At 41.3% G+C, this 72089-nt stretch overlaps 3 protein-coding genes across 10 annotated transcripts in view; 2 read left to right on the top strand and 1 right to left on the bottom strand.

Annotated features, from left to right (window-relative positions):
• LOC124262206 (probable N-acetylgalactosaminyltransferase 8) overlaps positions 1–2050 on the bottom strand; it is a 22342-nt gene extending 20292 nt beyond the window's left edge. For both annotated transcript variants that reach the window (XM_046696669.1, XM_046696668.1), the window contains exon 1: positions 1775–2050. Coding sequence is in view for 1 of the 2 variants with exons in the window: in XM_046696668.1 (XP_046552624.1) it covers positions 1775–1792 (18 nt within the window). In the remaining variant the exon portion in view is untranslated. The remainder of the gene's footprint in view (positions 1–1774) is intronic.
• A 3101-nt stretch (positions 2051–5151) lies between these two features.
• On the top strand, positions 5152–6584 carry LOC124262197 (RNA-binding protein 25-like). The gene is made up of 2 exons (XM_046696653.1): positions 5152–5206; positions 6112–6584. The coding sequence occupies exons 1-2, from the start codon at positions 5152–5154 to the stop codon at positions 6582–6584; spliced, it is 528 nt and encodes a 175-aa protein (XP_046552609.1).
• Positions 6585–45554: 38970 nt separating this feature from the next.
• On the top strand, positions 45555–71039 carry LOC124262201. Of its 7 annotated transcripts, none has more exons than XM_046696657.1 (14): positions 45555–45629; positions 46205–46311; positions 57649–57708; positions 57955–58344; positions 58626–58703; positions 59406–59495; positions 59705–59758; positions 62352–62411; positions 62529–62915; positions 64108–64203; positions 64339–64437; positions 65146–65183; positions 66326–66431; positions 70934–71039. In XM_046696657.1, exons 2-14 carry the CDS (start codon positions 46209–46211, stop codon positions 70981–70983), a joined length of 1611 nt encoding a protein of 536 aa, XP_046552613.1. In that variant the 5' UTR covers positions 45555–45629; positions 46205–46208; the 3' UTR covers positions 70984–71039. The 7 variants fall into 7 exon arrangements, with proteins under 7 accessions (XP_046552613.1, XP_046552612.1, XP_046552615.1 ...); XM_046696656.1 differs by having other exon boundaries at positions 62529–62945; XM_046696659.1 differs by lacking the exon at positions 58626–58703 and having other exon boundaries at positions 62529–62945.
• Positions 71040–72089: the final 1050 nt, after the last annotated feature.

Below are 72089 nucleotides of genomic sequence, written 5' to 3'. Positions count from 1 at the left end.
TATTCGGAAGCCTGAAGCTGAAATAATTTGATTGGTAAACGCTTCATGTGCAGTGCAACACGTGTGTTGTGTGTCAAAACAATCTGACATGTGTGTTCTTGGTCGGAGGAATTTGACGTTTGCAACACGGAATGTTCTGATTGTTTTCTCGGCACATTGCAAGTTGCGATATTTTACACAGGCAGGTGTATCAACCGGAATCTCCCAGAAAACATCGTGGTTTCATTTATATCTCGACACCGTGATGCATAAAACGCCAGAGAATAACCAGTCTTGCTTATCTATTATACAACCATTACACACATTGTAACATTACCCAGGGCGGTGGGGTAGCCCAGTGGTTAAATCTTTCGCTCGTCACGCCGAAGAACCGGGTTCGATTCCCCACATGGGTACAATGTGTGAAGCCCATTTCCGATGTTCCCCCGCCGTGATATTGCTGGGATATTGCTGAAAGCTGCGTAAAAATAAACCCACTCACTGTAACATTACCCATTATACACTTACACACAAAATAGCGGAGTAAACTATATAAATGCAGAGGGAATCAGTAAGGACACCAGGTGTTCGCGAAATCTTGTTAATCCGGACGGTACCGTTAGAATTAATGTCAACATAACACTTTTTGGCTCTAATATCAACGGACATTTCGAACAGAGTATCATCCTTCATGTAAAAATATGTAGATGTTCGTAACAGGCTTTTCAGATTAGCAGGGTCTGAAATATCAGGGGTCATGTTTAGCAAGGCTGTGGCTGTTAGTAGCTTAGTGGTAAAAGGGTTCGGTGGCAACATCCAAGAACCCGGTTCGATTCCCCACGTGGGTATACTGTGTGAAACCCATTTCTCATGTCTTCTGCCTTGATATTGCTTGAAAGCGGCGTAAAACCATACTCACTCATATTTGGCTAACACAAGAAATTTAAGAAAGTGAATAGCAAGGCCATTCAGAACATATAATGGTATCATGCCGATCTGGAAACAATGATCTTGAGTCAATCTGAACAACACTAGTGTGTTGTTTATGCAACATCCCTCATCACTATGACAAAAAGCATGTCGGTTTAACAAAAAGTACATAGATCCAAAATATGATTACTTGAGAGTTTGCCGTGCATAATTACCTCCAGCTGCGCAAACAAACAAACAACCATGCAATGATTCACATTAGTCAGATATACTTAAAAACGTTACAAACTTGGCATTACGTCAGCAGAGCCATTAGAGTCATAAAACAGAAACATTTAACGTCAGCTTAACCCCACCGCGAAACAGGTCATTGTGGAATTGCGAGGATGATATAAACTGCAAGTATTCATAGGACTAAATATATATAGTTGGCAAGTGATGTAACCGTCATCTAAAATGCACACTCAGCCCCCTCGCCCCCTCCCTCCCCTACACCCCCACACCCCGCCGTTGTTCGCAGCAACGTTGTACAAGCTGGACCGAGCTGGTACTGGTGTCCGGTCAGTATCAAAAGCGTCTCAGAAGAAACATACAGCACAGATAAAGCCATAACTTAATGTCAGATCGTCCTAACAAAAACGAAATTTAACAGGCACATATCTTCCCCCAGTCCTTGTTAGTGAACTAAATTATATATCTACCTTATAATGGATATGGGTGTCAACCAACAGAAGCATACGGTTTTCCCGATATAATTCCTTGCCCGATATCACAACATTAACAGATATTAAGCGAGTCAATAGTTTCATTAATCACTGACAAAACAACGTACACATAATCTCGTGCCAGATATATCTATACTTACATCATTCTTCAAGAGCATCAGTTGGTGTAGTGACCTAAATTAAACCACTAGCTTCTGATCCTGGAAACGTTACAAACATGCACCGGTAGGTCTGTGCCCCAAGTCGTACACCCTCACTTCAGTCCCAGCCAGGATACTGGACAAATGGACGGCTATACCAACACCGCTAGCAGTTTGACGGCAGTAATGATTGAGCGAGGGAGCTGCATATTGCGAGCTGTGGACCCAGTGTCACAGCACGGTGGTGTGCGGGGATGTGAGGCTCCAGCACCGTTATCCCAGGACTGGGGAACGCCGTGGAATCAAGGCAGTGTTGCACATGGCGATACCGTCGAATCAAGATGATGCTCCATTAAGTAGGATGAGTATGAGTAATGTTTTACGCCGCATTTAGAAATGTTTAATACTACAACGGCGAGGGTATGGGAAGTTATTGCAGCACTTTTCTTTTGTTTGTTTTTTGTTTAACCCCCTCTCAGTAATGTTCTTATGAGTGAGTGAGTGAGTGAGTGAGATTAGTTTTACGCCGCACTCAGTTCTTATGACGGCGATCTGGATATACTCGAGTCTGGATCACACAATCCAGTGACTGGAATGAGCATCGAATATTCAATTGAGATACGATGACTTGTATCAAGCAGGTTAACGAACCTGACAACCCTCTTCCGTTAGTCGCCTCTTACGACGAGCATAAATGACCAATCCCAACCAATATCGTCTCAGGTAGCTTCTAATTTTAATCAATCTCACTGTCCATATTAAGAATATATTTACATGATAAACATATAATTGATGTAATTCGGGATATCATTAATTCAGTGTATGACATCAGTAATTTAGTTACTGTTTTAATGCTATCTAATAATGTTATGATTTAAATAAGAAACAATATCAAGAATATACAGTAACAGAAATTCGGTTGAAATGATATGAAAACAGATAGCCATATGGACATTGCTCGACATAGAAAGCACCCATTTGGGGAATCGAACCCGGACCTTTCGCTATATGAATGGTTAACATACCTACGATTAATGTAAGAATCCTTCACATTTTCTGTGACATGGGTAGAACGTTTTGCAAGCAAACAGTAAAATGATTAAATGTTCTTGATATTATTTGCACGTTCAGAAAACATACAGTAAATAAGTACAAAAATGTACTTATCAAATGAACACTCATGTATACTGTAATAATTTGCAGACAAATTTGAAATAAAAGTATATAAAGAAACAAAATGTATTAACAATTGATTTTTACTGAAGTATGCCTTTGCGCACGCTGGCCGTAATAATAAAATCTTCGGATAGCGTGGTTTCCAGACTAAAAGGTGTCAACTGTATATATCAAACAACAAACAACGATACAGAGATACACAGGTCTGTTGTCAGCGGGTAGTGGACACTAGCGGTCAATCCTGTTTAAACACTGAAAGGTCAAGAGATCGTCTCGACGCTTGGTGATATCGCTGTAGATGATGTCGATGGTTACCGTGATGATGTTGTAATACACCGGCCTTACACTGCTGATACTGACATCAGCTCCATCGCCCGAATTGTTTGCATGCTTAGGTTTACCATACGACCAGGGCGATTGACCAAATATTCCCCTGGCGAGGGAATACAGATCCTTGGCAACACGATCCTGGTTAACTGTTTCAATAAAGAGGTATTTGCATAGAGAAAACAGTTGCATTAACCGCAATACTGGCTAAATTGGCATTTCATCAGAGCGTAATAATTCTAACTACGTTGATACGTGTCTTTGAACAGTGTGTCGGCTATGACAACCCGCGTCAGCTTGCTGTGTGAGGAATGAGCGAACTGAATGGCGTTGAGCGAGTGAGTGAATGAAAATTTAGCATCACATAGGCATTGTTGCTTCCATATAGCAACGGCGAATAGTGATGAAGGATAACGATGTGGATGTTATGGAGCGATGGTTTCATCTATCAATTATGACTGACGTAACGACGTCTTCAAGACGGCGAACTGCCTCTGTGGCAGAATGGGTACGCGTCTGTAGGGTCGGTGGTTTTAATCCCCGGTTCCTTCATACTTTAAATGACAATGTAATGAATATACGTTTTTGAAATAAAACTCATTTTGACTCTGTACCTACAATGATTATTAATGCAGACTTGTTCTCGTCACTATATGGCTGGAATAATAGCGATGTGACGTAAAGCCCAACTCAACTCAACTCATACTTGAGACGCTAAAAGACTGTACTTGATGCTACTATGCAAGATACTTCGCAGGGATGAACGATCGGCTCGATGTCAATATAAATTAGGTATCCATGTAAACTGACGCATAGTGTAGTTACATACACGCACAGGCACAGAGGCACACAGACAGACAAACAAAAGTTGCCTGCACCCCCCCCCCATTCCCCACATGCACACGCACGCACAGACGTTTACACGCAGTCGCACTATGTTCGTGCAATAATTTGGAGCGAAAAGCAAAACCCCATTTTCACCTCAGCAAGTGCTACAATGTACTGTAAAACATGCTGAAAGAAGTGTGAGTTTGAAGTTAGCAATTTTCCAGCAATTTCATTGCAGGAGACACTAGAAATTGGGAACCCACGTTGAACACATGTGGGGAAAAGAACCCGGGGCTTAAGGCGTGACGACCGAACGTTTTCACCACCAGACGAGAGACAGAGAGAGAGACAGACAGACAGACAGCAGAGAAGAGAGACAGAGAGAGAGAAAGAGAAGAAGAACAGACAGCAGAGACAGAGACAGGAAGAGAGAACAGAAAGACAAGAGAGAGAGAGTAGAGACACAGAAAGAGACGAGACAGCAGCAGAAGAGAGACAGACGAGAAGAGAGACGAAGAAAGAGCAGAACTTAAAGACAGACAGTAGACAGAAAGAAGAGAAACAGACAGTAGTAGCAAGACAGAAAGAAAAGAGACGAAAGACAGTAGCAGCAGAGACACAGAAGAAACAGAGACAGTAGTAGACAGACAGAAGAAGACAGACAGCAGTAGACAGACAGACAGAGGACAGACAGAAGAGGTAGTAGACAGACAAAGAAAGAGAGTAGCAGAAAAGACGAGAAAGAGAAACCAGAAAGACAGAGAGCAGTAGAGAAGAATAGTAGACAGCAGCAGCAGTAGTAGATGAAAGAAAAGAATAGTAGAAGATGAAGGAAAGTAGTAGTGGAGCGAGAGGAAAGATGAGAGAGTATAGAGCAAAGAACAGAGCAGAAGGAAAGAAAGAGAAAAAGAAAGAGATGAAAGAAAGAGTAGAAGTAGAATGACAGGAAAAGAGAAAAGGATGAAGAATAGTAGATGAAAGAAAGTAGTAGTAGTAGATGAAAGAAATGAAAGAAAGTAGTAGTAGTAGATGAAAGAAAGAGTAGGATGAGAAAGAGACAGAAGAGAGATGAGAAGAGAAAGGATGAAAGGAAAGATAGGAGTAGGAAAGTAGTAGTGGAGAAAGAGGAATGAAAGATAGCAGTAGTGGATGAAGGAGAGAAAGGTAGAAGAAGATGAAAGAAAGAGAAAGATGAAAGAAAGATAAAGTAGATGAAAAGAAAAGGAGAAGAAAGAAAGAAGAAAGATGAAGAAAGAGTAGTGGTAGGATGAAGTAGTAGTAGGATGAAAGAAAGAAGGATGGAAGAAATATAGTAGATGGAGATGAGGAAAGAAAGATGAAAAGAGTAGTAGGATGAAAGAAAGAGTAGATAGCAGACAGCAAGGAAGGATGAGCCACACACAGAGATCTATTCCTTGAGATCTATCATAGCAGATCTATTCACAGACCTTGTCACAGCAGACATTACTGATCTACAGAAGATTTGATCCATTTGCCATAGCAGTGATCTGAGAAGACAGCACAAAGATCTGTCATTGTTAAGACTTGTTGACGAAGAGCATCTATCATAGTGAAGAAAGATCCCACACAGTGATCTATCATAGCAGTGATCTGAAGCAGTGATCCAGCATTTGTTGAGAGAAGATGAAAGAAAGAGAGAAAGAAAGACATTTGTTGAGATTTGACGAAAGAGAGAAGAGAAAGAAGATGTTGTTATAGTAGCAGACATCTGTTGAGAGAAAGCAGTGATTAGTTGTTGATAGCAAGCAGAAGATGAAGACACAGATGAAGAGACGAGACAGTGACTGAGAGAAAGAGCCGAGAGAGAAGACGAGAAAGAGATGGAAAGAAAGAAAGAAGGAAAGAAGGAAAGAGGACAAACAAACCCCAAGAAAAAGACGAGAGAAAGACACAGAGACAAAGACACAGAGAGAGACGAGACGAGACAGAGACAGACAGAAGACAGGAAAGAAAGGAAAGAAAAAGAGACAGGACGAGAGAAAGAGAGCAGCAGCAGACAAAGAGACGAGCCGAGAGAGAAAGACAGCAGAGACAGAGACAGACAGAGAACAGGAAAAAGACAGACACAGACAAAGACAGAGACAGGAAAGACGAGCCACAGAAAGAAAGAGACACAGGAGACAGCAAGACAGCACAGAAAGAAGACACAGAAAGACAGAGAGACAGACGAGAAAGACGAGCCGAGGCAAGGACAGGAAAGGAAAGGAACAGAAGACCGAGAAAGAAAGAAGACAGAAAGACACAGAGAAAGACGACCAGAGACAGTGAGGACGAAAGAAAGACAGAAGGAAAGAGACAGAAAGAAAGAGAAGAGGAAGAAAGGAAGAAAGATGAGAAGAAAGAGATGAAAGAAAGAGACAAAGAGACACGAAAGAGGAAGAAAAGATGGAAAGAAAGAGAAAGAAAAGGAAAGAAAGAGATGAAAGAAAGAGAAGGAAGAAAGAGAAAGAAAAGATGAAAGAAAGAGAAAGATGGAGAAAGAAAGAAGGATGAAGAGGAAAGGATGAAGAAAGAAAGAACTGAGATGAAAGACAGGAAAGAAAGATGAATAGAAGAAAGGATGAAAGAAAGAGGATGAAGAAGAGAAGGAAAGAGAAAGGATGAAAGAAGGAGGAAAGAAGAGAAAGGAAGAGATGAAAGAAAGAGCTGACACATACACAGCAGCAGACCATTGTCATAAAGAACAGCAAAGACCCATTGCTCAGCAGCAGTGATCTATTGTCTGAAAGACTCCACAGGCAGTGAACAGCATCTATCACAGGAGCCAGCAGAAGACCATTAGCATCTATCACATAGCAGCATCTATTTGTCTGAGAAAGAAAGCATCTATTCACTGAGAAAGAAGCATCTATTTGTCTCCAGACACAGATCTATCACAGCATGATCTATCATAGCAGCAGCAGATCTAGTGAAAGATCTAGTGACCGACACGACACGAGACAGACCACAGACACAGAGACCACACAGAGACACTGAGACAGAGACGACGAGACACAGAGAGACAGGAAGACAGACAGACAAAGACAGACAAAGAGACAGACACAGAGACACAGAAAGACAAAGAGACAGAGAAAGACAGACAGAGACACACACAAAGACAGAGACAGACGACAGACAGAGACAAGACAGACACACAGACACACAGAGAAAGACAAAGAGGCAACACGAGAGACAGACAGAGACAGAAAGAGACAGACAGACAAAGACACAGACACACAGAGAGAAAGAGACAGAGAAAGAGACACAGAGAGAGACACAAAGACACACACAGAGAGAGACAGACACACACAGAGACAGACACAGAGAGCAAAGAGACACAGACCGAGACAGAGAGACCACAGAAGACACAGAGAAACACAGTAGCAGCAGTAGTAGCATTTGTTGTTATAGTAGCAGCAGTAGTAGCATTTGTTGTTATAGTAGCAGCAGTAGTAGTATTTGTTGTTATAGTATACGCAGTAGTAGTATGCGTAGTAGTAGTTGTAGTTGTAGTAGTAGTAGTATGCGTAGTAGTAGTTGTAGTAATAGTACGTAGGAAAATCCAACTGGTCTGATGTAATTACATCGTATAATGCAGTTGTGATACTTAGAAAGTGATTGCATGTGCCTATTCGCATTTTAAATTACATCATACGAGTTTTGATGTGTTTGTTGTTAATATTGAAAAGAGATGTACTGATTAACCAACCCAATGAGGAATTCATTACAAACGTAAAATAGCAATTTGGGATATTCGTGTTAAGTGTTTCACATATTTTTAAACGCCAAGTGCGGATACTTGAAGTGTACAATACCATCCATGACCTTGACGTATGTACGTTGTAGACGTTGAAGGTCAAGCAAACAACCCATCGCCTTGATCATAACCTGAACTCTCCATCTACAAGCGACCCCACTGGAGCCAGCGACGTGCGGGGCAACAAAAGTTCATCAATTCCGAGCACATTGTAACAAAGCCTGTCCGGAATCACAAGTGGTAGTGACCTCCCCCCGTCCGTCGGGGAATGTCCAAGACGTGACATCACAGCGGTCATGTCTTCTCGAACCACGTGATGCCACGGACATTTCTATAGGTCAAATACTTTCACATATAGGAAATTTGTTGAGCAAACAGCACACCGTCGCAATACAGCCGACAACCGAACATGAAACGAACAGAAACATGTATTTGTGAAAACATGTTTCCAGATTTCACTATTCCCGGTTTCAGCGATGTTAAAATCAATGTAATATGTTCTAATATATAGAAATATTATTACACGAGCAAGTGTGTCATACAACTTATACGAAACGAGTGTGAAATTTTGTGTTGCATGGGCGAGAGCACAAGTCATATGATATACTTACTCGAGTGTAATAAATTCTTTATTAGCCATTTTTTTCATATTGTTTTGTGCAGTAAAACATGGTAAGCAAGTGTGACGGCCCTTTTCATTGACATAACGTTCAATTGTTTAATGACGTCACAGACGACAAAAAAACAGAAACAATGGTTTCTAGGCAAAAGTGATATGTGCACATGAGCACATATGATATATATGACACTAGTTATGTTTCACCATATGGGTAATAATATACGATATCATATATCACTATTGTTCATTCCAAATTGACACACCCGTGAAGATCCGGGTTAGAATTCATCTTCACTAATCCATGCTTGTCGCAAAGGCGACGGGATCGGGTGGTTAGGCTCTTGGTTGACACATGTCATCGTATCATAATTGCGTTGATCGATGCTCATGCTGTTGATCACCGGATTGTCTGGTCGAGACTCGATTATTTACAGACCGCCGCCATATTGTTGGAATATTGCTGAGTGCGGCGTTTAACAACAAACAAACTACTCTACTCAGCTATGTTAAAATCAATGTAATATGTTGGTATATTATCCAATATCACATCACTTATGGCATTCCAAATTAATACGCTATTCGAATTGACAATGTAAAGTCCGATTCGTGACGTTGGCATTGACCAGAGATCAAACTGATTGACCTCATTATTCCGGTTCCCCCTTGGCAGCCAGACGCTCAGACAAATATTGCAATTATTGATTATATACATATCATCATAAACGCGGAAGAGTAAAAAAGCCGGTTGTAAATCCAGCTCTCCTTTGATGCAGACAAACTGTAATTGAAAAAAGAAAATCGATCCTAATTTTCTCTTTGATATTCTCTTATTGTAAAAAATGTAACGTTCAATTTCGAGAGTTTATACAATTTGTAAATATGAGATGGGAAGCTTGATATTCTGTGGGAATGTTGTCATTATTGGATTTGATTGATATCAATGCCGTTTACGTAAGGTAAAAATATAAATTATGTTAGTTTCTATTCAAGGTGGAATCAAAATGACAGTCTGCTCTGGTGATGGGAAAAGGGAGAAGGATGGGTTGATTTTTCGTGTCGAGAAAAGAAAGTATGATAGTGTGACGAACAAGGAAAGGGGGATCACTAAGGTGAACAGGCGTGTTGAAGTGACAAACAAGGAAAGTGGGAAGCAGTAAGGTAAACAGGCGTGTTGAAGTGACGAACAAGGAAAGGGGAAGCAGTAAGGTGAACAGGCGTGTTGAAGTGACAAACAAGGAAATGGGGAAGCAGTAAGGTGAACAGGCGTGTTGAAGTGACGAACAAGGAAAGGGGATCACTAAGGTGAACAGGCGTGTTGAAGTGACAAACAAGGAAAGCGGGATCACAGTAAGGTGAACATGCGTTTTGAAGTGACGAACAAGGAAAGGGGGAAGCAGTAAGGTGAACAGGCGTGTTGAAGTGACAAACAAGGAAGTGGGAAGCAGTAAGGTAAACAGGCGTGTTGAAGTGACAAACAAGAAAGGGGAATCACTAAGGTGAACAGGCGTGTTGAAGTGACGAACAAGGAAAGGGGGAATCACTAAGGTGAACAGGCGTGTTGAAGTGACGAACAAGGAAAGGGGAAGCACTAATCAGTAAACAAGGTGAACAGGCGTGTTGAAGTGACGAACAAGGAAAGGGGAAGCAGTAAGGTGAACAGGCGTGTTGAAGTGACAAACAAGGAAAGGGGAATCACTAAGGTAAACATGCGTGTTGAAATGACGAACAAGGAAAGGGGGAATCACTAAGGTGAACAGGCGTGTTGAAGTGACGAACAAGGAAAGGGGAATCACTAAGGTAAACAGGCGTGTTGAAGTGACGAACAAGGAAAGGGGAATCACTAAGGTGAACAGGCGTGTTGAAGTGACAAACAAGGAAAGGGGGAATCACTAAGGTAAACAGGCGTGTTGAAGTGACAAACAATGAAAGGGGGAAGCAGTAAGGAGAAAAGGCTTGTTAAAGTGACAAACGAGGAAAGGGTGAAGCAGTAGGGTGAACAGGCGTGTTAAAGTGACGAACAAGGAAAGGGGGAATCGCTAAGGTAAACAGGCGTGTCAAAGTGACAAAAAAGGAAAGGGGGAATCACTAAAGTAAACAGGCGCGTTGACGTGATGAACAAGGAATGGGGGAGTCACTAAGGTGAAGAGGCGTGTTGAAGTGACGAAGAAGGAAAGGGGGAAGCAGTAAGTTAAACAGGCGTGTTGAAGTGACGAAGAAGGAAAGGGGGAAGCAGTAAGTTAAACAGACGTGTTAAAGTGACGAACAAGGAATGGGGAAGAAGTAAGTTAAACAGGCGTGATAAAGTGACGAACAAGGAAAGGGGGAAGCAGTAAGTTAAACAGGCGTGTTAAAGTGACGAACAAGGAAAGGGGAAGCAGTAAGGCAAACAGACGTGTTAAAGTGACGAACAAGGAAAGGGGAAGCAGTAAGTTAAACAGGCGTGATAAAGTGACGAACAAGGAAAGGGGGAAGCAGTAAGTTAAACAGACGTGATAAAGTGACGAACAAGGAAAGGGGAAGCAGTAAGTTAAACAGGCGTGATAAAGTGACGAACAAGGAAAGGGGAAGCAGTAAGTTAAACAGGCGTGTTAAAGTGACGAACAAGGAAAGGGGAAGCAGTAAGTTAAACAGGCGTGATAAAGTGACGAACAAGGAAAGGGGGAAGCAGTAAGTTAAACAGACGTGTTAAAGTGACGAACAAGGAAAGGGGAAGCAGTAAGTTAAACAGGCGTGATAAAGTGACGAACAAGGAAAGGGGGAAGCAGTAAGTTAAACAGACGTGTTAAAGTGACGAACAAGGAAAGGGGAAGCAGTAAGGCAAACAGGCGTGATAAAGTGACGAACAAGGAAAGGGGAAGCAGTAAGTTAAACAGACGTGTTAAAGTGACGAACAAGGAAAGGGGAAGCAGTAAGGCAAACAGGCGTGTTAAAGTGACGAACAAGGAAAGGGGAAGCAGTAAGTTAAACAGACGTGATAAAGTGACGAACAAGGAAAGGGGAAGCAGTAAGTTAAACAGGCGTGTTAAAGTGACGAACAAGGAAAGGGGAAGCAGTAAGTTAAACAGACGTGATAAAGTGACGAACAAGGAAAGGGGAAGCAGTAAGGTAAACAGACGTGTTAAAGTGACGAACAAGGAAAGGGGAAGCAGTAAGTTAAACAGGCGTGATAAAGTGACGAACAAGGAAAGGGGAAGCAGTAAGTTAAACAGGCGTGTTAAAGTGACGAACAAGGAAAGGGGGAAGCAGTAAGTTAAACAGGCGTGTTAAAGTGACGAACAAGGAAAGGGGAAGCAGTAAGTTAAACAGGCGTGTTAAAGTGACGAACAAGGAAAGGGGGAAGCAGTAAGTTAAACAGGCGTGTTAAAGTGACGAAGAAGGAAAGGGGAAGCAGTAAGTTAAACAGGCGTGTTAAAGTGACGAACAAGGAAAGGGGGAAGCAGTAAGTTAAACAGGCGTGTTGAAGTGACGAAGAAGGAAAGGGGGAAGCAGTAAGTTAAACAGGCGTGTTAAAGTGACGAACAAGGAAAGGGGGAAGCAGTAAGTTAAACAGACGTGTTAAAGTGACGAACAAGGAAAGGGGAAGCAGTAAGTTAAACAGGCGTGATAAAGTGACGAACAAGGAAAGGGGAAGCAGTAAGTTAAACAGGCGTGATAAAGTGACGAACAAGGAAAGGGGGAAGCAGTAAGGAGAAAAGGCGCGTTAAAGTGACGAACAAGGGTAATGCGAGGTTCAGTGGTAAAATATGAAATGCAGTTAGACAAACTGAATACGATGAGCAGAAGGCCAAAAGAATAATGCACAAGCTCAACACATTGTTTTGTGAAAAACGTAAGGTTTCATTGAACGCACGTTAAAATAGTCGGGCTGTCCGGTTTTCGATCAGGCTTTAGCATCGTGAGTGTCATTGTGTATTTTATGTAATGAGTGTAGCGGGAGAATTTTCTAAAAAATCCATTTCATCACCAATTTCGTTCAAATTTGAAATATAAGTTACTCATAACAACATACGGTTGCATTTAAACCCCTGTGGTTATGCACAGCCCAGATTAAGAACACCACATTTTCATGTGTCTCTATAATGGTCAATCGCACAAAGGAGGGCAACACAATATATACAACGGTCTAGGTGTTTACAGGTGTGAGCATACAGTGAACACAGTCAACAACACTTATTAGGACAGTGTGGGTCCAGAATGCAAACATTTAATACCGCACGGTAGCTGGATATAACATATTCGCCCCCTTCTAAACAGCAATTCAGCAGTTAATTAGTAACCATATAATAATTACTGTATATATAATCCGACATGATAAAATTACATATACCGACTAGCCATTGATAAAGACCCTTATTCTGCCTCCCAGCCTAATGGCGTCTCTTGTTTATGTGGATACTACATATTTGGACTTGAAGACATGTTTAGGGTTCTCTTCCGTTCATTTCAGCTACAGTCCCCCGCAATGAAAGGCGTCTATGTAGTTTTTGTCTGTTTGTTTTCTTTCTTCTACATTCCACGAGTTCTGCCCAAATAGTTCTCTTAGAAGGTCCACCATAACATCCTGTTTTGAGGCGGAGACCTTCAGGGTGTACTCCATATACACATTTAGGGCCATGGTTGTATGACTGTTACCCTGAACATGTCTAAGATAACATTTAAATGGTGATCCGAGGACAGAGTAAGATTCAGCCCCAAATGTATTTTCTACACACCGAGAGAAGCACAAAGTAGAACGAAAATACGTTTCTTCTATCATATGCATATTACATATGTTGGAATCCTGTTCATACTTCTATGTAGCTGGTAAGTTTTAGGATGGCGAGCTGTGTTTTTAAAAAATTTGTTTATAATCCCCTCATATTCAATCAAACTAACCCCTGTTGTCTGCAGGTGCAAAAATGTCCCCTCACTCCACATTAGCAAAACAAACAGCAAAACAACAAACACAAACACCAACAATAAAATACCAAACAAAAATCACCCCCCCCAAAAAAAAAACACAAAAAAACCCAACAAAAAACACACCCAAAAAACCAAAACCCCAAAACCAACAACAAACAATAGAAACAAAACAACAAAAATAAAACAACAAAGATAACAACCAAACAAAAGCAAAAAACAACAACAAACAAAACGAAAGAACAAAAAATCAAAGAAACAAAACAAAACAAAACCGCAACCCGTATCTTTTTATGAAACAAACCCCTTACAAACGTTCCGATTGTGACCTCGGTATAGGGAAATGGTTCTTCAACACAGCCCTACGCGATATTCAAAACCTTACGTCAGCGTGGTGGTTACATATAGAAATAACGATAACCTCTAACACCTCTCATTCTGGTTGGACATTAACCTTCCACAGCGCTGTGAAGCATGTTCCAAGCAATGATCAATTCCATATGCAGGCAACTGAAAAAACAGCTAACCCACTTACAGTTTGCCCCATTCACAACTTTCTGACAGGCGAACTGTAGAAGCATCGTGGAGAACACATGGAACAACATCGACAATATGAGAGCGGTGGGGTAGCCTAGTGGTCAAAGCGTTTGCTCGTCACGCCGAAGACCTGGGTTCCATTCCCCACTTGGGTACATAGAGTAAATCCCATTTCTGGTGTTCCCGCCGTGATATTGCTGTAATATTGCTAAAAGCGGCGTAAAATCAAACTCATTCACATCCACCAGACAATATGGTTCGGTTTCTGTACTGTAATAGCCATTTACGTACAGGCCGGCGATCGCTTTCACCAACGACTTCATCATCATCATCATCATCATCATCATCATCATCATCATCATCATCATCATCGTTGTCGTCGTCGTCGGTGTTGTCGGCGTCGTCCTCATCAGTAACACCCTCGTCATCATCACCATCACTATCGTCGTCGTCAGTAACAACCTCTTCGTCAACAGCGTCACTGTAGTGTTGCTGAAATATTGCTGTTGCTGAGATCCCCCCGGGGCCCAACCACCCTCCGCCTTCACAGACGCATCTCTTATTACGATCAGTATATCTATGTCATCAGGATGAAGAAAAAGGCTGCTCTTCTTTCCCGCCCCGTCACTCTTTCTACTCTTTCTAAGTTGTTATCTATACATTTGTCAGTGTTATACTTCCCAGCTTCTAAAATGCCACTCAAAGAAATAATCCCATCGCAATGAATCGGCTCTTGATAAGCACGGCGCACTGGGGTGTAAATGTCACCGGAGAGACTACCTCCGTGGTCTTGTGGACAGAGTGTCTGCCGAGAGAGGAGAAGGTTGTTGGTTCAGTCCCCCCTTGCTGTTTCCATTTTCCAGTGGAACCATACAGTGTCTGTCCAGAGAGCGGAAGGTTACTGCTTAGATCGCCAACCACATCATATTTAGAGACGTTGAGAAATGTGACTTAACCAGCCTGGTGCTATGAATGTTAAACTGCGCCATGGTATCTCCGTGGGCTAGTTACAAGCAGACACACGCACGCACGCACACACGCAAGCACATACACACACGTCGCTCTGTTAGTGAAGCAATATTGCACGCAATGTTAACACCACGCCTCTTCCTCCAATCTTAAATGGGAGCTTGGATTCGTTAAAGTGATCGAATGTTACATTGACCCATACCCATGCCGTACATGACATTTGTACAATCCCTAGCATTGTTACAAACAAATCTGCAAACACGTATGCGGACTTTGCTATAGCCCAGCTTGTCGATTCGACAATACCAACTTTTGAAGCCAACGCAGTTAAGGGTCAAACGACACCGTATTGATCGGTTAGTTCACAGATCAAACAAGCCAATGAAAGATCTCATAATGCTTCTTTATCATTGCATCGGCAGAACAGAAGCGGTATCGTTACATCTTAAGAAAGCTCAAACAGCAATTCAGTCAGGAAGACGATGAGACTGTTCAGAAGTGTCATGTCCCAAGGAAGCGAAATATCGGCCGCCAAATCATACAATAACTCGACCAGCATGAATGGTTGGATGTATGTTCTTCACAGAAAGTAGGGGATCATGAAATAAAATGTTAGCACTGCTTATTAGAGTAAAGACAGATGAGCAGGCTATGGGTTAGGTACCCCAGATCCCCAAACCAGGATCGACTCGGGTCAACTGTTCATATCCATTGATCCGAACCCAGGTAGCCGAAATTGAGACCAAAGGCAGATACAGCTGCTCAAAATTTTGATCTGTGATGACAAAGAGAATACCTTAAATATCTAACACCACTGGAGCAGAAACATTCTGTATGCATTTCTGTTCATGGATGAATTAAGTCTTTACTTGCGATGAATTCATAGCATAGATAGAAAGGTGTTTTTGCCACCTTCGATATTCTTTAAAGATCTTTATTTTCTAAACACCATGCAATTTAACTAAGTCATGTAACATCTCGTTACAAGACAATTATGTCGAAGTCAGTATTGTTTCCCCCAAATAATCTATCACCCTCGCGAATAATAATATACACACATATCAAACGTATAAGGAATATGATGTATATAGAGATTTTTTCTGGGTTACATCTTCTTTTTATTCTCGAGTACAACGTTTCAGGGCTTGTTCTGGCCCCATCATCAGGTAAAACTGAACAGGAACTGTTAACTCTGGCCGTGACGTGACAATGCTTATGACGTCACAATGCTATGACAACGCAATACATGTGGTGGTCAATAGATACAGATGACATGGCTAATAGAATACATGTTACATGATGTATGTAACACCTGAGTGCCACTTCTGTTCCGTCCAATTCTCATCTGCGGTTAACAAGGTAATATCTGCGTGCCCTTGTCTCTGTTGTTTCTATGACAATAAGTTGAAATCATTTTCTAAATTACTATACTTTTTGAATCAGCGTAATTATTTCCCAGTTGGTCCTCGCAGTTCACTAAGCCCTTTTCGAGATGTTTGACGTGATGAAATTACGAATGCAAATTGTCCAGTCTTTCCCATCAGACGTTGGCTCCAGACGCCGTGGCCAACATTGGGCTGTTTGAATACGACAGCCTCAACGTCAAGTATGCATTGTGACATTGTGGCTAACCAGTGTTTCTGTCTATTCTCTGCTATCCTTGCTCCTTGCAAATGGGTGGGTTTATTTCTCTCTCCTCTCTCTCTCCTCTCTCTGTATCTAATCCCCGTCTCCCAACGTGACTCATTGTTTCCTTTGCCCTCTCCGTGTCTCTGTTTCACTCTTTCTCTCTATTCTGTGTACCTTTCCGTGTTTCTGTCCACTCTCTCTGTCTTTCTCTTTCCCAACGTGTGTAACTTCAGGCACCCCGCTCTATACCTCCACGATTCTATATACACTTCTCTCTCCCCTCTGTCTCCCTCTTCATTCTCCCTTTCTCTATGTCGTATACCTCCACGATTCTATATACACTTCTCTCTCCCCTCTGTCTCCCTCTTCATTCTCCCTTTCTCTCTGTCGTATACCTCCATGATTCTATATACACTTCCCCCCCCCCCTTTCTCTGTGTCGTATACCTCCATGAGCCTATATACACTTCTCTCTCCCATCTGTCTCCCTCTTCATTCTCCCTTTCTCTCTGTCGTATACCTCCACGATTCTGTTCGTGGAAACGAGTGGGTGGGCCAAAATGTGACATCCGACCAACATGCCCCAGACTGCACAGCAACCGATGGTTGCCGAGGCGACATCATAGCCTGAATAAACGTGCAGTAGCGATCGTATCTTACAGTACCATAATCATAAGTATGTATGGTCTATCTCGTCTATATACATACAGCTTGAATATTGTTGTGTGCTAAATAAAAACTAAAATAATACTAAAAAAAGTTGGAATAATATGTGGGAACCGGTAAGAACAAACAGTCTCTGACATTTTACAAAGCAAAACATTGATATACTCTCTCAAAAAAGAAACGCATCATGAAAATAGCAATTTCATGTAGCAATGAATTAAAACGTGATTCATTTTACAAAAGGTTTTGCTCTGTTTATGAATCCTATGGTGTTTATGTTTTGAAACATCACAACAAAACGCACCATCCGTAAAATACCCGTATTTAACAGCATGATTTCAATTTCGGCGTGTAGTGTCACAGAATATACAATTCACATGCAATGCACGTGAAAGTTAGGGATCAGATAGTCTCAATGATGGGTATAAAAGGTTGATCGCTGTCTGTCGATTATTCACTGTATTTGGAATATTGTTGACGAATGCAAAATGGCACGTCTAACTGAAGCCATCCGTCATATCGCCATTGGTTTGCTTGAAGCTGGCCAGTCTCAACGTGCAGTTGCCCGACGCATGAATGTTCACCAAAGCACCATTTCACTGCTCTGGGGGAGATATCGGCGGCAGAATGCGGTAGCAGATGCCCCTCGTAGTGGGCGACCTCGAGCGACCACTGCGGCGCAGGATCGCTACATCCGGGTACATCACCTGCGTCATCGAACAGCTACGGCGACCAGTACCGCTCGACAAATACCCGGATTGAGGAGGCTTTCTGCACAGACCGTCAGGAACAGGTTGAGAGAGGCTGGTTTACGTGCCAGAAGACCTTATTTTGGCCCTGTGCTTCGACAACAACATAGTCGACATCGAGTTCAATGGTGCACCAACGTTCAGGCCTGGAACCTACCGAATTGGCGTAGAATCTGCTTCAGTGATGAATAACGATTTCTATTGGAACGACGCGATGGAAGAATGCGGGTGTACAGAGGTCGACGTGAACGTTTCGCCGACGCTTGCGTTCCCCAGGTGGACAGATTCGGCCGGGGCAGTGTTATGATGTGGTGAGCGATCACCTGCCGTAGGAGAAGTGATTTGGTGATGATCCAGGGCAACCTGACAGCTCAACGGTACTGTGACGAAATCCTACGCCCACACCTCCTTCCAATCATTGATCGCCAGAGGGAGTTGTTTCAACAGGACAATGCCAGGCCCCACACAGCACGTCACACTAGAGACTTCCTCCAGAACCACAACATCAATGTGCTCCCCTGGCCCTCAAGATCACCGGACTTAAACCCGATCGAACATCTGTGGGATGCCCTGGACAAACGGGTGCGACGCCGTAACCCTCAGCCCCAGACACTTCAGCAACTCGCACAGGCACTACAGGCAGAGTGGGCTGCGATTGGGCAACACGAGATTCTAAGACTTATTCGTTCGATGCCGAGGCGATGCCGTGCAGTTCTGCATGCCCACGGTGGTCACACGAGGTATTGACTTCAGCGCCACCACACGTCTCCATGTGACACTCAAACTGACTTTCCTCGAGTTGGTGCCAAAGACGGATAAGTCTGCATTCCCAGTGTGCAATTTCGCTATATTTCATTGACTCATAAAGCCTACAAGATGTTTAAAAATAAACATAAAAATACAGTTGAAATTCCTATATGCGTTTCTTTTTGGGAGAGTATATTAAGGTCGGTTGTTGCATAACTTTAATGTTGACCCGATGCATGACAATTAATTAATCATACCCTATTTACCGTGTGATTATTATTACAGACGACCATTAATGAGCATGATGAAGTATCCGTGACAGCGGCCATTAATTACTTTTGCTGTTACTGTCATCACAGTTCAACATTGCGAACTTTCATATTTAGATCCTGCATACGTGGCGGTTAGGAACAAACACCAACATACCACTGGCTAAAGCGCTATATTATTCAATATTGCACCTCTACATTTGTAGCACGACGACGGCCACTGCTACCACCACCACCACCACTACTACTACCACCGCTACTACTACTACCACTACCACTACCACCGCTACTACTACTACTGTAATTTGTAACTCTACCACTACTACTAACACGCTCACTTCTTCTACTGAGGCGATAAGGTAGCCTAGTGGTTAATGCGTTGGTTCGTCACGCTGAAAACCCGGGTTCGATTCCCCACATGGGTGCTATGTGTGAAGAACATTTCTGGTGTCAATCGCCGTGATATTGCTGGGATATTGCTAAAAGCGGCGTAAAACCCAAAACTCATTTCTTCTACTATTACCACTACTTCTGCTACACTAGTACTACTCTATTTTGTACCATGACCACTATGAAAGACTAGTTCTGCCACTGATACTCCCGTGCATTACTGGAACTTCCCCAACCATTCGTATCATGAGATCAGTTAAAGGTATGGCCAGCTCCACGCTTATCGTAATTCAAGATTAATATAACGTACGTATTTAAGTTTCAGCTATCGTCAGTCCAGGTGTCTTTACAGCTGTCGCCGGCCTCCAGTCCAGCTTATTTATAAAGCACAGCTATATTACGTCTTCTTTCTCAAGTACACGCTTCAGTACAAAGAGTAGCATGGCTAGCCGATCGTTGGTCAGACGTTTGTACTACGACATCTACTACTACTACTACTACTACTACTACTACTACTACTACTACTACTGCTACTACTACTACTACTACTGCTGCTGCTGCTGCTACTACTACTGCTGCTGCTGCTGCTACTACTACTACTACTACTACTACTGCTGCTGCTACTACTACTACTACTACTACTGCTGCTGCTGCTGCTGCTACTACTACTACTACTACTATTACTGCTACTGCTACTACCACTATTACTTCATTTTGGCAGTGGGGTAGCCTAGTGGTTAAAGCGTTCGCTCGTCACTTCGAGCACTCGGGTTCGATTCCCCACATGGGCACCATGTGTAAAGCCCATTTCTGGTGTCCCTCGCCGTGATATTGCTGGAATATTGCCAAAAGCGGTATAAAACTGTACACTCAGTTTGTACCATGGCCACTACTAAAACTGCTACATGGACAGGCTGTTGGCAATCGTGGGCACCATAGTCGTGTTCCGCCATGCTGACACAACACCAGTCGGAAGTCCGACCTAAAGCACTCTGTTATGGTGGAGATTGGTAGTCAGTACCACAGTTGTACGAGCCGCCTCGATACACTGGCCAGACAATTGAATTAGTGTAAATTTACACAGACAATGAAGTAAATCCCTGGACACGGAACTTTGTTGTCAGAGTCAATAACATCCCCGCGTCTCTAACAACACGACAACATAGCTGTGTGCTGCTCCATCTTCAGACACCCCCGTGATGCCGGCTACAGGGTAGAGGGGATCGACTCACTCCCCTCATGTAAAGTAACGTTTATAACAGTGTCACAAGCTGACTCAGGTGGGGACCGATTCTTTGTGCGGAAACTATTCACACACGTTCATTTATGACGGCCACCATCCAAATCCCGGGCTATTAACAGGTCGGGGTCTTGGTATACATTATTTGTCGACTAAAAGTCAACCCCTGTTAATCTGAGCGATGCTGCTCCCATAGAAGCCGTCTGTAATACCGAATTTCGGATTATTTCCTTATTTCCAGTTTAACGGGCTCAGCGTGGATGCGGTTTCAGTCTAAGAGACTTTCTGTGTTGGCTCGACCTGAAGTTACTTTTGTATTTAACAAATGGAATGTCACGGTTTCTCTATAACATATAGATATTGTATGCGTGTACGTGCGTGCGTGCGTGCGTTTATATTAATGTATATGTGCACATTTATAGTCTAAGTATAGTAAATCACATACCACTGACCTCTAATACATTTACAACACGGTTTTAAATGAATAATGTTCACTGCCACGTCAAACATGCTTCCACATCATCATCATCATCATCATCATCATCGTCGTCGTCGTCGTCATCATCATCATCATCATCATCATCATCATCATCATCATCACCATCATCACCATCATCATCACCATCATCATCATCATCATCATCATCATCATCACCATCATCATCATCGTCATCACCGTCACCATCATCACCATCATCATCATCATCATCATCATGATTGCCCTCGTCGTCGCCTTCATCTCTATCACTTTCATTGTCGTAAAATAGCCTAAAAAGTGTCCTAAAGTCTAAAACAATACTTGAGGTTATTTAAACATATTAAACCTTTGAATGAGATACATGTACAATATGAACTGAAAACTGTTTCCAAAACTCTCACCATCCCACGAGTATTCCCGTGCAAAGGGTTAGAAGCCTTCCATAAATCTGCCCTTATTAGGAGGAAGAAAACTTAAGAGATATTGACCCTATGTCAGATCTGTGTACACATAATGCATCTTACCAATATATCACTCTCATCTAAAAGGTTGATGTATAATATATATCAATAAGACGGAGATATCGAAGACTCACCTGGACGTTTCTCGTTTGTCTAAAAATACCTCAAAGACATAAATCTCGCGACATTGTTGTCGTGTGTAAGCGTGTGCTACCTTTAATTAAACCTGAAATACCTACGATGTCTGAAGGGCCACCTGAGACATATATGTTTGTTATGTTGACATTTATTACTATGCTGAGCACGTGCCATTAGACAGGGCATGTATGTGGGAGTTGTGGCTTTTAGTATCAACCTGATAACACATGGCCCTGCATACATGTAGACCTGTGGTACCAGTCAGCTGATGTAGGAGTTTGTCTTCCTAGACTTTCACTGTTTTAACTGACATTATGCTAGATGGAGTTAATTTATTTCGCTGTGTGTGATCAACTGGAATTTGGGTTTTTATTAATATAATTACTTAAAACAAAGAAGTTGTATTAGGTTTCTGAAGGACGTTTGGATGAATGAATAAATCATTTTGAATATTGGTGATGTTTTGGGGGCATGTGTAGTCATGTGGGGACATATATTCAAACCACCGTTTGTCTGAAGAAGCCGAATCAGGATCAGACAAAGGATCTAACGGTACGTGTGACTAGCAGTACAGAGGATCACTGAGCGATGGCATGGAGAGATGCAACAGTGTTTACGGTAAATCATCTATTTGTAGGCGACACATCTTCCTTGTCACCAGGGGTCGCTTCACAACGCCAAACATTGCACCGAAATGCATAATTCATTTTTATTATGTATTCCAGTTATGTTTGTGTGTGTTTATTACAGGTGGCACGGGTGGTCATGTCGTATCAAGCACAGTGGCTCTTTGGAGCGTGCTAGAAACATACAGTTGTGAGGTCGAATCCCAGATGCGTTCATATCTCGAAGCAATTAGCATATTATTGAGGATTTCGTCACAGTGGTAAACATCGGATACCGTCTTGAGAGGATTTCCTCCAACATCGATCTGACACGCCAACATATACCTTAAATACCCAACAACACAACAACACCGTACACACTTAAACCTTAAGGGGCGGTTGGGTAGCCGAGTGGTTACAGCGTTCGCTCGTCACGCCGAAGACGTTCTATTCCCCACATGGGTACGATGGGTGAAGCCCATTTCTGGTGTCCCCCACCTTGATTTTGCTGGAATATTGCTAAAAGCGGAGTAAAACCCAACTCACTCACTCACTGAATCCATAAACGGTAATTACGCCCAATTACCGGGTAAAGGAAGGTATACACCCACGTGTGATGTGGTCCAACACGATGGCTACAGCATTGTGTTGATGTGTGATGAACCGGTCCCCATTTTCCCTAACTAACGTTAATAATCAGAACCCGGGTTCGAATCCCCACATGGGTACAATGTGTGAAGCCCATTTCTAGTGTCCCCCGCCGTGATATTGCTGGAATGATGCTAAAAGCGGCGTAAAACTAAACTCACTCACTCACTCGCTCACTTTAACCTTAAACAGTAACTGCATACGTTGCTGCAGCTGTTGTGACACTCAACTTCCTACATCTTCCACTGAGTAAATGTCAAACCATCTGAGTTACACGTTTCGTCGCCATTCACTGTGACGTGCAGATATCATTCTTGATTTACAAATCAAAATGGAATTATTTGTGATTGCTTAACTAATTTATCATTTCGCCATATTGTGCGTACCACTGTCCGCTGCCTTTACTGATGAAATGCGAAATTCAAATCGACTATCGTCTAAGATGTCATTTACAGTTTCACCCTCTCTGAGAATCAAGTGCCTAGGTTGAGTTGAGTTGAGTTGGGTTTTGCGTCACATCGGCATTATTCCAGCCATATAGTGACGAGAACTAGTTTGCATTAATAAACATTGTAAGTACGTACTCGGAATGAGTTTTATTTCAAGAACATATATTCATTACATTGTCATTTAAAAGCAGAAGAAGTATAAGCATCAAATTTAAAGGCAGGCAATTTGTTAGTCACATTTCACAGTTACAATTTATGATAGTTACATTTCACAGTTACAATTTATGATACAGATCAACTTCCCTCAGGTAGTTCACTATCAGATGAGCGCTCACGCGGGAGAACAGATCTTTAGGTTTGTTGCATCATAATGTGAGTCCCTTGCAGACGATAAGTCCACGCATTCATGCAGAATCCTCGGACAATGAAATGTCTCCGACGTTTCAAACAGTTGACATGTGATTTCAGACGCGAGGATACTACGACAGAGAACCATATTCAATTGCTAAATTCCTTCAAATATCACGCCCTATCAACGACACCATCTATACTTCTTCATAACGCATGACCGTCGACTTGTACAAACGTCTGCTTCAGCTGCGGCCAAGCGGCGTTATCTGGATGGAGTTGTGTACCATGGCGACTCTGGCTACAGAAAGCTGACCAAGTTATCTACAGATGCAGGGGGAAAGGTTCTGTGTCAGCTCCTCCGTGGGGATGATGTGTTGTCAGATATCATCACATAAATGCCATTTCATCAATGTACATTCGAATGAGTCGACGTGACACAGTGAGTGAGTGAGTGAGTGAGTGAGTGAGTGAGTGAGTGAGTGAGTGAGTGAGTGGAGCCAGCCAGTCAGCTTGTCAGTCAGTTGAACGATTGCACGTTTGGGTTTCACAAAATCAAAGATTTTTCATCGAATCGTTATTGCTATAAATACTATCAATGTATCTGCTATTCGGAATTCATCGAACAGTTAGATGAGGAAGTGTAGTTGATAAAACAATTGCAAGTTATCTCTTGGCTACCATCATGTCGTTGAAAATAAACCTTAAAATAAACAATTTTGAGACCACTTTAGTTTGAAAGTATAGTTTCACATAGTGCGACCTTATTGTCTTAACGTAAACATCTTGACGAACCAATAATCGATCTTCCTTTTAAATCGGTAAAACCCTGACCAAATGTTATTTTGATATGATATTGTAACAGGATCTTCTCAGTCCTTTCTTTTACCCTCGTAATAAAGCAACACGGCAGACATACTACACGACTATCAACACCGTCACAGTGACACATAGTCTCCACAGATTCATTACTTCAAAGTCAGGATATGGATTCCAGTATAGATAAGGTCTCCAGTGCCTCGTCATGGGCTAAGGAGCTGACTAAACGAGGTTCGGGTTCCGTCAATGTCTGCTGTGGTGGTCCTCAGATCGGTGCTGACGCAGACCACATGAAACACAAAATATACTTCTGGGTCCAGATGAGTGAAGGGAGCTTTAATTCTGCCAATTTCAATCTGTCATCTTCTTAATATTCATATTGATCAGATCGGTTGGTTTTCACTGACGAAGAAGATGACTTCTCAGCGGGGGATAATTGTTAAATCGATGACTGTGCACATCCAACTTCGAGTGGAAGTTTCGGTCCATCATTAGAAACGAGCCCCCCCTCAAGGGGAAACTGTCTCGCCGACTACACAGAACTACGTCTTCTTCATCTGCCGCGGCAGCACTACATTCTTGGTGGAAGGTGACACAAGATGGAGGGGCGTGATAAGGAGATGTGAATTATTCATACGCTTCCGTTGTCGTCTGCGTGTTGTGTATGAAATGACGGTTGATAGATCTGAGGTTTGCGTGAATTATAGATGGGTATTGTTGTTGCCGATGTCGTACTCTAGCCTCACAGAACCGCTGTCTCAGAGTGGCATTACGTTGTGATTGATGGGTTTTTAAAAACCTAGGGTTCTACTGTCTAATCAGAAATGGCAGGAAAATTGGTTACTCTTTTGAATCAAGGATCCCAGCCTCAGATTTAATGTATTTGCTGTGGAACTGTGTGCACAATGTCGTATGCTTCCCAAACAAAACACTACTTATAAAGCGATGCCAGAGATCTCCCGTTAGGCTAGTGGGTTTCACCATGCAGAACTTGGGCCACCATCGTCATTTGACTTTCATATAATTTCAGTCTTAACCGCTCTGATCAAAATGAAAAAAAACAAACAAATTTCAAAGCAGTTTTGACTCACTCACTCATCCCAACAACCCACTCAGACACTTACTAGTCCACGGACGTTACTGTGAATGAAGATGACCTTTCACAGAGATTCAGTAAATAAGACACCACAGCTCTTGTTTATTCGAGATACCACTGGACTGATCGCAAGGCACGCACGTCCATCAAAACATTTGAGGATGTATTTAAATGGGACATTAAATTCACAAATGAATATATTCATCGCTTGCAACTGAGCTTCTTGTTTGATTGTTAAATCGTATTCTAATGGCTGAACAGATCGATTTTCAGCTGTTGGTTTGAATATAGGGCTATAGTGCTGCAACGTATGTGGAGAGTGATTGATTGTGAGTTATACGTCACCCAATGCATGTCCACTACGCCCTTGATGGACTCCCAGGCTGTGCTACATATATTGACAGCGATCTTGGGGCTACAACTGTCCATTATGTAGCGTCAGCGTTAGAGGCTGGGGTTTAAGGTCGCGTCAGTGTTAGAGACTGGGGTTTAAGGTCGCGCGTCAGTTAGCGGCTGGGGTTTAAGGTCGCACTTTGTGCAGCAAGACCCCTGACGGCTAGAAGCGGTGTGTGGGTGGTCAGTCTTAGTCGATAGCCAGTCATCGTACCGTGACAGCGACACGGTGTCATAGGATCAACCCCTTGATTGTTTGGTTCATAGTCGATTACTTAGTACATACTGACGTCATATACCGTCATTGCGGAGTATGTGTTGAACAAACAAACAAACAGAACACCAAAACATACAAACAAACAAACAAACAAACAAATACAACAGCAAACCCAACCTAACAAACTAAATAACACACTAATACAGACGAGACGGGTCTCTCACAACGTCCTTGTATAATTGTAGGCACAGGTGTGGACTCGTCCATTACAACAATCTTCCCCAGGTCGAAATATTGCCATTTATGTGTAACATTGTGTATAAGAGTATACAGTGTGTAGGGTGTGGATATGATGTGTCTACGATATTTGAAGAATATGTATAGGATGTGTAGATGATATGTCTAGGGTATTTGAAGAATATGTGTAGGATGTGTATATGATGTGTCTACGATATTTGAAGAATATGTGTAGGATGTGTAGATGATGTGTCTACGATATTTGATGAATATGTGTAGGATGTGTATATGATGTGTCTACGATATTTGAAGATTATGTGTAGGATGTGTATATGATGTGTCTACGATATTTGAAAAATATGTTTAGGATGTGTATATGATGTGTCTACGATATTTGAAGCATATGTTTAGGATGTGTATATGATGTGTCTACGGTATTTGATGAATATGTGTAGGATGTGTATATGATGTGTCTACGATATTTGAAGAATATATGTAGGGTGTGTATACGATGTGTCTACGATATTTGAAGAATATGTTTAGGATGTATGTAATGATATATGTAGGGTATTTGAAGAATATGTGTAGGATGTGTATATGGTATGTATACGATATTTGAAGAATATGTGTAGGGTGTGTATATGATGTGTCTACGATATTTGATGAATATATGCAGGATGTGTATATGATGTGTCTACGATATTTGAAACATATGTGTAGGATGTGTATATGATGTGTCTACGGTATTTGATGAATATGTGTAGGATGTGTATATGATGTGTCTACGATATTTGAAGAATATATGTAGGGTGTGTAGACGATGTGTCTACGATATTTGAAGAATATGTGTAGGATGTGTGTAATGATATATGTAGGGTATTTGAAGAATATGTGTAGGATGTGTATATGGTATGTATACGATATTTGAAGAATATGTGTAGGGTGTGTATATGATGTGTCTACGATATTTGAAGCATATGTTTAGGATGTGTATATGATGTGTCTACGATATTTGATGAATATGTGTAGGATGTGTATATGATGTGTCTACGATATTTGAAGCATATGTTTAGGATGTGTATATGATGTGTCTACGGTATTTGATGAATATGTGTAGGATGTGTATATGATGTGTCTACGATATTTGAAGAATATATGTAGGGTGTGTAGACGATGTGTCTACGATATTTGAAGAATATTTGTAGGATGTGTGTAATGATATATGTAGGGTATTTGAAGAATATGTGTAGGATGTGTATATGGTATGTATACGATATTTGAAGAATATGTGTAGGGTGTGTATATGATGTGTATACGATATTTGATGAATATGTGTAAGATGTGTATATGATGTGTCTACAATATTTGAAGAATATGTGTAGGATGTGTATATCGTATGTGTAAGATATTTGAAGAGTATATGTAGGATGTGTATATGATGTATCTACGATGTTTGTAGGAGTATGTGAGTGAGTGATTAAGTGAGTTTAGTTTTAGCTGTTAGCAATATTCCTGAAATCTCAAGGCGGGGCCACCAGAAAAGGGCATTATACTGAACCAGTGTTCGAGAACTAGGAAGTCGAAAATATTCCTACAGCATGATGGCGAGCTGTTAGTATTCGCACATCTGGACCATACAATACAGTGATTGTTTCTAACTTCAATCAGCCACGGGACGTACCAACCACGCCCCCCGAGCCTGACCACCAATTGAAGTTTGACTTCAAAAACGTATATTGGTTATCTGGTCGTGCGCAGTGTGGGGTGCCGTAAGGTCGTGTGTTCGAACCCATGATTGCATTAAAGTATGATTTCAGGTTTATCAGCGCTGTGCCCGTGGTTCGTGGCTCGTGGCTCGTGGCTCGTGGCTTAATGAAATGACACAGTTCGTTTTTATTGTTCAAAAATAAAAATAAATATAAATTTAAACGTTACTAAGGAGCTGTCATGTATTATAGGCGAGAGGTGACATGACGTTGCTTCATAAAAAAATCACACAAAAAGAGACAAAAGTCAGTAACCACCACGGGTCCATTTTCAGCATCGGTGAAGCATCAGTTTGCGTATTGTCGAGTTAAACATCAAAGGGCAGACATCCCAGTAATGTAAAGGTTGGATCTGAATAAGATAGCAGCAGACATAGTGCATTGCAAACGTCAACCGAAAGTTTTCGGTAATTGAACATTTTCCGCTCACATTCATAGCAAACACAAAGCATTCAGGTTAATAGGTCGTCTCGAGCCGTTGCTGTTTGTTAGTTCGATTTGCTTCAGATGAATAAGTAACTGTATTCATTAATGTTAACGGCAGCTAAAACAGAAGCCTCGGAGGCTGTGATTTCCCAGAGGAGGCGGGAGGGGATCGAACCTCTACCTTCCGCTCTCCCGGTGGACGCTCTATCCACTAGATCACGGAGGCGGGAGGGGATCGAACCTCGACCTTCCGCTCTCCGGGTGGACGCTCTATCCACTAGATCACGGAGGCGGCCAGGAGATCGAACCTCGACCTTCAGCTCTCCGGGCGGACGTTCTATCCACAAACAAATTTCAAAGCAGTTTTGACTCACTCACTCATCCCAACAACCCACTCAGACACTTACTAGTCCACGGACGTTACTGTGAATGAAGATGACCTTTTCACAGAGATTCAGTAAATACACCACAGCTCTTGTTTATTCGAGATACCACTGGCCTGATCGCAAGGCACGCACGTCCATCAAAACATTTGAGCATGTATTTAAATGGGACATTAAATTCACAAATGAATATATTCATCGCTTGCAACTGAGCTTCTTGTTTGATTGTTAAATCGTATTCTAATGGCTGAACAGATCGATTTTCAGCTGTTGGTTTGAATATAGGGCTACAGTGCTGCAACGTATGTGGAGAGTGATTGATTGTGAGTTATACGTCACCCGATGCATGTCCACTACTCCCTTGGTGGACTCCCAGGCTGTGCTACATATATTGACAGCGATCTTGGGGCTACAACTGTCCATTATGTAGCGTCAGCGTTAGAGGCTGGGGTTTAAGGTCGCGTCAGTGTTAGAGGCTGGGGTTTAAGGTCGCGTTAGCGCTACGGCCACTGTGTGCAGCAAGACCCTGACGGCTAGAAGTTGTGTGTGGGGTGGTCAGTCTTAGTCGATAGCCAGTCATCGTACCGTGACAGCGACACGGTGTCATAGGATCAACCCCTTGATTGTTTGGTTCATAGTCGATTACTTAGTACATACTGACGTCATATACCGTCATTGCGGAGTATGTGTTGAACAAACAAACAAACAGAACACCAAAACATACAAACAAACAAACAAACAAATACAACAGCAAACCCAACCTAACAAACTCAATAACACGCCAATACAGACGAGACGTGTCTCTGACAACGTCCTTGTATAATTGTAGGCACAGGTGTGGACTCGTCCATTACAACAATCTTCCCCAGGTCGAAATTTTGCCATTTATGTGTAACATTGTGTATGAGAGTATACAGTGTGTAGGGTGTGGATATGATGTGTCTACGATATTTGAAGAATATGTGTAGGATGTATGTAATGATATATCTAGGGTATTTGAAGAATATGTCTAGCATGTGTAGATGATGTGTCTACGATATTTGAAGAATATGTGTAGGATGTGTAGATGATGTGTCTACGATATTTGAAGAATATGTGTAGGATGTGTATATGATGTGTCTACGATATTTGAAAAATATGTGTAGGATGTGTAGATGATGTGTTTTCGATATTTGATGAATATGTGTAGGATGTGTAGATGATGTGTCTACGATATTTGATGAATATGTGTAGGATGTATGTAATGATATATCTAGGGTATTTGAAGAATATGTCTAGCATGTGTAGATGATGTGTCTACGATATTTGAAGAATATGTGTAGGATGTGTAGATGATGTGTCTACGATATTTGAAGAATACGTGTAGGATGTGTATATGATGTGTCTACGATATTTGAAAAATATGTGTAGGATGTGTAGATGATGTGTTTTCGATATTTGATGAATATGTGTAGGATGAGTAGATGATGTGTCTACGATATTTGAAGAATACGTGTAGAATGTGTATATCATGTGTCTACGATATTTGAAAAATATGTGTGGGATGTGTAGATGATGTCTACGATATTTGAAGCAGTTTAGATGTATGATGTCTACGGTATTTGGATGAATATGTAGGATGTGATGTGTCTACGATATTTGATGAATATGTGTAGGATGTGTATATGATGTGTCTACGATATTTGATGAATATGTTTAGGATGTGTATATGATGTATCTACGATAATTGATGAATATGTGTAGGATGTGTGTAATGATATATGTAGGGTATTTGAAGAATATGTGTAGGATGTGTATATCGTATGTAAGATATTTGAAGAGTATATGTAGGATGTGTATATGATGTATCTACGATGTTTGTAGGAGTATGTGAGTGAGTGATTAAGTGAGTTTAGTTTTAGCTGTTAGCAATATTCCTGCAATCTCAAGGCGGGGCCACCAGAAAAGGGCATTATACTGAACCAGTGTTCGAGAACTAGGAAGTCGAAAATATTCCTACAGCATGATGGCGAGCTGTTAGTATTCGCACATCTGGACCATACAATACAGTGATTGTTTCTAACTTCAATCAGCCACGGGACGTACCAACCACGCCCCCGAGCCTGACCACCAATTGAAGTTTGACTTCAAAAACGTATATTGGTTATCTGGTCGTGCGCAGTGTGGGGTGCCGTAAGGTCGTGTGTTCGAACCCATGATTCCATTAAAGTATGATTTCAGGTTTATCAGCGCTGTGCCCATGGTTCGTGGCTCGTGGCTAAATGAAAAATGACACAGTTCGTTTTATTGTTCAAAAAATAAAATAAATATAAATTTAAACGTTACTCAGGAGCTGTCATGTATTATAGACGAGAGGTGACATGACGTTGCTTCATAAAAAAATCACACAAAAAGAGACAAAAGTCAGTAACCACCACGGGTCCATTTTCAGCATCGGTGAGGCATCAGTTTGCGTATTGTCGAGTTAAACATCAAAGGGCAGACATCCCAGTAATGTAAAGGTTGGATCTGAATAAGATAGCAGCAGACATAGTGCATTGCAAATGTCAACCGAAAGTTTTCGGTAATTGAACATTTTCCGCTCACATTCATCGCAAACACAAAGCATTCAGGGTAATAGGTCGTCTCGAGCCGTTGCTGTTTGTTAGTTCGATTTGCTTCAGATGAATAAGTAACTGTATTCATTAATGTTAACGGCAGCTAAAACAGAAGCCTCGGAGGCTGTGATTTCCCGAGGGGCTGTGGGTTACGCTGATACCACACCTTGGAAACAACACAGTTATAAAGGACAGATCAGCAGGAACAACGTGTGTACTTTGTGGCCTCCCTACGAATGGGGAGTGAGTCAATCGGGTTCAGAGCAGCTTTGAACAACATTCTAGATTCATCAAGGCGTGTCTGCTTTTGTGTTGGAGGAACGCCCGGAGTGATGGTTGTAAGCAATTTACCTCTTTCCAGAAACCTGTGGTTACGGTATGGTAACAAATCTGGAAACGAATTTGGGGAAAATCCGTGAAATGAGGGTTAACGTTAAACACATCCTATATTGCTATAACTTACTTTTAGAATGGCACACTAAGGGCATCGAACATCTCCGGGCGGACGTTCTTTCCATTACATCACGGAGGCGGGAGGGGATCGAACCTCGACCTTCAGCTCTCCTGGCGGACGTTCTTTCCACTAGATCACGGAGGCGGGAGGGGATTGAACCTCGATCCTCCGCTCTCCGGGTGGACGCTCTATTCACTGGTCACGGAGGCGGGCAGGGGATCCAACCTCGACCTTCAGCTCTCTGGGCAGACGCTCTATTCACTAGATCACGGAGGCGGCCGGGGGATCGAACCTCGACCTTCAGCTCTCCGGGCGGACGCTCTATCCACTAGATCAAGGAGGCGGGAGGGGATCGAACCTCGACCTTCAGCTCTCCGGGCGGACGCTCTATCCACTAGATCACGGAGGCGGGAGGGGATCGAACCTCGACCTTCAGCTCTCCGGGCGGACGTTGTATCCTCTAGATCACGGAGGCGGCCAGGGGACCGGACTACCAACCTCTCGTTCCCCGGACAGACGCTCTATCCACTAGACCAGGAGGCGGCCAAAGAATCGAACCTCGACAACAACAATGAAGACGTTTCCATCACTGAGCAATATTGGCTGACAATTAGCATGAGTGATGGCGGTGCCACAACATTTGGCTAACCATACGGCTGTACCATCCCAACATTTAACTGATATTACCATTTTCATTCACTTGTCAGATCGTTCCTGTTTAAAGTACATTACACTTAGCTATGTTCTAAAGTATGAATATCTAGTCATGGCGGTCAATAATTCCCGAAGATTCGGATAAGAATTGATCCTCAGTAACCCATGCTTGTCGTAAGAGGCGATGAACGGGATCGGGTGGTCAGGCTCGCTGACTTGGTAGACACATGTCATCGTATCCCAGTTGTGTAGATAGATGCTCATGCTGTTGATCACTGGATTGTCTGGTCCAGTCTCGATTATTTACAGACCGTCGCCATATAGCTGGAATATTGCTGGGTGCGGCGTAAAACTAAACTCACACACCCAATTGCGTAGGTCGATGCTCATGCTGTTGATCACTGGATTGTCTGCTCCAGTCTCGATTATTTACAGACTGCCGCCATATATCTGGAATATTGCTGAGTGTGGCGTTAAATAACAAATTTCCATTTATGCACAGCTCGAAAGTCATGCTATTGGTGTTCACACAAGTTATATTTGTGTGCGGTAGGTTTTGACTATAAAATTGACTTCTTTATTAATATTGATACATGGTGTACTTAAATAATGGAAACCTCCGTCTTGGAGAGAATTGAAAGCCGTGTGTGCTAATGACATTACAGGTATTTCATGCAACAAGTGATTGCTTCCCGTGATCGCATGCAAGGTCAGTAACACATTGTATCTCGGTCGGGCATGAGTTCAGGAGTGTGTGTGTCGTCATCTCTACAAACCGAAACATGAGTCTCATTAACCTATTCAGACAATGACCTACCTTTCAGCCGATCCGAATTTTCTCGTGTGAAAGTGAAAATAGACATCACAAACAACTATGGTTACACTGAATTCCAATTCCTTGTTTCATAAGAAAATGGTATGTACAAATGAAGTTTAATTTTAAACTTTAAAAATATCATATTTCTATATTTTAAGGCTAGGTGTAGGCAGCATGACCGTAACCAAGATGATGAGGTCGTAAAATGATTCACAATGCATCTGGCTCACTGGTTACACCTGTTATGTATTTTGTGCTCTTGTACAGTGTATTTCATTACCGCACAATGTGATTAATATAATATCAAGTCCGTACGAGATCGCTAAACTTTTTTAGCGGCAGAGCCTTGTTGTGAGATTTCCACGATTTCCAGGTTTCTGTTTGTCAGTGCTCGCTGTACGACAGAGCACACTGCGCGACATGGACTACAAGGAGCATAGTGTTGCAATATACTAGTGCTTAGATGTATCAAATAATACTGATTAATATTTATGTATCCAGTTAAATGAATTGGTCTCAAAATTCTGGACTGGTTATTGTACTAAGTTGCGCAATAGGACGAACGCAGTCAACAGGAAACGAGACTGTTGTGTAATCAATGTTTTGACTTGACGGCACAGGGTAAAGGAAACAGCACACAAAGAGAGACATACAGGCACACACCTACACGTGGACATACAAACACAGGCACACACCTACACGTGGACATACAAACACAGGCACACACCTACACGTGGACATACAAACACAGGCACACACCTACACGTGGACATGCAAACACAGGCACACACCTACACGTGGACACACAAACACAGGCACACACCTACACGTGGACATACAAACACAGGCACACACCTACACGTGGACATACAAACACAGGCACATATACAGAAATACTGAAACGTATCAAGAGAGACACTTACTACGGGTCTACACAGGGTCACAGGCTCACACAGAAGCTCAGGTACACATGGGTATAGTCCTAAACATGTATGCACGCACACGGACACAACTAAACATAACACAGCCACACATACAGAACTGAATTTCAGGGAGGTGAAATGGTTTTACGTCGTACTTAAGAATATTTCGCTCATATGACGACGTGCATGCGTGTGTATGTGTATTTGCGGCTGCTTGTACTAGCCCAGACTTAAGCTGGTTTTATAGTGCTAGCTCACTGAGATACCATGTCGCAGTTAAGAATGAATACCCCACTCAGACACATTATACTGACTCCGAGCCGACCAGTCCTTCTTGTACCCATTAATGACGAGCGCCAGGCAGGGACCAACAAGTACCATATTTTAACGTTTTTTGGCATGACACGGCCGGGGATCAAACCCGCGACCTTCCGCTCATCGGGCGGACACTCTAACCACTACACCACGGAGGCGGCCAAGGTATCGATATCAATGTCAAAGATTGACAACTGTACTATTAGTTCGTTGTTTAACACCATAACCCTTTTAACGCATTAATCTAAACATATACTGGCGACCTGTAAATAATAAATCCAGTCATAAGGATATGATGACGTCAACGAAATCAGCGACCTTGACCTACGGATTCCACCAATGACGACAAGGATGGGTTGCTGATGACCATTCGAGTCCGAATCTGCATGTTGAAAACTGTCCCGCGATTTATGCTCTCCAACACCATTGCGGTACAGAGAGTAGGTCAATGGATGGTTGTAAGTCAACTGTTACAAATCCACAAATTTCCTGATTTGAGGAAACCTGAGACGTGTTGGACTCAGGCTCGAACTACCAAGGTGCTATTCAGTTGGCCTCCTTGAGACCCACGTGATGCTGATTAGCAAGTCCTCCAAAGTCCTAGTGAATAAATAACCATTCTCATTAACGTCAATTGCTGCAAAACCTGGAGACGAGTGAACGTGATTTCCCAGAGGGATACACGATAAACGTGTTAACACGCCTTGCAAACTCTACACCTGTATGTAGACCAGGTCAAGTTATACAACACACATCGTCTATGCTACAGCAGGGGTGGAAATAACCCATTGCCCAACGCCCCAGTCCAGTGTTGTTTTCTGTCGGGCAAGCAAATTTGTATATCACGCTGTACCGGTGTCCAGTTGACTTTCCAATGTTAATTATGTTGTTTATTTAAAAAAGCAACAAGAAAATCGGCCGGTATAGTGGAAAAATTATCAGGTCAAGTGATTTTACAAGTTATTTCCACCCCTGTACAGCAGAGAGAGAACTCTCAGTTGTTTGCGAGTATGAAACAAAATGAGAGATGACCAGAGTCACAGGGCGAAACATGTTTAGACTAACTAACTATTGGATGAATCCAAAATGAGTGTATGAAATATGGTCCGCCCGACCGCCAGAGACGGGTTAGATTTTTTAAAGACGGTCTAAATTTACAGCTAGCCAGCCCGATGGTTTGGTAAATAATTTAGATAACATGTTCCATACATCTCTGTAAATTCGACATATCTATTTTTCAAATTGAGCGACTAAAACAGCGACGCCTATGGATGCTAATTCGAGTTCTACAACACGAAGCACTGCGTTCATTATTGTTTATTGTAACTAAACACTGAGTTATTTCATTTGGATTGGCTGGTCTGGTTAAATCCACGTTGGGCTTGTAACATTTTGAAGTTTCCAGCCCCATTGTCTGGTTGGGTGTTTGGCTCATGTCATACACTGCCAAAGTACATTGTATAATGATCATGACAAATTTTGGATTCGAACCCACGATTGCGCAATCATGGTGAAGTGTGGTGCCACGACAAGATATGTCACAGACCAATATCGGAGGTCGTTGCTCATTATATCAATCACTGGATGTTCTCAACCACGTTCGAATGTGCTTTATGGGATAAGGTTGATGTGTGTGGCTTTATGATGCGGTCTCAGTGGAGTTGGTTTCTAGTTGATCGAATTTGAGGTCGATTTACGTCGAGTCAGGTCTACTAAGGTTTTGAAACATTTTGCACATGTCAAAAATCTTCCCCGATTTCCTCATCGACCTTCGGTTGGAGATAGCGTGGAGACAAAGTTGAGAATAGGTTGAGGTAGGTCGAGAAAAGGTCGAGCATGGGACAACACGATTATACTCATTTATAAAAATAACGCAAGCTCGTTGACACGTAAAAGAGTACATTCTTTCACGAGCGCATGCGCACACGTAATAACCAGCATGTTTTCCTTTGAGTTACCAACTTGTACAAATCCATATGTATACACGCTGATTTCAAGTGAAGTTTCTCCACCTTCAGAAATCTTGCGGGCAAATTAAGCCAGTTTCTTTGACGTTGCTGGCATTTGAAGCGGTGGCACGAGTATTTACAAGATAAATTTTTCATCCTATCTCAAATAGACCTTTCGTTTCGCGAACGCCTATCATCATCACTGTTTGATAGTGACTCTTAAACATAAGCTTAGGCTCCAGTCGGAATCGTTCAATGACTATGCTTTGTGTAGATATTTCTTATGATCATAGAAAGGATTTTGACAGGGTGAAAGAAGCGAATAATTGCAAGTAACTATCTTACCAGATATACTGTCGTGGAAACGTGTCCAGCTCTGCTCAGGAACAAATTTCTATCATGTCTTGCACCGTAAGTTCAACCAATGTTAGATGCATAATAATAATCAGCCATAATAAGTTTCAAATACCTGCCTGTATTGAATGGGGAGAAACTATCGAAATAGTAAGAACTGACCACTGAATTAGCACGCATGGTCATAGAAACGTAAAGGTTTCTTGATATATTTTTAATGGGACGGTCCCAGTGCCACAGGTCGACTGAAGTCGACTTGTAATAGAAATAACGTCGTACAGGACCTTACGAGATCGTTATGTGGTCGTGGCTTCTGTCCGCATTACATGCTTTGGTTTCAGGACATACTTGCTTATGACCCAAACTGATATTTAGTCAAACAGACTCAACATCACTGATCACTGTATTTGTTTCTGATGCAAGCATGGGTCCCGATCCACATAGCGTTCGTAGCGCCGCAATATTGTCAGCCTACCTATCAACTATAGAGTTACGACAGGTCGTAGCGTGGATCGGGACCCATGCTTGCATCAGAAACAAATACAGTGATCAGTGATGTTGAGTCTATTGACAACAATAGTATCAGAAAAATATTATCCTCACAACATACTTGATAGTTTGGCGAGGTGGCGAACTGGATTGGTGTGATGGGACGATGGTTTGCCATGTTGCTGAAATACACTTTACTTACGAGAAACAACAAATTTTAATGATGAAACGTCACCGTAATTATAACCAAACACATTTGCTGCGGCAGTGACATGTGAAGGTTACACTACACCAAATCAGAATCCGTACTTTAACAAGGACTTCTCGTGGCGAACCTTCAGACCGAATCATCTGACAGTTGTGATTGGGTGATTTTTGCGTAGGATATATGTGGTTTATAAATGTACATCCATCCAGTAATTAAAACTGACCATATTTTTCACAATGGTTAGTGTTGTCTTCATGATGACTTATACTGAATGTGACCACAGGTATTTTCAAGCAGTTGACATTTTGTGCGGAACTGGGGTTGGTCTGTTTAACTTCCTGTACTCGGAAATGGAGTTGCCTAAGGTGGTAATATTTATATGTTTATTGCTTCAGGGTCAGACTATGCACAAATGTACAAGTAATACCTGTTGATATCTTAGTAAATTATTGAAAAAATATAACGTTACTACAGAAGTTAGTGGGAAAATATTTGTTTTTGTGTAACCTGAAAACAAGTTGCTGGATACAAACTGTTATTCCCCTTTAATCAATGCACATTGGCATCATTTGATCAGCTGGAAGCATTTTACTGTGGCTTCTTTCGACAGATTCGCTTAACAACCTCTTTGGTTGAGTGGAAACGAAAGGAGAACATTTGGACAAGTTTCCACGTGCGATGGATATCAGCCATACAACGTCGTCGAAGAACTGTTCGTCTGTTGATGATGTGCCCTTGTGCTGTCGCCGCCGATGACATCGCCGTCATGAATCTTTTCCCTAGGTGGTTCTGCCGGATGTAGAGGTCTTCGGCCGGTGTCGTGACTCTTGGTCTTCCCGATCTTAGGTGGTCTTGTGTCTGGCCCGTTTGCTTGTAGCAGTTTATCAATTTGTCGAGGGTGGCCTGGCTGCAGTTGAAAGTTCTTGCCAGTTGAAGCTCCCATATTGGCCATACCGATCGCCCTGTGTCGTTGCGCTTGCGTAAGTCTTGGCATATTCGTGGTGTTTTTTTTTTGGTTACTGCATGCTTGCCCTGTCCAACATCGGTATGTATGCCACAATCACGCACGTGCATTTGGACCAATGTCCCATAACTACGTTTTTCATGTTTTGATGAATGCACATGTGTTATCCAGCGGTGTTGTTACTGGGACCACGTTGCTTTTTGGCGAATGTTTACTGCTTGGGTTCAAAGCTGTACCAGTGTCTTTGTAGTTTATACACTTACTTTCAAAGTGATACCTTTCTTTTGTTTGTAATCGGTAGAATACAATAGCAACTGAGATTTAACCGCAAAGTGGGTTGAAGTAAAGTAAATGTATTGTTCTCCTAAGAGGACGAGTAAGTCCTGGACTATTCAAAGGAAAGTTTGGTTTCTAAGCTTATAATTGCTGTATGCTTGTTATTTTAAGTGATGGCTAAATCCTAGTACGTTACACGAACGGCTGATGGTGAAAATCAAGCTTGGGTCCATGCAGGAACAAAAGTACTGTAAGTCCAGTGGTCCCTAGTATGGTGATCTGTCTTCAGTTGCTTGTCCGTTGTTATATTGTTTGCCTGAAATAGTGATAAGAATTTAGTGTCATGCTTGCTTTAAATTCCTGACTGTAATATACTAGTTGTTTCACTGTCCTTTGTCAATAATCGATTATTAGCGTGGGACCCGTTTATTCAAGTCGTCACACAGCTGTAGTACTGCTGAAGGAGACGGAGACCAACAAACTATAATGATGAATCGTCACCGTAATCATAACAAAGAAAACAGCCAAGACATATAAACCCGATCGGGCCAGTCATACAATGGTAAGCCTATATGCGCCCAACACTATTTTTGTTCAGTTAAGTTTTAACCTTCCACACTAGTTTTAAATCTAATTGTGATATTCTAGTTGTTTTACTGTCCTTCGATGACAGGTTTTATAATATATACATATTCCATTACAATGTAAAATGTTCTCGTCACAATATGGCTGAAATATTGCCGATGTGACGTTAAATATTAACTCACTCACTCACTTTGTTCAGTTAAATTACGTCATCCTTACCTCTTTTAAACGAGGACTGAGTTTAGTTTTACGCCGCTTTTAGCAATATTACCCATAAATCATGGCGGGGGACACCTGAAATGGGCTTCACACATTGTACCCATGTGGGGATTCGAACCCGGGTCTTCGGCGTGACGAGCCAACGCTTTAACCTCTAGGCTACCCCACCGCCCCTTTTAAAGGAGGAAGTCTAATAAAGCTCCAATACAGAATTTGTATGCAACCATACATTAAATTATCGCCAATTATTGCGTTCATTGTAAAAATGTTTTTGGTTTTGTTAAGCACAGTTTCTTTAAGAGCCTTACGTGGGTTTTCATGAGCTAGACATTCATAATGATACAAATATACCCGCCGCGGTTATCTCCCTTCAAACAACCTTCATCGTCAACATTTGATTAGCTAGAAGAATTTTACTACCTCTTCCTTAGACATATCCGCTTACACGTCTCTATGGTTGGGTGGACTCACTGACTGTGTTTGGGTTTACGCCGCTTTTAGCAATATTCCAGCAACAAAAATCCAACAATGGTACTCTCCATTAACGAGGAACAATTGAGGGCTATAACTGAACCAATCATCAAGGCATGAAAAACAAACATTGTAAACATTTTTGTTTCGTTCATTCAGGGATAGTTACAAGGAGGACTAATAAAATTCCTAAGGTTGTTACAATAAGGATCATAGCTGCATAGTCAGTCGTTCATACCTTGAGCTTGGAGATCATGTTTTTCTCGGAGTCGTCGGACACGCTCTTGTTAAGGAGCAGCCGCCGTGCCAGATGCTGCTTGTAGTATCGTTCAAACACATCTTTCTCCTGGAGGTAACGGAACAGCACCATGCTCTTGTCCAGGACATTTTCAATCTCCTGCTCTCTCATCTTGTACCCATGTGGGGATGGTTGGGTGGAAACGATTTATGAACATCTGAGCTGAGTGTCAGTGTGTGACGTGGAAGTAGTGTGTTGTCGAGACACACGGTAGATTGATAAGTTGTATCCCGCACACTGAAGTAATTACGAAACAGTGAAATCTTTTGTTGATGATATTACATGCTACCGAGAAATATCCACAACAATTGGAGGCAGCGTGTCAACGTGGTTCTGCTGACAAATAATTTTTAAGCCAGGGTACATGAATTTGAACTTGTATGTGACGCCTCTAAGAGGTCTGTTTGAGAGGCATTCTAGACGTTGCTAGTAATAGGAACGACAAGACTTTATGGATGATCAACGGTATAGGTATGTATACCGAAACGTCGCTAATACATAATAAAGAAGTGGATCATCAAATGACATAAATACTTGTCATTCCTGCCTCTAAGTTGTAACTAGTCAAACTTAACTGACTGACTGACTGAGTTTGGTTTTACGCCGCTTTTAGCAATATTCCAGCAACATCACGGCCGGGGACACCAGAAATGGGCTTCACACCTTGTGCCCATGTGGGGATTCGAACGCGGGACTTCGGCGTGATGAGCCAACGCTTTAACCACTAAGCTACCCCACCGCCCCTCAAACGTAACGTTTGGCAATGGGTCCGAATCAAAGAAAGCCTCCGGTATCAGCGACAATAGGAACAATCGAGAGAATCCACGATATTGTGTTGACCGACCGGCAAATATCTCAACGCCACATCGCTGGTTACCATTTGTAGCAACGATGAACATTTCAGCCCCAGTCTTGTAACATCAATGAAAAATAAAATGCGCATCCGCGAAAATGTAGGTCTGTTTGAAAGTAATTCAGAAACGTTCATCAGATTTACAACACTTGCTACGTGCACGACCCCAGCTGGTCAATATTAGCAGCTTTCAGCAATATTCTAGCAATGTCACCAGGGGGACCCCAGACATGGGATTCGAACCCGGGTTTTCGACGAGCGAACGCTTTAAACAGTAGGCTACCACATCGGCTCTGTTACAAACGATGCTAACGACGTTAGAGCAATTGGCCTGTATCACAAAATTGTAACTATGGTACCCATCAAAAGTTTAGACTCACTTAAAGCACTCACTGTATGTTATGTGGATTTATAAACCTATGGCCAATGTTGTCTATTGTTCTTGCAGTTGCTTCGCATTATGGAATAACCTCGGTAGAGGTTTTACAATGACCATTGTAAAACCTCATACGAGGTACGAAGTTTTACAATTGTCGTTGTAAAACCTCATACCCATACCATTATTTATGACTGATACAACGTTGTCTTGCTATGACTGATCGTAAAATATCTACTTACTGAAAACTTCCAAGATTCAGTGGCGTTGACTAGTTTCGAACCCGCAACCCATCGCTCTCTAGCTTGGCGGTTTTATCCACTACGCTACGAAAGATCGCTGTGAGGAATGAGATTGTTTGTCAGTATGAACCATGTGTTTCTCACACAACAGGTACTGCGGGCAGCGCACGTGCAGGGCACGGGTAGCGCGTGCAGAGCACGAGCATTGCGCGTGCGGGGCAAGGTGTTGGCTGCCAGTCGCATCCCAGTTGACACCGGCTGTTTCATCATTTGCGGGCTGTTCCATCAATGTTGTTCTACTCAGTACATGCACAAATTGAAATTAAGTGTTGTCTTAGACGGTTTATAAGTTAGATAAAAAACTCCTCCTCCTAACGCGCCCTCGGGATTTCCTTCCCCTGAGGTTTTACAATCTCAACCAAAACCTCGGAGTCGTGTTTTATCCTACACATATATGTGGTTACATCGAAGATGAAGTCGGCCTTCGTGGTATACTGGTTAGAGCGTCCGCCCGGAGAGCGCGTCATACCAAAATACGTTAAAATATGGTACTTGTTGGTCCCTGCCTGGCGCTCGGCATTAACTCATTAACTCATTAAGCCCGAGAGCCCCATCACTACTCAACACCTGGAAGCCCTCGCTGATTGCCCACTCTCTGTGCCGAGACTAATTAGTGCTAGTCACACCTGATTTCCCTGGCAGGTTTCGGGGATCACAGGAAACTGTCTAGTCGTACAAACAAGTCCTGATTGTTTAATTGTGTCGTAAAGATATATGTTGAAAGAAATCAGGTGTGAATACATGTCGTGTATTGCAAGCTTTATGTAATTTTATTGCAAGTTTCTCTTGTTGACCTTTTGTCGGCATGTACATTTATATCTTATCACAATATGCATACACATGTATTCTTTGTATGTAACAGATGAGACACACGTTAACAAATTCTCTCTCTTATATCATTGTGTGAGGTTTAAATTAGGGCGTCATCAAATTTCCCGAATAGAACGTTCGGTATCTCAACTGTTCAATGTAGTGGCTGGTCATATGTTATCTGCGACCAATCGTATCATGAGATACCTGTCACAGAGGAAAGGACAGGTGATGGGCCATGGGCGAAATTTCTGAAGAGCACGTTTGGTCACTCAGCAGCTTGGATGGAGATTGGTTATTGGCTATATTCTTGACCAGTCAATATGCTGGGTTTCGGCTTTATCAACTCAAGCTATCATGTAACAGTTTGTGTCTTGTAAACATACACACTGGTAACGATGTATGAAATACAGACATAAGACAAATAGGAGTAGATAGTCACTTTGGCGAGTTTATTTGTCCTCATTTTTGTGTTTTTTCGATAAGTAAAACAAAGCGATTGAAATCCAACCACTGAGTAGAGGTAGTATTTATATTCAAATACATTTTATGCACCACTAGTACATAAAACATAATTGTTTGCTGGACATGTAAATATAATCTTCACCTTGATACGAATGACTATCCAAACTAGACTACACGCATTACAGAATTCACGAGGTGACACTATACTGAATTATTATAGTGTATAAACTTGCAGTTGACACCCCCACCCCCAATATTTATGAAGGTGGGCGTGCCTATATCTTTAATGAATGCAAACGAGGTTCATAAGATTACAGATGTGCATGCATGTATAAACATCACAGAGAGGGGCGTGACTCCATAAAGCAAGATGTCCAATGATATAACAGCGCATCTGTTTATTTTACACTTGTCACGGGACAAATTTAAACCTTTCAACAAGGACGTAACTATATATGCATTCTACCGGAGGCTGTTATTTCAAGGTCGAAAGAGGCTTTCAATTATCTCATTACTGTAATCTGCTTGAATGATTATACGCATGTGTATCGATACCGTAACTGATATACTATCCAGCTTTTATTGACGATGGATCAATAGAGACTGAGTTGATTGATACACGTGATAATTGCACCGGATTTGATAATTACACAGATCAATTGCAAACGTTTTACAGAATGCTCATGTAAATTGCATAGAAAACTGACAATTCAAATCAACATGAAACTTTCAACAGCTTGAACAAAAATGCTTGAAATACCTTTGTATGGCTTACATGTAATAACTTATGATATTACTTCTGTCCATGTGTGACAATGTTTTGAATTACCAACTTACTGTCTTTTGTAACAAACGTAGTAAAAGATTTCATTGTTGTAATAACACTGACATGTATATATGTATTCGATACAAAGGCGCGACGTATCACTTTATATTCGCTTAGGTAACATTACGAACTTTAGATTATAGAAAACAACTAGTTACAATTCAGTAAACTTCAAATTAGTAAGTTCAATTATGTTTAATCTATTCGAGCTTGGATGTATAATTACTTGTGTTTATACATTATGTTTCAGTATATGAAACATGACAACGTAATGATGCCTAAAAAGTAAATTCAAACTATTCTATTGTGTTTGAATTCTTTGTATGTCCTTGAAATGTCGTATATTGTTTCCTATTTATTAAGTAGTTGAAGGAAATATAATTTTTAGTAACCTCTAAACCATTACATCTAATTCAATCAAGGTGCATACGAAGTATTTTAGTATCCATTCCCAAGGAAGAGTACCAGGCACTTACCTCTGTAAAACATCATAATCCCCTTTCCCGCCGACACGCGTTCATTTGCTAAACGCTGTACAAGCCTATGATAATGATAAGCAATTGTTATCAAAACACTTTAAGGGGGTTTCGTAAGCCATGGTTAATGTTAAATGGTTCATCATCCGAGTTCCCCACCCACCACGGAGTATCACACGGACAATGCTAAAAACAACCGGATCTCCGACTTGCAGCACCAGGGATACCCGGATGACATACTCAAGCAGAAAAATTAAAAGATTAATGAATCCACCAGATTTGCCGATGAGCCACAGCCTTCTGGGCATACGACTCTAGGCAAAAACATACATGAAATTGTGCACTTGAAATTCAGAAGAGTGAGTGAGTGAGTGAGTGAGTGAGTGAGTGAGTGAGTGAGTGAGTGAGTGAGTGAGTGAGAGAGTGAGTGAGTGAGTGAGTGAGTGAGTGAGTGAGTGAGGAGAGTGGAGTGAGTGAGTGAGTGAGTGAGTGAGTGAGTGAGTGAGTGAGTGAGTGAGTGAGTGAGTGAGTGAGTGAGTGAGTGAGTGAGTGAGTGAGTGAGTGAGTGAGTGAGTGAGTGAGTGAGTGAGTGAGTGAGTGAGTGAGTGAGTGAGTGAGTGAGGTGAGTGAGCGAGTGAGTGAGGGTGAGAGTGGTGAGTGAGTGAGTGAGTGAGTGAGTGAGTGAGAATATATAAATCCTGTATCCGCCCTTGATTTACCTGTTGTAATAGTACCGATATAATGTTTACGGCGGCCAGGAAACAAGTCGCTAAAGCTAGCAGCACTTATGTCCCTGTGCGTACAGAAATAACTCAGGTTGTGTTATCAGTGGCTGAAGTGACGCGCCTGTGCAGCGTACCCGGGAACAAGTTACACCTGGAGGTGAAGTGGGAGGAGTAAAGACGACAGGTATGTCATAAAGATCCTCTACAACACCTAGAATGGTGTTTAGTACTAAATGAAGCATAACTAGTCTTAAACTACTTCTACATATTTGGCTTTGTATCATAACCACGTTTTGATATACGCCAGGGATAATCAATACTAACCACCCATAGATATAACCTGTAATGTCGCAATGCATGTCTCTATGAGCTGAACAAGGCTGGATAGGTTTGCGAGACACAAATACCTGTGTTTGTTGCGTATGGTACCTGTTACATGTCTACACAAATTCATTGTATTTTACCCCGTGTAGTTTAGTGCACGGTTATATGTTTTAGTCAAAGAAGGAAATATCAATTTACACCTCCTGACCTAGTTACGCTCTACTAACAAGGAAGTATATGTTGTCTGTGACACACAAGAAGGTGCACTGCACAACACAACACATTGCTCGTTCAATTGAATAACCGGCCTCTGTATAAACTCGCTCTATTATCCTGGGCTCGACCATGAATGTTCGGGGCATTTGTATGACAGGAAAACAATACTCAGATATACATTTAGTTATGAGAATAACAATTCTACACGTATCATGATAGGAAGATGCCACGCAAGAAAAGGAAACCGAAGCCGCCTTCAAGGGACAGCCACTTGGACAACGCACCATCATCTTCTCCCTCAACATCACAAGCTCAAGATGGTGAAGGTAAGTCATAACCAGCGGTTTGGCTTCAGTACGACACAATTTGACGTCGGTGAATTCTGCAATATATTTTCAGAAATTGATATCTCCCAATGCTTCCTCCTCTTCGTGATCCAGATATACAGAACACTGATATTGAACACTGAATATTAGAAAGGAAGGTTATTGCGAAATGTAAATGATATCAGCGCATTACATGTCATACAAAATAGCGACAATTATAAAAATTATTTACAGCTTTACAGTCATAATAAATGGGGCTTCTAGTGATAGTTCTACGAATGGGTTATTCAGTTTGACATACAAAGAGGTCCGTGTGGATCGTCTACGCTTAGCTAATAGGGGTGACTATTCAGGAGAAAACATGCTACAACAATAGTCTACTGCGATCAACTATTGCAATAGTTTTTTTCTCCTTGAATTTTCTCATTTGAAGACTTTAGTCATTTGGCAATTGAATGTATAGTTAATATGAAATAAATACAAGTTGAAGTAGTGTCAGTCTCCTTTAATAACTGACAAGAAACTTGAAACCCAGATCAAGTAAACAGTTAAACCACTGAACGAAGCTGCAAGTCTGCACTCTCAATGAAAGAGAACGAACCTGGTGCTTCCTGTATTTTGCGCTGCATTTATCAACGGAAGTCAATTACAAAATTATCGATAGTCACACATACTATCGATGCATCGATAGTTTTTCGTTTTTCCATCCGATTATATTAATTGCTATAGGAGACTTAACAATAGCAATCCATCGATAGTTCGGTGCATCGTTACTGCCCTATTAGCTGTCCAGCGTACTGGAGGCCCCACATTTGCTAATCAGCAACGAAATCAATTGATTTTCGAAGTTACCGAGCTGTAAGAGCAGTTTACCAGAACGTGATATTTGCCTAATGATGGGTAAATGTGTTGCGTGTTATGTCTGTCTTTGATCGAAGAACGTGCATATCTAAAATCAATGTATAGGGCCCGTAAGTCTCGCGAGGCGCTACTTCCGCTACTAGATTTCCGGTTACAAGCAAATACTCAAGAAGCAGTTCTGGTGCCAAATTGCGCGACCGCCTAATATGAGCTTACTAGACCGGACCAAGTGTACTGGCATGCTTGGCTGTCACAGCTGGTGACAGTCGTAAAAAATGGATTATTTGGGGACGATAAGATCGAAAATTTATTATTCCTTCAAGGATTATCGGTTATTTACTGACAACCGACAACCATGAGTCAATTCGAAAACATATGAGTACCTTTCTTTAGCTATAATATATTTTTGACAACCAGTGCAGTTCTATCGCTAAACGTGTTTCTTTTCAGTATCGCGGACAGTGTTTGTCCGAAACTATTTTTCGGGAATCAATGACATGGTTAACGTGAAATGCATTTGAGTAAACTGTATTTATTGATTTAATAAAACTATTAATTACTATACTGCTATTCATAAAAGAGTCATGTGTCACCAATTTGATCAAGTTGACGTTCTATTCATATTTGGCCATATTGACGATCATTTCCATTTTCGAAATTAGAATTAGAATATGTAATTCCAAATTAGAATATGTTTGTTTGTTTAATTTGTTGTTTATTTTTTCTAAATGCATTTGTTATGCTGCAACAATATTTTGTAACTATTCCCAATTTTGTAACTAGTTTTTACATATCAATATTTATATTTGTTAGGAACTATTTGTTAGATGTAATCACAATAGGCTTTATGCAATGTAAAATGCATTGTATCAAAGAGGTACTCAAACTAGTTGGTGGCTTAATAATTTTACTCCCTTCCAAGTCTAAGGGATGACTGTATGCAAGTTCAGGTGACAGAATGAAATACAAGAAATAAATTGTTTCTTGCTTTGCAAATGTGAAAGCAAATGCATTATAAATTTTACTTTGGATAGATGACAGGGATCTGCATGTGTCAAACTGTTTCTTTGCCATGCTGTAAATATACTGATAATGATATATTGAATACAGGGATTGGGATGGAGACCTTTGACAATGGGCCATTTTCTGAATTTAGATTGGGCCACTGCCCTTGTATCGATAGTAAACGTCAAGATTTTAATGGGCCATTTTTTATTCTAATGTCCAAAATGGCCCCTGCCTTTCCCAATCCCTGGAATGAATAGCAGTTCTTGTATCATTATAAAAAAAATAAAATATATGAACTTTCCCATTTATGGTGACGTTGTATTCACACAAGCAGTCATACTATATAGTGTCACAAATCAATCAACAGCTCAACAAGTACTGACTGACTGACTGAATTTGGTTTTACGCCGCTTTTAGCAATATTCCAGCAACATCACGGCGGGGGACACCAGAAATGGGCTTCACACATTGTACCCATTTGGGGATTCGAACCCGGACCTTCGGCGTGACGAGCCAACGCTTTCACAACTAGGCTACCCCACCGCCCCGCTCAACAAGTAACCTTGATGGCATGGTTACAATTATTTCGGTTACCACTGTCAGATATTCCAAACAAAATTGTGAAAACCCTCAGCCATATGAATGTTCACCATGAAACAATTATTTATCAAATTATGTAAACATTATTTTAGTGGGGTGATATATAAAAACTGGTTGTTAGACAATATTAATTACACTTTGTAAAGTACATGATCTAAAGTACATGAGTGTTACTTAGTTCTTGGTTATGCAGGGGTGAGGTTCTGCTGTGCGGTAAGCAAAATATGAAGCAGCACACAGCACCTTCAAGTCACAATTGGCAGAAATGCAAGACCAAATGCACTCAAATATGGAGTAAGCACTCAAAGGCATTTCCTGTATTGTAAAATATACTGACCAATACATGGGGAATCTAAATGTGCTTATATACTATGTCATGACTGTAGATTCTGCAGACACTGGCTGATAGCAGCATGAGTATGATTACTTATCATGAACCAGAGTGTTTTTCACCCATTTTTCGTATTCCAAATATTCTGCCAATGAGGCCAAGGTTGGTAACTTGCATTCCATATTTTCCACTATACAGTTAGACCAATATGTTTTAAAATAATGGACAAGAATAATGTGTACTGGTTATTGTGCTATGAACTAGTGTTGTAATCTTACAGCAAATAAAAACAAAGAATTTCAATTTTTAAACTTATCCTATCTCACGGTATGCACCTCTCTTCTTCTCTACGACCATGTGTGGAAACGTGCTGTAGGCTAAGTTGAATCAAATCTTACTGGCCTCTGACCCGCCCTGACCTCTGCCCCCACTCCGATATCAGCACCTGTCAATCATCTTTGTAAGTGTGGAGCTCGCTCAGATGATTATGTGACTACCTGTGCCTGTCATTCTCTTTCTTGTCGCTACGTCGTGTGGACGTGTGCTTGTCTCTAAGAAAGTTTGATTGCGTTTCTACTATGGGAAACTCAAATCGCAATAGTGCTAAAAAGCGCAAACATTGCGATACATGCAATAGCAACTTCTCGGCGGCAGACCCACATGCTTTATGTGTTGATTGCTTAGGACGTAGTGAGTGGTCTCAACGTTGCACTTTCTGTGCAGACATCAACGATGATACGTTTTCTGAATATCGCCGGGTAGCTTGTAGACAGAGATCGTCATCAACCATCTGAGGGTCCTTCTGCGTCTAAACGTTCTAAGACAGAAAGCCGTAAGAAAATTGCAGTCTGACGTTGGAAGTCCCCGTCGCCTACTGAAAATTTCCTAGGGGAGGCGTCGGATTCCTACCTCAGTGAAAATTTATGGCAACTTTTTCGGCCGCATGCGTCTAACCCCATCACATTAGAAGACTCTTCACCACCTAGGGTTGTCGTGTTGTGTACGTATTCTCCTCAAACCCGTCCCTCTTCGGTAATGCCTATTCCTCAGCGCACTTCTGTTCCTGAGGTGGGGGTTTCTCGTGCATGGCTTGGTGTGATTCCTAGCATTACATCTCAAGTGACGCTTCCATGCAGTGAGGCACTTTCCACTTCGGTGGTTGATTCTATGCCTCTTTCCCATTCGGGGCTTGTGTAGAATGTGGCAATGGCTTCGGATACAGTGGATGGTTTCGGGGCGGCACTCTATTATCCTCCGGTGGGGTTGATGGATGTGTCAATGATCCCTAGAGTGCCTTTTTCCCGAGGGATCGTTTCTGCAAGATACAGCGATTGGTCTCTCTGGCACTGGCGCACCCCAGGACACTTCGACAGTGGCAGGAACTCCTGGGCCTCTTGACGTCGGCTCAGGCGTTGACCCTCAACTTTATCCCTTGCAGTACTTTCTAGTGCCTTACATCAGAGTGGGAGATCCCATTGCCTCCTGTGGTGGATGAAAGATTTGAATGTTTGCGACGGAATTTGTTTAGGGCCGTTTGTTCCGTCTCACCACCAGTATGTGTACGCATCTCTACACGGGTGGGGAGCTCATCTTCTCAGTCAACAAGTGGCAGGGCTGTGGTCTCTCGTCACATAAACGTTCTGGAGTTCAGGGCGCTGATTCTTGCAATCAGTCACTGGCAGGATGACCTACGAGCAACTTCCCTCATGATCCGATCGAACAACGCAGTGGTGGTTTGGCATATCAACAGGATGGGGTCCACGGAGTCTACTCAACTGCTGCAGTGGACTAAACAGTTCTTCGATCTGGTGGACTCTCTCAACATCTTAGACCGAGCCAACCACATTCCGGGGGTGAAGAATGTCATCGCAGATTCTCTGTCCCGGCCGAGTCGTCCCTCTCCAACGGAATGGAGATTACATCCTCAGGTGTTCCAGACCATCACGCTGCCTTTCGCCACCCCATTCAACCATCAGCTGCTTTTGTGTCACTGTTTCGGATCCTCTGGCTTGGGACCTCGATGCTCTAGCCATCCCCTGGGAGGACCTAAATGCTTACGCGTTTCCGCCAGTGGCCCTTCTTCCTCGCATATAAGTGTAGCTGCGCGCAACTCAGAGGATAACTCTGCTTTTGGTCTCGCCCTATTGGTTCGTAAACCTTCAAGACCTAGCCTAACCAGATCCCGTACCACTGCCCGTTTGACCCGATACATCTGCACTCCGACCAGCTGCACTGGTCCCTGTTGACACTCCATCTGCACACCTGGCACATCTACATCGGTCGTTAATGGCGAAGGGCTATTCTAAATGGGTGGCTACGGCCATTCCTACAGTGCATCGTACTTCTACGAGGTCACTCTACGATGACAAATGGAAGAATTTTGAAACCTATTGCAGGAAGAAGGGCGTCTCATCCCTTCACTACTGCCTCCCCGCAGATGGCTGCAGAGTACCTTCAACATCTACGAACATCCAGAAAACTCAAAGGTTCTACACTATCTACCTACCTGGCTGATCTTAACACCGTTATTGCAGCGGCCTCGGGTGTGAAGGTGTCCACTGTCCCTGAACTCCAGTCTCTCCTCCAGTCCTACAAACTGGCTGACCAGTCTCGGAAGTTCCGGCCTCCAGCTTGGGGATCTTTCCGTTGTACTTGCTCATCTCACATCAGTTGATTACGAACCTTTGGAGGAGAAAGATTTCGAACATGTCTCCTTTAAGACCTTCTTTCTCTTGGCCCATCTTGGTTTGCGATGGGATTTTCTCGCCAAGAATCAGTTACCAGGACAGCCGGATTGCACATTCACGATTCTGCCATTGTCCACTATCTTGGGCCCAGATGACACTGAGGATCTGTTCTTATTCCTGGTGCGTGCATTAAGGATTTACCTAGCTGCCTCACAGGATCGCCGCAGACTGCGCAAGAGATTGTTCATTCCATTGTCTACTGCCTCCACCTCGGAAGTCTCCCGTACTACCTTGGCGTTTTGGATGTGACCTACCTCCACCGTCGATGGCAAAGCATCATGAGACTCGAGCTCTTGCCTCCACCAAGGCTCTTCACAGAAATTGTTCCCTGCTGTCCATCATGGAGGGCTGTTTTTTGGAGATCTGATACAGTTGTTGCTTCACATTACCTGAGGGATCTATCGGTTACAGACATGGAAGGTCTACATGAATTCGGCCCCTTGGTCCTGGCGCAGCAATTGTCATCGGCCCGTGTTCGCAGATAAAGCAATCCTTCTTGGGTCGATGTTGCTCTGTACATAATAAAAGATATCGATGTTATCCATGTCTTGGTACTTTTTTTCCACTGGGATAAGATTATTCTCACCTATGGGAATAGGGCGTGTCTGCACTGTCATAAGTTATGACTTGATAGACTGTGAGGCCAGTCTTGTGCTACATGCAGAGATGATCGACACTCCACTTACTGACCTCTACTCTTCGAGCAATCACGTCAGTGAAGTGTTGATTTCCGATTACCTACATGGTTTTCGGAGCGTTCTGCTCCTAAATCCTTTCTCACCTTGGTAAGTTAGGGAGAATGGTACTGAACGTTAAACTAGTTGAGCAACCGGGCTATTCACTCTTTCACCGCCTTCCAACGTGTGTCTGTGGGGGGTAGTTTCGAAGCAGGGACTGGCCAGATTAAGGTCTTCGACTTTAATTCACTGGGGTCACCTGATAAATCGTGGGGCTGCGGGGCTTACTTGCCAAACTGCGTCCTTTTGCTTGTCAAGAGTTGCGGCTGAAAACCACATTAATTCGGGAGCGCCCACTCCCTAGAGTTTTGTGCTGTGTAAGCCAAGGGATTACTAGAAATCCATCTATGTTTTAGAACTATTCTGCAAGTTTATTCCAAAGACATAATTACTCATAACATATAAAACATTCTTTGCATTTCCCAGATGCTAAACCTGAACAAAGTACTGTAACAGTATCAACTGGAATACAAATGTTCTTTCATGGTCACTCATCTAAATTCTCACTGAATTATCTGAGAGTATCAACATGTTACAAGAAGTTCCACAACACCTTGCTGATTACAAGCATTTCCTGTTCCAGCAAGTGTCCAAAGGATGATGTGTAGGGCTTTAATATGTTTTATAACTGTATATACAACACTTCAGTGACTTGCTGTTTCTTCATTGGCAATGTATTGCTTGAACACCAGATGTTAAAAGAAATCTGAAGATCTGTTTCAGTTTGCTCTTGATGGTAATTGTGGTGATAAAGAAATCTATTCCTCCTTCTTTCTCCTCTAAAAGATGTGCATCTGTTCCAACTGAAAAAAGTACATAACACATGTGAGACTAAGTATGATATAATTAAAAAATGTAAAAATGTTTCTTACAATGTTGACATCAAGATATTATTGATAAATTAAGGATGTTACGTGTAACAGAACATGCTGCGCCATAAACAAATGCTAAATGGGGTTGTAATAATATGTTAATCAAGCTCATGTTACATTTGTGAGAGACACCTATTCAGAGCTATTGGTATCAATCAAAGTGTGGATATAATCATCATTATTTACGCGCTATTAAATTGTTATTAGTTCATTACATTTATTTTTTTAGAATTACCCCTGGAATTTCATTGCACATAAAGTTATCTTCTGGATAATTCTAGCTGCAAGATACTTTATTTATTAACACATTTCTCGATGAAATGTTTTTTTTGCACAACTTTACAAATATTGACAAAAAAATATTTTTGTGTGGTTCCAAACTAACTTTACATTGTTATTTACAGGTAAATGCTTAGGATAAACTTAATTGATATTTGCCATGATGAATAACGTAAGTGATAATAAACGGAACAACTGCAAAATTCAACTGTAGTGAGTGGGGGAGTTAATATTCATCGTCACATTGGCAATATTTCAGCTATATCGTGACAAGAACAATTTATTAATAGATCAATACAATTAGTAAATAAAAGTCTGTTGTCGAAGAACAGTAAAACTACTAGTACAATGTATATCACATGTATTAAAGTAAAATTAGCACGCTATCATAAAACGATATCATTAAATAGAACAATACAATTGAAAAATGGGCTATAGGTTGCCAACAAGTTCAATAACTTGAAGGTAGATGGGGACGGGAACTTACAGTACTTTTGCTACCTGCATGGACTCTAGTTGGATTTACATCATCCTCTCAAAGTTAGCCATTAATTTAAACGAACATATATACTATGATTAAACATGTGGTGAGATTAAACATACTTTGAAAGATGTGGTCTTGCATACCATCTCAATGGGGTCCAAAACCCCTTAATAACGAGTGTGGCTTCCATTGGTTCGGATGCATGCTTGCAATCTGCTTGGCATGAAAGGACACAGACGTCTTACAGATGCTTGGGGAATGGAATCCCAGTGGTGCTGCAATGCCTGTGTCAACTCAGCAACATTACGTTGTGGATGATGTTGTCGATGAACACGCCGTCCAGACTGTGCTCAATCGGATTCATATCCGGGGAGACGGACGACCATGATAACACCTGAACATGGTGTGTTTGGAGGAAAGCCTGCGGGATTCTGGTTGAGTGGCTGGAAGACGTGACGCATTGCTGCCTGATCATTGAAGAACAACTGGCTGAAGGATGTCAGTGATGTATCGTTGAGCATGAGTTCCTTGCACAACAACCAGTGTTCCTTGCACATAGAACCACAACACAGGCCTGTGCAAACCGCTCGTTTTTACGGAGGTATACTCGTTGTCGGCCGTCAGTGAATCCCGATTCGACTGAAAAGATGACAACATCCCACCTTCATTGTCCAAGGTGACCTCGATTTGCCGCCCAACGGCGCCGTTCAAGTCGATGTCTGTTGGTGAGGATGGGTCCACGGTAAGGTCGACGGCAACGTAGGCCTGCCGCTAGGACTCGTGTACGCACAGTCCTTTCGCTGATACGGCGACCCCTGGACCAAATCACGGCGTTGTAGTGGTTACTCAGGGAAATGTTTCATGAAAACGTTTTTATAATGTTGAATGTTACTTTGAAACGATATGAAAATGTTTCGATTAACGCTATTAAAACGTTATCAAGAAACAAAATCCAAGCTTCTACACACCAACATTTTAGAAACGTTATTGAAACATTGGCGAAGGTTTTCCTAAAGTTTGATTGCAACCAAATCACAACGTTATTAAATCGTTATTGAAACATTTTGAGGTTAACTTTTCCTGATAAGCACGTCTCCGTTCACTGCAGGAATGTACATTAACTTGAAAATAATGGTTATGAGATTACACCTGTACATAAATATTTGTGGGAAACTATAAGTCTTGAAGACTGTTGTGAACATTTTGTCAAGTGGGATAGTATGTCATGTGCTTCATTACCATCACTGATTTCTTTACTATATTATTTACTATAGATCCAACATTGTATTGTAAATATAATCTCCCGTTTACTGCTGTGCGTTTAAGTTCAGCCTTCTCTGCGTGGACAACGTGCTATCTCTTGTATCGGTGTCAGTTCTCAGGAATTTTCTCAGATACTTTATCTTGTCAGAGCAGGGACCGGTGCATTCAAAATCGGTCTCTGTACATATCAGACGGGAAGTTCCACCACATTGCTCGGTGTAGACGACTGTCCATTTTACATTGTGTCAAGACGACAGTTTTCTAAAAAGAGGTATGTATATTCACATTATTGTTCTAAAAACGTCACTTTGTAAGTTGTAAGTCAAATTGATGAAGAATTTCAGTCAATTTTCACTCATTCTTTGTTTGAAACAATACGTATTCCTATGATGTTTTCTTAACATATGTGTGATATATATTCTTTGTGACATACCATCTTTGTGACGATTACAAGTATACATTTACTCGTTGTGTTAGAATGCGTGTTATTGTTTCATCAATGTTCACAAGATCAAAATCAATAGTACAAGCAAAATGAGAAATCCTGTTTTATTTGTTTGCAGAGTGGTAAATTAATACATGCACATTCATATCCAAACTATGTCAGAATCTTTCTCTGTTAGCAAATAATGCAATGTAGTCCACGGTAATATCAATCAATTTGTAAATGAACGTCAACTACTAACTTTACTATAATATTACTATTTATTAAATGACCAAAATGTGGACATGTTTTCACATATAGGAATTTTCCCTGTTTCCTCTGCCCCGTATCCAACCTGCCGACACAGATTTGGTCACGTAGACACTGTTGCTAATCGCCATGAACAGGAAATCAGGGGATAATATTACATTTGAGTCGGTGACTCCAGGTCGTTATTTTATAACATAAACATAACGTCACTTCCCTAACAACCAGACTATGATATCTCATAACAAATGTCAGCCCCCCTCATAACTAAATATAGTATGCGACTTTTAAACAAGAAATGAAGATGTGTCATGAAGAAATACTTCTAATTGAACGTTTATCCTGCCATTAAGAGGCAACTAATCATTTATAACTTGGGTCAGTTGTAAGAAATGAACATTATTCAGTCCCGCAAACTATTGCGAGTAACAACTTTCTTTTGTAAGTGACGTCCGTAGTTTGGGAAAGTATCATACAATATAACCAGATGAAATCAGTTGCACTATTTGACAAATTGCATTTTTTGGTTGGTAATAAATTCCTATTGTATATAATTTACGGTCTAGGCTGATTGATCTGTACTTGTTTTTTAAGCTTTCGATAAATGCTGGTGGGAATTTGTACTCTTCAACATAGTTTCACGATACAGAAACATTATTTAGCAGAAATGTAGCATCATCAAGAATGAAGTGACAGTAAATATTTATAGAATTTATATGGGTTTATTTTCAGAAGCCAACACGGACACAAGAGGAGCTTGATGAGAAAGATTACTGATTATTTTCCATATGTATTGATGAAATGAAGTATTCCTTAAAACATATCATTGTTTTGTTTTCATGTTTACTATTTGATAACGGATGCCATTAACAAATTCACTTTCATGTATTCATTTACTGGACGGGTGTCAAAACACTCAGTGTTGATAAACTAGCCTTGCAACGATATCAGAAGATATCCTTCGTTTCTGATATCTCTACATTCGCAAGATAGGATTCAACCCAAACGTTTTTGAAACGTTTTGTAAACCCCATTGAAAAACGTTTTCAAAATGTCAAGGTTTCTAATATTTCTCGCCACTGTTTTGTCAAAACATTTTTGAAATGTCAGAAAAACCTCCACAAAATTATGTTTTCAAAACGTTTTTTTGAACGTGTTAAAGTATCAAATCCGAACTCATTTTCATGAATTCTGAGTAGCGTTATTATTGTTTGTCAGTATAGTATGGACATAGAGTAAGGAAGTATTTCATGTTTGTTCAGTAGGTATTTGCCCTTGATCTGGTTATGGAGTTTTCACAGGTTTTAATATTAATACATTCGAGTATTATCATTGGACTTCCAGCCATTCGGACTAAGGATCTATATCATGGACAACAACAACAATGACATACGTAAATGACCAGTGAATACTTTTATAACCCGCATCAGTAATAACATTCTTAAATTGAAACTATCTTTGAAGGTAAAATCACCACAGTAGAAATTCAAATGACGGCAGCTGAAGTTCCTGTGGAAACAAAATGTGAGCATGTTTTATTATGCATTGAGGCCACTATCTGGCAGGATATGTATTCCGAATTCCAAAACGAGATGCACAGTATAGATACAGTTTTGTTTAAAAATTAAATTTCAAATGTCAAAACATAGCTAGAAATCAATGTAGTTACACTAATAATAACACCATATGATGTAGTTGTTTGTGTTATAATCTGTGTCAAGATCACGTAGAGAACAAACATTCTAACCTGTGTGTTTCTTGCTTTGGCAGTGACATTTTCCATGCGCAATGAGACTGTGATAAGTGTGCATGTGAACGACGCTTTGCCACTGACGCAATTGTCGTTGTGGAACTGTACCCCAAGCTGCTTCGTGGAGTTGACGACTAAACTCTGCAAAGCACTTTGCCAATTTGATAACAAATCTAAGCGTTATTATAATGCTTGGCTGTCGAAAATGGAAAATGGAAATGTACAATTTGTGTTTGGACATGACGAGAAGGATGAGGCCTTGAATATGGCAAAGAACCATGAAGTTGTGAAAGACATGATAGAAGACCTTTTTAAACAAATTGATGTGGAAATGACCAGTATCCATCTAAAAATAGAAATTCCAGCGCCGACGCAAATTCCAACAACGAGGACGAGTTCCCGAACCCAAAGTAAGAGGAGATGATATTTGATGACCACCAGTTGCCTCTGTCTGCTACATTAGCGGTAAAACAGCTTTTACGAAAAGAAAACCTAAGAACTAAACAACACAAGCATCCTCATTGTTATATATAATAGTTCAGGACAAATGATAATCTATGACACGACTCATGAGGGTAGAGCAAACTATTTTTCGAAATATATCCTTCGAGATTCGTTGGTCAACAATTACGCGTTCGTTAAGTTAGATGGGTATGATTAAATCGTAACCCTTTTCTAATTTCATGAAAAGAAATTGCAGGAAGATCACAGGACAGAGAACAGAAGCCTGACAACAGTGCTGAACAGGAAACAGCCGCTATGGGCGATGGTAAAGCGAGTTATTGTCGTCTTGGTCTGTATATAATCTGTATGGTAAACTCCATCGATTGCAACTCATTCACATGCATTGACATTGCAAAACAACAGTTGTTTGTATAATATTTTTTTTATCTGTCAACATTCAATTGGTTTTATAATAATCATGTGACAGTTTTCATTCATGATTTCTGCTTTCACAAATAAATATTTCTTTATTCATCATCATACAGTGGGCGGTGGGGTAGCCTAGTGGTTAAAGCGTTGGCTCGTCACGCCGAAGACCCGGATTCGAATCCCCACATGGGTACAATGTGTGAAGCCCATTTCTGGTGTCCCCTGCCTTGATGTTGCTGGAATATTGCTAAAAGTGGCGAACAACCAAACTCAGTCAGTCAGTCAGTCATCATACAGTATTCTTCTCTCGTTGAAATACTGACCTTAACTAGTCTTTGTCAGAGTAATGCATATTCCAACAGTTAGATCGGTATGTTAAGTATTAGGTCTGTATTGTGGTTTGGTATAACTGCTTGTTATAAGAGAACAAAGACAGTGAAGGTGAACAGAAAGCAGCCCCTGTGTGTGATGGCAAAGCAGCCTGTCATGACTTTGACCTGTATATTACCTGTATAGTAAACTGATGCTGCTTCACATTAACATGTCATATAAACTAAAATCTAACAATGGTTGAATTTATTTCATTTTCGTTCTTTAGTCACTATCAAAGGAGTTGATGGCACAGGTACAGCAAACAGATCAATTGTTGGTGGGACCCAGAAAGTTGGAAAGATGATTCAAGTTCAGGGTATGTGGTTGGTTTATATAAATATTCACAAAACATGGCACAAATATCAACTGAATATGTCATAATTCCCTCCTCGCGAGTCAGACTTGACAGGTGAAGAATTACATTGATCCATACAATCCAACACACTCACTCAGCTTTTCACTTAAGCAGAAAATGTTCATTCATGTCAGTTCCTGTTTATTGTTTGGTAATTCTTTCCACCACAGGTGATTTCTATGAAGGCTCGGAAAACTCACAGATGGCAGACCCGCAGAAACAAAGTATGTGTAGCTTCATTCAAAGTATGTGCCAGGACGTGAATTAAATCTCACAGCTTATCAGAGAGGCTAAAATAGAAGCGACAAAACCCTTTCCTTATCCATGAAAAAGTCTCAGTTGTACAATTCAGACTATATGATGAGTATGTATTTGTTTCAACAGTATTACACCTGTGCGATGATGTTTGTAAACAAACGTGACTGGAGTAGACACTAAAGTGATTGTCAGCATGCGATACGATGACAGAGCATGTGTTTATAAACCACTATGAAATAATGATGATACCAAGAGTTCTCGAAAAGGTGAGCGTATCCTGTCCCAACTAGTGGCACCCGTCATAAACAAATGCAAAGTCTAGTCATTTATTCACTTGAAGTAATTCGGGAACATACGGTACAAGTCAAAATAAGGAATTGCATTGGACATCATTTTTGTCCCTGATGCATCAAATCTGGAAATGTTCTTCACTGAGGCCTTAAATGTTGTAATGGCGACGTATTGTGTTAAGTTCAAAACACAGCATCGATTTGCCTCACGTTTCAGTCTTTGGCCCTGTGCGCTTCACACAGTAGTACCAGAGACTTAGGAGACATCGTTGTACATAAGACAGACTATATAGACAATCTTCTTTGTTTCGTGTGTGCGACGTTTCGATACAGATTCATGTACCGTTGTCAAGCAGGATTGTAACCTGAAGTGGAGGCGAGGTATATATGCACGTATTGAATTTCTTTATGCGGATTCAATGATGTTCTTCGCTCTTCTGGTTAGAGTGGAGATTATCTCGATCTTCACTTTGGGAGGATTGTTGTAGTTGTAGTGGATGTACTTGGGTGGGTTTTCTGCATACAGTGGTCTGGAGATGGTTGGAGGTGGTGTGGGATACGAGGACGTCAGGGAAAGGTAGTTGGTTGTTCTGCACAGTCTCCACGGTGAATTTGTTGAGGGGTTGTACGTTGTTTAGATGGTTCAGAAGCTGGTTCGGATCATGATAAGGCTGGAGAATGACGATCGTATCATCCACTTTCGGCTCCAGCAGATTGGTTTGAAAGGTGCAGTTTGTTGAGTTCCTCCCAAAGTTAAGGCAAACACAGCGAAGCCCTTCACATCAAACGCCAAACATGGTACTGTCTAACTTCTTAAACGCCACACAAAGAAAGAAAACAGACTGTCAGACGTTATTACGGAAGATACCCAACTGCCCAATAACTCTCAGACAGATGGGTTGGGGAGCTGGGGTCATGGAAAACAAGCGTTACAGTCGGCCGTTCACCATTTTCCAAGACCATTTCTCAACCGATCATAATACTACTATCCGCGAAACATTGTTTGGATCGGAAGGTCCTTGACTACAAATGCAGTTCATGCATAGGTGAGATCCCTGGTAACTTCAAGGATCATGCATAGATGAGATCCCTGGTAACTTCAAGGATCATGCATAGGTGAGATCCCTTGTAACTTCAAGGATCATGCATAGGTGAGATCCCTTGTAACTTCAAGGATCATGCATAGGTGGGATCCCTTGTAACTTCAAGGATCATGCATAGGTGAGATCCCTGGTAACTTCAAGGATGGATGACGGAAAACTCTTCAGAAACTGTAAAGACACCAGTCTGTTCTCTGACTAGCGTATCCATGGGAACAGATATATCATGAGTAGTACAACACTGGAGTTTGATAATAACACTTGTGTATATTTTCGCCACCAATTATGTCCACGAAACTCGAGAGCAAACACTTTCCATCAAGATGCACCGTCTGCTGACAAACACCGCCTCACTGTCTCAAGGAGTAAACTGAAGTCTTTGTTCTGAGATCTTTCCAGGTTTAGTAGAGATTTTCTCCCAAACGACCTCTCACTGGAAGTCGGACTTGATTATTGTCAGCTAGTGAATACGTCACATCGTTCCTATCGCTATAATTACCTTTAATGCCCTTCACAGTATTCTGCATCTGTTGTTCACAGTCTCATGTAAATTCTCATGTAAATTAGGTACATGTTGTAGTGTGTGAGTGAGTGAGTTAAAATTTATACTCTCATCGGAAATATTTCAGCCATATCGTGTGCTAAAACAATTCATATATTGAAAATATATAAACAAATAAATAAGTATGTATTAGAGAGTCTGTCTAGTTAGAACAACTAGAATATCACTGTTATAAATGCAAATCTAGCATGTAAATGTAGAAACTATTTTACTATTGAAGACAATACAATATAAAAGCGGACTATAGATCGTCAGCAACTGTAGGTAGATACAAGAGACTGTGGGGACTTACAGTACTTTTGCTACCTGCATGGACCTTCGCTGGATATATGCTATACCATACCAGATCTTGGCAATATTGGCAAATTTAACCAAGCATTAGACGAACAAGATTAAATATACTTTGAATGTTTGAACTCACATATTTCCTTAAATAATGTACGTGTTGTAAATTATGCATGTCAATTATGCAATTTACTGTCCTTTACTTTCATGCATGGAATCTAGCGCATTTCTAATACTAATAATCCCCAGTTCTCAAGACAATCTACACACAGTGCTGTGGAATCATATGAGCTTGCAGCCATTAATAAACTTTTTATTGCAGGTAAAATAGAATCGAAAAGCTTTCAAGTTTGTGGAAAGATACGACACTGTCGCACCAAAGGTAAGACACAACGCATCAATGTAACGCCAAACTGTTTATAGTAGTTGATAAATATCAGTTACAGTTCACCCACTTAAACTATACATTGATTGTGTGCGCTATGTAAATATGTTTCAGTTACAAGATCAAAGGGTGGAAAGAAAACAAAAGAAATGCATATCCAGTTCAACGATGAAGACAGTGATGAAACCTATAATAGCACTTGCAAAACTGAGTGGACTTGTAAGACAAAGCCGAACAAACAGGTGTTAAATGTTGATCCCTCCTCGAGCGTGATGGAGCCACTGTACGAAATAAAGGATTCAACGAGGCGAACACATCATGCTAAATTGAAGGAAGTTCGAAGTGGGAGTATAGTGTTTGTGTTTGAGCACGAAACCAGAGAGGATGCTATACAGATGATAAAGAGGCATCAGGAAATAGAACACCTGATATTACACTGCTTGCGTCAACTTGACTCCGAAGTTGAGGACATAACCCTTCACATCAAGCTACAAGACCTGAGTGAGTATGAAAGGAAAGTGGATACAAGAGGTACATCATTTGCAAACGCCTCTTTTTCTGAGTGATTATATATCTGACCCTTTGAAAATATAACACATGTTAAATAATTGCTGCTTGCAAGACAAATGTACATATGATTGTTAGCCGCGATGCGTTTTGCGGAGGGTATTATTTTCCGGAGCAGAACTTAAACATCGCTAAATATTTCTTCACCAAACTTGGCGCATAGATAGGCCTGGCGATGAACGGGTGCCTCCTGTTACTTTTGGATGTTTGAATAAGATGTTTTTTTGCGTTGTCATGGCAACGCTTTTGACCTCGACCTCGTCTGGTGTTAGTGCTCCTCTCCGGAACAGAATATGTGAGAGTTAAAACTCGGCAATGTTCACTTTGGCAATGCTTCAGCCATATCGTGAATAAAAGGGACAAATTTAAATAATGTATAGTGCTATACGTTAAGCTTTGTCTGCGACGGACTGTAAAATAACTGCGAAGGACAGTTAAAACTAGCATGTGACTTAAAAGTATATACTATTTAGGACATTACAACACAAAAAATGGGCTATAGATCGCCAACAACTGAAGGTAGATCACCATACTAGCGACCATAGAGTGCCTTTGTTCCAGAACAGAACCTTAAAACCGTTCAATATTTCTTGGCCAAACTTGGTACATAGATAGGCCTGGTGATGTGTGTATTTTTAGATTTTTGAATAAAATATGTTTTGGGTTTCCATTGCAACAAGTTTGAATTCGAATGAAAATAGTGGTAGTGCTCCTATCAGGAGCAGAACTTGAAAACATTTCAACACTCTCCTCCCACTATATACATTTGACATAGTCTTAACTAGTTGACGTATTCATGAAGAGTATTTTTCCTTTGCGGGGGATATTGCTGACTTTGTCTTCTTGTCGTAAGGCTTTCTTTCTACTTCTGCCAGATATTTACGGCTTGTTGATTGGCAATATTCGTCTTTCCTTTGTATGATGGTTACCGCTGCATGACGAAAACACTGTCTGTCATTTTGAAGTGTGTATACTCAAAGTAAGTCAGGCTTCGTCCTGGTAGCTTGACATAAATCAACTGTTACTGGTTCTGATGCAATTTCAACATTGTTATCAGGATATGTGCATAAGTTAGAAAAATCAAAGCTTTGAAAAACTTGAATTTTTTTATGTTAAATTGTTGCAGAGCCCAGTCCACTGAAAAGGAAACCAATTATCAGCTATTCGATATCAACAGGAAAAGATTATCTATCTGCTGATACATCTCTAACATCTTCAGGAGGTAGGTTGATCGACATAAAGCTGCTACATAAGCACAATGTGCATATGTTATCACATATTGTAAAACATGTATCTCTTTATAATTATCTAATATCAATAACATGTTCACATGTCAAATGTCTCTTTTTCATCACAGAACACATGTCACATAAAAAGAAAGGAAAACTGTCAGACTGGCCATCTTTTTCAAGATGTCAAACATGCCTACAACCAATACCTCATCCACAAACGTCTGGTAAGGGTAACTCTAACCTTAAAGTAATTCTTGATTCATGCTCAGATACAGAAATACCATTGCAAGCTGATTAAGCATAAATGTCATATTTTTCAACAGTCATGTTTCTGAATTTTAAACTCTGCTGATCCTAAAGTTATTCCATTAGAAATTCATTTAGTTCATAGTACATAGAAAATGTATCAATTATCCGACGAAATATATTCATTGGTTTTGAAAGGCGGAACAGGTGTGATACTTATGTGAAGGGATCACTGAGATTGTAGTTCAGTTGTATCCGCTTCTCGCACAATTTTCATAACGAAGAAAATGTTTGTTGCCTTGCATCACACGACAGGGGCCGTGGGGTCCGACAGCAGCCTAATAGTAGTTTGGAATATCCTACTGTAACATGAGAGATGTAAAATATATTTTATTTCGTCATGATCATTAAGGAAAGGAATGTGAAGAGAAATTTACTTGTGATCGATTTTATTCAGTTTCTACTGAAAATGACATAAAACCTTTCTGGACATCACATATGTGAACAGGTTTTGATTCTTATTTCTACATTCAAGTGTTTTTAATTGATGTTTTCATTTGTCTTTAAGCAGGATTACCAAGGGAGTATATGCCACATATTGGTACAGGTGCAAGTTATTTTGCATTTCTAAATACTACCATTATCTATCCATTTCCGTCACTTTATAAGATTCTTTTCACCAACAGGATTGGGAGAGGAGCTGCTTGACCGTTCAAATAAACAGGTATTTGGTTTTAGTCCCAGTCACAACCAACTAAATCTTCCAAAAATATGATTTCCCTCAAATCGAAGACGGATCTGTGTAGTTATGATAAACAATCTGCACGCATACTAAACATATCTCATTCAAGGCTTGGTTGGGATTGTGTATAGTAACAAATGCAGACAATGTCTTGTCTCATTTCAGCCATTCAAGTATCCTTGAATTGTGTTTCCGCTCGCAGGAACGTTGCCATGAGGACACTGTGTCCATATTACTGATAGAACTGGCCAACATTTACATCGCAACACTGTCATGTCGTTACACACATGTACAAACACGAAGAGCAGTTTCAAGTGATATTTAGAATACCCCACCCTGTAAAATGACGTCAATGAAAGAGAGTGTATCCCGTCTAAATCTATATTGTCTCTTCTCACACAACATGCAACAGGACACTGATGTTTCACTTTCTTAGTGAGTGAGTTTATATGGACTGTCCTTCGTTGACAAGTTTTTACAATTTACCATTAATTGCTATGTATAAACTTAATTGTTTTCGTCACAATATGGCTGCAATATGGCCGATGTGACGATACAATTTAACTCGCTCACTCACTCCAGCTATATGCCGGGAGTCGAGTCTGGACCAGACAATCCAGTGATCAACATCATGAGCATCGATCTGACCACACGATCCCGTTAGTCGCCTCTTACGAGAAGCATGGGTTAGTGGAGATACAGTGTAACCCGGATCTTCACGGGTTTCTGTGAGAGTGAATCAGGGAATGATATATGGAGTCAACAAAAATGAATCAAAAACAGAAAATCAATATCGGGTGCATTTGCTGTGTGAATCTCACCAGATTTATTTCACCTTTGACACTCAGCTTTACGCATTTGCAGGACATGTATGTGTACAAACGTATTACAAAAACATGGATTCGATATACCGCACATTTCGTACATGATTCAAATAACAATTGTCATAGCAACTGCAGGCATACCACATTTAAATGATATTCTTTGTTGAAGTGCCTTTCTGTTATTTTATTTTTCAAAATGACAAACGCTTGGTCAGATAGTAAAGGATGCTCGTCGGGTGGAACCAAATAAACCCTATACGTATATACCAAACACATATACCACGCCGTTCTCATTTCCAGTACCAAGAGATTGTGCGGGGACTGAAACAGCAAATAACAACTTTAAACATCGAGCTTGGCCAAAAAGACGAACAAATTAAAGACTATGAAAGATCCCAGCTGGCAGGTAGTCATTCTATACAATAAACTCGCTACATTCAACTGAATATCTGCATTGAGTAAATGTCTTGGTGACAATGTAGGATTAAATGCTGAAGCATTCCCGAAAGATAACAGCTTGATATATGATAAAAGATTAATGTGGGTGGAAAGAGGCAGTAGTACCAAAGCGCGGTATATGGTTACAGGTCAATGTGGGTGGAAAGCTCCCGTAATATCACAGTGTGGTATATGGTGACAGGTCAGTGTGGGTTGAAAGCTCCAGTAATATCACAGTGTGGTATATGGTGATAGGTCAATGTGGGTGGAAAGCTCCAGTAATATCACAGTGCGGTTTATGGTGACAGGTCAGTGTGGGTGGAAAGCTCCAGATATATCACAGTGAGGTATATGGTGACAGGTTAGTGTGAGTTCAAAGCTCCAGTAATATGACAGTGTGGTATAATGTGACAGGTGAACGTGTGTGGAAAGCCCCAGTAATATCACAGCGTGGTATATGGTGACAGGTCAGTGTGTGTGGAAAGCTCCAGTAATATCACAACGTGGTATATGGTGACCGTTCAGCTCGGGTGGACAGCTTCAGTAATATAACAGTGTGGTATATGTTGACAGGTCGGTTTTTGTGAAATCACCAGTAATATGACAGTGTGGTATATGGTGAGAGGTCAGTGTTGGTGAAAAGCTCCAGTAATATCACAGTGTGGTATATGGTGAAAGGTCAAAGAGTTGAATGCTCCAGTAATATCATAGGGTGGTATATGGTGACAGGTGAGCGGGTGTGGAAAGCTCCAGTAATATCACAGCTTGGTATATGGTGACAGGATAGTGTTGGTGAAAAGGTCCAGTAATATCACAGCATGGTATATGGTTACAGGTCAGTGTGAGTACGAAACTCCAGCAAAATATCACAGCGTGGTATATGGTGACAGTTCAGTTTTGGTGAAAATCTCCAGTAATATGACAGTGTGGTATATGGTGACAGGTCAGTGTTGGTGAAAAGTTCCAGTAATATGACAGTGTGGTATATGGTGACAGGTTAGTGTGGTTGAAAAGCTCCAGTAATATCACAGTGTGGTATATGGTGCCACGTCAGTGTGGATGGAAAGCTCCAGTAATATGACAGTGTGGTATATGGTGAAAGGTCAAAGAGTGGAATGCTCCAGTAATATCATAGGGTGGTGTATGGTGACAGGTCAGTGTGGGTTTAAAATTCCAGTGAGTGAGTGAGTGAGATTTAAAGTCACAGCGGCAATATTTCAGCCATATGGTGACTAAAACTAGTTCTAAATCTATAATACATACATATAATATATAAAACCCTATCAATAAAGGACAGTAAAACTACTAGAATATCACAGATTGAATTAAAACTAGCTAGCATATATCTTTAAAAGTAGAAAACTATTTTGGGACAATACAATGTAAAATTGGGCTATAGATCGCCAACATCAGAAGGTAGATCACCATACTAGGGCCCATGGGGACTTACAGTACCTTTTGCTACCTGCATGGACCCTAGTTGGATTTACACCATCCCTTCAGCTGCTGGCGATTGTAAGAAATGTTAGCCAAAATAAAAATAACAAAAATGCTACGTTTAAAAATCCTGGCAAGTTTAAATGGACTTGGAACATTTTGGGACTTACGTACCCTCTCAGGAGGCTAAAAAACTTTACACTACTTCAACCCCCTTTGAGGGTACAGCCACGAACAATCTCAGTTACTAATCTAAACTACAATGATAAAATATATATCTATTTACAAATCAGTTAGCAAGTCTAATTTTTTTTAAAAGGCAATAATTAAATGAGAACTTATATTACTAAAAAGATCCTTCATAGTTTTTACTTTGAAATAAATATCCCTTGTGATGGAATATTCAACACAGTCAAGCAAGACATGCTTGACTGTGATTCTTTCATCACAAGGGATGCAAAACGGAGGATCTTCGCCTTTCAGTAAATATTCGTGAGTATATCTAGTGTGGCCAATGCGACATCGTCGTATAATGACCTCTTCAAATATGGACTGACAACCCAAGTAGGTGTAACCAATGTAGGGTTTTATTTCATGTAGTTTATTGATACCTACTTGCGTGTCCCACTTCTTCTGCATCAGATCACGGATGGAATCAGAAGTGGTGTCACAGATTTGTTTGAGTGCTGCCTTAGCAGCAAGATCAGCCATTGTGTTCCCAGAAATGCCAACGTGGCTGGGTAACCAACAAAAGACGATGTCGCATTGGCCAGTAGCAGGTTCATTGTACAACTCAATAATTTCTAATAAAAGTGGATGTTTGCAAGAAAGATTTTTAATAGCCTGAAAACACGAAAGAGAATCTGAAAAGATGATATAGTGTTTATATTTACGGTGTTTATTAATATATTTAAGAGCTGTTAGTATTGCGTTTGCTTCTGCTGTGAAAATTGAACTGTCATTAGGTAGTCTGGAAGATATTGTTTTGGTCCCAATGACAGTGGCACAAAAACAACCGCGCCACCATCCTTTGGACCCAACTGTAAATAAGGATCTATATGTATTATATTTACTTTTAATTGATTATATTCTTGTTTATATTGTAATTCACTTGTTTCCGATTTTTAAAATGTTGTAAGTGTTAAGTCAACTTCTGGTCTAACTAATTGCCAAGGAGGAGAAGAAAGAAGACGGGAAGGAGCTATATTTTCCAGCTCAATGCCGGCAGCAGCAATAAATGGCTTAATTCGGAGCCCAAGAGTCGGAACAAGAGAAGGTTTTTTGTTATACAAATCCTCATAAAGTTAAAGCTCCAGTAATATCACAGCGTGGTATATTGTGAAAGGTCAGTGTGGGTGTAAAGCTCCAGTAATATCAAAGTGTCGTACATGGTGACAAGTCAGTGTGGGTGGAAAGCTGCAGATATATCAAAGGGTGGTATATGGTGACAGGTCAGTGTGGATGGAAAGCTCCAGTAATATCACAGTGTGGTATATGGTGACAGGTCAGTGTGGATGGAAAGCTTCAGTAATATCACAGTGTGGTATATGGTGACTGGTCAGTGTGTGTGGAAAGCTCCAGTAATATCACAGTGTGGTATATGGTGACAGGTCAATGTGTGTGTAAAGCTCCAGTAATATCACAGCGTGGTATATGGTGACAGGTCAGTGTGTGTGGAAAGCTCCAGTAATATCACAGCGTGGTATATGGTGACTGGGTCAGCGTGGAAAAGCTCCATGAATACAGCGTGGTATATGGTGACAGGTCAGTGTGTGTGGAAAGCTCCAGTAATATCACAGTGTGGTATATGGTGACTGGTCATTGTGGATGGAAAGCTCCAGTAATATAACAGCGTGGTATATGGTGACTGGTCAGTGTGTGTGGAAAGCTCCAGTAATATCACAGTGTGGTATATGGTGACAGGTCATTGTGGATGGAAAGCTCCAGTAATATCACAGTGTGGTATATAGTGACAGTTGTTGCGGGTGGAAAGCTTCCAGTAATATCAAAGGCGGGTATATGGTGACAGGTAAGGGATGGAAAGCTCCCTGCAATATCATCACAGTGGTGCATATGGTGACAGGTCAGCGTGGATGGAGCTTTCCAGTAATATCATTATGTGGTATATGGTGACAGGTCAGCGTGGATGGAAAGCTCCTGCACATCACAGCGTGGTATATGGTGACAGGTCAGTGTGGATGGAAAGCTTCAGTAATATCACAGTGTGGTATATGGTGACTGGTCAGTGTGTGTGGAAAGCTCCAGTAATATCACAGTGTGGTATATGGTGACAGGTCAATGTGTGTGTAAAGCTCCAGTAATATCACAGCGTGGTATATGGTGACAGGTCAGTGTGTGTGGAAAGCTCCAGTAATATCACAGCGTGGTATATGGTGACTGGTCAGTGTGTGTGGAAAGCTCCAGGAATATCACAGCGTGGTATATGGTGACAGGTCAGTGTGTGTGGAAAGCTCCAGTAATATGACAGTGTGGTATATTGTGACAGGTCAGTGTGTGTGGAAAGCTCCAGGAATATCACAGCGTGGTGTATGGTGACTATCAGTGGGTGTGGAAAGCTCCAGGAATATCACAGCGTGGTATATGGTGACTGGTCAGTGTGTGTGGAAAACTCCAGTAATATCACAGTGTGGTATATGGTGACAGGTCATTGTGGATGGAAAGCTCCAGTAATATAACAGTGTGGTATATGGTGACAGGTTATTGCGGGTGGAAAGCTTCAGTAATATCAAAGGGTGGTATATGGTGACAGGTAAGTGTGGATGGAAAGCTGGCAGTCATTGTTTTATGTGCCCATGGGATACAACTATACATAATAATTTGTGGCAGTAGCACCCGTGACGCTCAATGCATTGAATTCGTTTAGAATCGGCGACGTTTCGATACAGATACTCCCGCAATATAGAATTTGTTATCCATAAAGTCCCGCTTCAATTCTCGATGCACTGGAGACTGAAAAGCGACATTTGATTTGAGGCAAAATCTTGGAATACAGTGTTTGAATTTTGTTTCCAGAAACTCGAATGTTGCTGTGGATGAGGATCAAATTCGCCTTCCTTGACTGAAACTAGTGGATACCGTGAGTAGGCGTACAAAGTGACTGTTTTATAAATCTCTTCTTTATCAAATCTACGTAAAATGCCATAAGTTTGTTAGAAAAACTATAAACAAGGAAGACTGTATTGCAACACCAATGAGTTTAACGCACACATAACCACATATATTCATATAAAGTTGTGTTTGTGTGTAGGATGTATTTTGACCTTCGGGCGTAGCACACACATTATTTTTTCGATTGGCACGTGCTAAGACCAAAGGCAAGGATCACATGCAATGTGAGAGGTGAGGTGAATTGAGTTTTACGTCGTGCGCTTGAGAACATTTCGCTCATATGACGACGTACATGCGTGTAAGTGTATATGCGGCTGCTTGTACTAGCCCAGACTTAAGCTGGATTTATAGTGTTAGCCCACTGAGATACCATGCCGCAGTGAAGCATGAATACCCCACTCAGACACAATATATACTGACTCCGAGCCGACCAGTCCTTTGTTGTACCCATTAATGCCGAGCGCCAGGCAGGACAAAACAAGTACCATACATGTATTGTAACGTCTTTGGTAGGACGCGGTCGGGGGATCGAACCCGCGACCTTCTGCTCTCCCACATGCAATGTACATTTCATTAAGCAAATATCCAAAGATCAAGCTTTCCAGTTAAGTGTAATAGCTCGATAACCTGGAAAATCAATTGATTTCGTCGCTGATAATCAAATATTGAGCCTCTCAACTGACAACTGCTCAAAGATGGTACGTTATTGGTATTCGAATGCTGCTATGTCAGGGCTATTGCAAGACGACTTATCAGGCGTCCGTCGTTATCCACAGAACACAAAGCAGCCAGATTTTTATACAACGGAACATCTTGGAGCATGTACCGTTTGGTGCCAATTGTAAGACAGACAAAATGTGAATGGACAACAATACATCACTGACATCCTAAACATGGTTGTTGTACCACATTTCGATGACAAGGCCCATCTCAATGGACGACAATGCAAGCCACATCGTGCACGTGCCAGTGGAGGTGTGACAGTCAAGAGGCGGTAGAGAATCTACCGCCAGGAGTTCAGGCTCTCAATCCTATTGAGTAGTGTTTGGGGACATTGTTG

Source organism: Haliotis rubra, unplaced genomic scaffold, assembly GCF_003918875.1.
Source record: "Haliotis rubra isolate DU_JTF1 unplaced genomic scaffold, ASM391887v1 Scf827, whole genome shotgun sequence".
NCBI lineage: Eukaryota > Metazoa > Mollusca > Gastropoda > Lepetellida > Haliotidae > Haliotis > Haliotis rubra.
The sequence above is the reverse complement of the archived record's forward strand: the minus strand, read 5'-3'. Positions and strand labels throughout refer to the sequence as shown.

Excerpts from the sequence above, each read along its gene's own strand:
- LOC124262201 (XM_046696656.1), top strand. The coding sequence starts at position 46,209 with ATGCCACGCAAGAAAAGGAAACCGAAGCCGCCTTCAAGGGACAGCCAC. Across the intron at positions 46,312-57,648 it reads ACAAGCTCAAGATGGTGAAG|GTAAAATCACCACAGTAGAA; the intron begins GTAAGTCATAAC and ends CTATCTTTGAAG. Across the intron at positions 64,204-64,338 it reads ATCTCTAACATCTTCAGGAG|AACACATGTCACATAAAAAG; the intron begins GTAGGTTGATCG and ends TTTTCATCACAG.
- LOC124262197 (XM_046696653.1), top strand. The coding sequence starts at position 5,152 with ATGAGAAAGAGACAGAAGAGAGATGAGAAGAGAAAGGATGAAAGGAAA. Across the intron at positions 5,207-6,111 it reads GGATGAAAGGAAAGATAGGA|AGCAGCAGCAGACAAAGAGA; the intron begins GTAGGAAAGTAG and ends CGAGAGAAAGAG.